The sequence below is a fragment of the Nycticebus coucang genome, chromosome 7, assembly GCF_027406575.1.
Source record: "Nycticebus coucang isolate mNycCou1 chromosome 7, mNycCou1.pri, whole genome shotgun sequence".
NCBI classification, from domain to species: Eukaryota; Metazoa; Chordata; class Mammalia; order Primates; family Lorisidae; genus Nycticebus; species Nycticebus coucang.
Genome location: NC_069786.1, coordinates 14,033,031 through 14,105,119, shown reverse-complemented (window position 1 = coordinate 14,105,119; position 72,089 = coordinate 14,033,031).

Sequence of the window (72,089 nt, the reverse complement as noted above, 5' to 3'; positions counted from 1 at the left end):
TGGAGTGTAGTGGGAGGGCCTTTAATTTCTGCCCGCTTGTTCAATTTTGGGGCTCTTGAGCCGGTCTCATGGGGGAGGGGGACTCCCGTCCGCTTGGTGGTGGATTTTGTACCTTTTGTTTGCGTCCTTGTGATCACAGCTTGCCTCAGCGGTGTTGATGTGCGTTCTTCAGCCTTCTCTCTTGGTGAGGCTCAAGTCCACCAGGATACTTACTAAATTCCTGTCCCTTAACTCTCCTTCTGGACGGGAGCCTTTGTTGAAAGCTGGCTTCAGTCCGCCATCTTGTCTCCTCCTTCCTTTTCCTTCATTTTTAGACACTGTGTGCCTTTGTAGATGAGGTGAGTTTCTTGTAGATAGCATTTAGTTATGTCTTGGTTTTTATCTATTTTTTTCATCTATTTGGCCACTGTGTATATTTTAATTGGAAAATTTAAAGTGTTTATATTGAATGTTGTTACTGATAGGGGAAAATTTATTCCTGTCATTTTGTTAATTTTTCATCATGCTGTAAATCTTTTTTTTTCCTTTTTTAATTTTTTAAACCCATGATTTGGTGTTTTTTTGTAGTAATAACTTTTGACTTCTCTTCTTTCTTAATCTTTGTATCTTCCCTACCAGCAATTTTTATACTTATGTGCATTTTTATGATGGTAAATATTGTCCTTTTGCTTCTAGATGTAGAGATCTCTTAACAATTTCTTGTAGGGGCCATCCAGTTGAGATGAATTTCCTCAATTTTTGCTTGTCTAGGAGACTTTATTTCTCCTTTTGTTTTGGTGGACATGGTATTCTTAAATAGCAGCATTTTATTTTTTATTTTTTTGTTTCACACTTTGAATATAACATTCCATTTTCTCTTGGCCTGCTGAGAAATCTACTGTTAGTCTGATGGGGTTTATTAATACATAATTTAATGCTTTTCTTTTGCTGTTTTTAGAATTTTATCTTCGTGACTTCTTAAAATTTTATTTCAGGTTAATATGAGGGTACAGGCAATTAGGTTACATAATCTGCTTTTGTAAGATTAGTCTGAGTTATAGTTGTGTTTTTTACCCAGAAAGTGTGCAATATACCTGTAGAATGTACCCTTTGGGTGGGAACTTACCTAACCCTTTCCACCGCTTGAATTTAATTGAGTTTTTCTCTCATGTGGGCATTTAGTTGTTAATCTACTCATTTCAAATTAGTACTGAGTACATGTGATGCTTGTTTTTCCATTATGTGACTTTTTTTTTTTTTTTTGTAGAGACAGAGTCTCACTTTATGGCCCTGGGTAGAGTGCCGGGGCCTCATACAGCTCACAGCAACCTCCAACTCCTGGGCTTAAGCGATTCTCTTGCCTCAGCCTCCCGAGTAGCTGGGACTACAGGCACCCGCCACAAGGCCTGTCTACATTCTGTGACTTTTAACAATTTCCATTTAAGTGCCTTGGATAAGTTTTTTGGACGTTTAATATATTTAGGGATTTTGTTGAGTTTTCTCTATTTGGATGTCTGTTACCTCTTTCAAGACTCAGAAAGTTTTTAGTATTATTTTTTAAATATATTGTCTGTGTCTTTTCTCATATTTTCTTCTTCTGGAGAAGAAAATTCAAATGTTTGGGTGCTTTATAGTGTCTCATATGTCATATAGGCTTTCTTTATTCTTTTTCTTTTTTTTTCCCCTCTGGGAAATTTAAAAGACCTTCTGAAATGTTTTTAAAAGAACTTTTTTATGTTAAGTGTTATTTATTATCTGTGCATCTGAAATAATAGTCATTTCTTTCAATTTTATGAGTTGGCTTTCATAAGGAAAGACTTCATCCTATAAATGTATCTATAATGTTGGCTGGGTAGTGTACTTTGGATTTTTGATTCAGAATGGGTGCGGTAGGATCGCCACTCTCTGATTTCTTCAGCTGTAATCAATGTCAGTGTGTCTATGGGTTTATCACTGGTATATGCTCCAGTAATTGTGGAGGTTGTGACAAGGCTTTGCTGGGGATGGTGACGCCATGTGGATGCAGGCATTAGTGGTGGTGGCAGCTGATGGGCAAGGGTTCCTTGACCCTTGGGTGTAACATATGGCATCAGCATGGCATAAGCAGTGGCCCACCAAATCTTGGACCTCTAAGCAGCATGCACAAGCACCAACTGTGGTTGGGTAGGCTGTTCACCAGACCCCTGGGTGACAGGCCCAGCATTCATGGTAGTTGATGTGGGTCTGTCCTTATGCTCCTGGATGGCATACTCATGTGGTATGCAGGGCACATCTAGCTCCAGTCTTTTGGGTAGAATGCTGGCAGTGATGACAGGTAAAGGGAGTCTGCCCTCAGGTCCCTGGAAGGTGGTAATGGATGACAGCAACGTCAGGAGCACAGACCAATCCTTAGCCCCTAGATGATGAACATAGGCACTGGTGGTAGCTGCAGTGGACAGGGCTTAAGAACAGTTGTTAGGAGGGCTGTTTACCAAGCCTTAGAGGTCCTGCCACTGTTGGTAACAAGGTTGTCATCAGTGGCAGTTGCACAGAGAAGATAATTTCCAGGCTCTTGGGAAATCAGACTTCAGTCCCCTTTGTCTGGGGGACATCCTCCCTTGCACACTTCCCTGTTTCCTTGGATGTAAGACACTGCATGGTCTAGCATGCTAGGGACCCAGTGGTATTACTGGATCCCGTTGGCACAATGAAGCTTTCCTGCAGGTAGACATCAGTCTCAGGGATGTGAAGATGTGGGGATTATTAGGCTTCTTCTAAAAATATCTGGTGGGTCTGGGATCTCAAAATGGTGCTGGGCTGAAACTGATGGGTTCTCGTGAGTGTTTGGGACCCAGTGAGAGCACCTTCTCTTCAATGATGTCATCATGCAGCTCCCTCTACTAGTCCTAGGGTCTGCATATGACAGCAGGGCTTCCCAGTAGCTAGGATTGCAAAAGTCCATGGTGGAAATGTGCACTGCTGGAGATCTCTCACCTACACTTTCCCCATGTTCAGGAGTTCTTCCTGGCTTTGAGCCAGTCCTGGCGGGGTAGTTGCCTGGCTTCCCTCTTCTTCTGTGCCTCAGAAGTTTCCTGCTGAATTTCAAGGTTCTCTCTTAGACTCTCTACTTGACCTGTGGTTATTCTGTTTTGATCCTTCTTCATGGAGGAGGAAAGGGGCAGGCAACTCAGTCTGCCACCTCAAAGCCCACATGGCAGTTCTTCTTAAATGTCCTAGTTTTTAATGTTTCACTTCTAAAAGGGGAAAAATAGAAAAATGAAGGGAGTTTTTTCTTTAAATGCCCCAGAAATCTCTTCAGCAACAGAAGAGAGATTTGTAAGAGTGGAGGGAAATGTAACAACCATGGATGCCTGACTCTTTGCAGCTCTGTGATCAGAAACAGTGACCGGTGATCACAGCACAGATTCTGATATTTGGAAAATGGGGTCTTTTTATATCCACTCTGCTTTCCACACATTCCAGGACCATGTGTACGGCTGACTGCCATTAAGCAGGGACTAGAGGGTAGGTAGCTGCTATTGTATTAAAAGCTAAATGTGCCCCAAATTAATCACAATTTACTTCCCAAGACTTTCCCTGGAAGTTTCATGCTTTCTCTAGATTTTAGAGTGAAAAATTATAGCAGTTCCACAAGATAGATTCTGTCCCAAGCAGCTGCCATCTGGGTCAGGAGACAAATTTCTGGTACTTTGGATGCAGCCAACCTTCCGGAATTCCAGCATGTGCATTTATAGCTATGCTTTGCTGTTGACAGGAATCCACCCTCTGACTCCCACCTCCCCGTATAGAAATCTTACTCTATCCTATTCTCTGAGACTGACTCTCAGTTCACTGACAGCATAGCATTCCTAAAGTATTTCTGAGAATCATGCTATAATAATATGTTATTACCTGGAAAATACACACACATATACACACACACCTATAAACACACATACATCTCTTTGGTCATATCTGTTTGGAAAACACTTGGTGAGACAAGTTAAAATGACAAAAGTTTTTATTTCTATTTTAAAATTTTAAATACATTCTTTGAACTCAAAATTTCTTCACATCCTTTGATTTATTCCACAAATATTGATCCCTGAAATTACTATTTCTGCACATCTGCCAGAGATAGGTTAGTAAAGCACAAGTCCTGAAATCTCACCATCATGGCCCCACATTTCCATGGGGATTAAACTCAAGTTCCTTGGATTGGTATGCAGAGTCCTCAAGAGTTTGGGAGGTTGACATCTGTCTCAACTTCTGTTACATTCACTATTTTATGTGGAGTTTCCTGAACACCATGTGTAGGATGTGTGTGTTGTTTTTGTTTTGATTTAGAATTTTTGTTTATTTGTCTTTTTGTTTGTTTGTTTGTTTTAGTTCTGAGCTCTTGCTCAGGCTGCTCCATCTGTCTCAACTAGCATCTTTCTCTTCTTCATCTGATAAACTTTACTTTAGAGTCCTCACTTCAAGGAAAACCCCTGGTCTACTCACTATTTTAGGTGACTTTCCTCCTTGTACCATGCACCATCACCACTCATAATAGGTAATGTACTATATAGAAAATAGAAGTGTCCTTCTGTTTTCCTCACCATTAATTTAAAAGAACCCTTTTCTATGATAGCAGTGGTTCTTAACCTGTGGGTCATGACCCACAGGAACTGTATTAAAGGGCCGCAGCATTAGGAAGGTTGAGAATAATTGTATTATAGGGTATGGCATATGGATTACAGTATGCATATTATAAAGATATATTAAATTAAGCCTCATAGCATCTCTCTTTCTATATAATGTGTGCATCTATGTTTCTCTTTCCTCCTCTCTTTTTCTTTCTTTCTCAGGCCATCACCATTAACACAGACACAAAGGTATGTAAACAAGATCATTGCTGTTTCCCAATGTAATCTGGAAGCACTGACATGGAATGACATTTTCCTCTTGGTCCTTTATTTTTTATTAGCAATCCTTATACTTTATGCCCCAACTGCCGTATATAGTTACAACCAATCCTCTCTGCACCCCTAAGACATCAATCTTGTCAAACTTAATTGAATCAAAGCACAAGCAGTTATAAATGGAGCATAGCTGGACAAATAAAAAGAAAAGGAAAAGTAGGAGACACACATTCAACCACTACTATTGTTTTCAAGATATTAGAGTATTCCCTGTTGAGAATACTCAAAATTTCTCCCCAGAGTTCCCAGCATCTTTACTAGTAATAATTTTGGCCTTTGTTCAGAAACATTCATCTATCCCCAACACTAATTCTGATTCTGTACAAGTTAAACACTTCTCAGGGAAGAGAATGCTATTCTGTGATGGAAAATTAATTGTCTACATTTTCATGGGGAGCTGACCTTGGGTGGCAGCTTGGGATCTGTGACAGTGCTGATCTATGACAGGACAGGGAACATATCACAGAATTCAAAACTTTAACTTGTGTCCCCATGGCCAAATTGCATTTGACTTGGTTATTATGCAGGTTGTGAAATCTCCAGATATAATCCTTAAAAATTCCCCATGTCTCTATGCTTTATGGAGTGTGAAGTGGTCTTCATGCCATTGCTTAGCTGAAGACTGTCCTCTATAGAAGTCAGCTCCACATTCCACGTGAACCTTGCAATCTGTGGAAAGCCTTTCTGATCAAAGCCTCTCTTAATGCTAGCTAGCCTCAACTACCAAAATTAATTTTACTTGAACACTCCTCCTTCCCAGAGAAGTGGTTATACTTAGAGTGGAGGACTAGATAGAAGCAGTATAGGACATCAGAGTACCAATAATACCATTTTCTTTGATCTGGATTTGGTTATGGTGGTGGTGGGAGTATTCATTTTGCAGAAATTCATAGAATATTGCACCTTTTTTATATGTTGAGTATATCAATAAATTTTTTAAAAAAGATATCTGAAGGCATTTTGTCCAGAAATGGTAATATTCCATCATATATTCCAGTGTAAAAAGAGTGGGTTTCTGAGTCTAACAGACCAAAATGAAAGGGTCAAGTCTTCTTACTCTTTGTGTTCTTCTCTCTTTTAATTTTCTCATGTGTTAAATAAAAATTATAATGCCAATTTTACAAGGTAATTGAGAGAACTGAGTTGGATAAATATAGACAAGCAGTTAGCACAAAAAGAAACCAGCACACAGTGGTCATTGTCAGCTGAGTTAGACATGGTTAAAGACAAATTCGAAGGTTTTCTGAGCAGCTGAGTTATGGTTTTAGCAGTGATGAGAAGCTTTGTCAAGAGGAAGGAAGTCAGGAAATGCAAGTAAAATCTATACCACTATGCACAGAGAGAAGCTTCAAGGCACATAGAAATGTCAAAATACAGAGTCCTCACTTCACTGGTCTTATCTTGGGGAGATTTCAACTCATGGGCATCCTCAAGAAGAGCCTGTCATTGCCCATTTTGGGACAGGTCTTCAGGCCCCCTTTTTAATGTTCATTTTCCAGTAAAATGTAGGCTGCAAGAGGAATAATATTTCCATTTAATAGATGTGCCCCAAGGATACACAGCTATGCCTAGAACACAACGGTGGGGATTAAAAACATCCACTCTTCTTGGTAAATTTATCAAGTAATATTCTGTTATTTCAGAATGATCTGGAAAGTCTGATAGTCATATATTTTTGGGTCATCAACAATGAATTCTTGAGTATATTGAGTTCTTATTTACATATAATTTGAAATAGATGAGGCAATGCTTCTACAATTGAGATGCAATTTTGGTGCAATGAACTTTGCTTTGGAGAGAACTGGATTTAAATCCTCATATTTCCACCTATTAATTTAGACTATTTAATTTCTGTGAACCACAAGTTTCTTATATGAAAGCTGGAGAGAACATTGACATCTAAGAGCTGGTGAGGATTAATGGCACATTATTTATAAAACAGTACCTTGTAGGTAGTAGAGTAAATGTTGTTTAAAGCGACTGTTAGCTTAATAGTTGATTGGGTAGAATTTTCCATCAGTGTGGAAGAAAGAGTTTTATTTTAAGAAGATGTTATAACATGTTGTGGATCTGACACCTTGAAAATTAAAATCAAGCAGAACCAATCAATGAGATTCTTCTTTCCTAGCAGGTAAGAAGAAGTGGTTACGATTGTTAAGAAGATTATAATATATTTGCCCCAAAAGGAGAAGAGGGAGAAAACAAACGCATTCAACTCACATGGGAATGAGTTTTGATTAAGGCTTTTTCTGAGTATTAAAGGACTGCAAAATTTAAAATACTCTTTCTGCGTATTCAAAATAAAAGCAATAGTCAACTGTAAAACAAATATGAGAATACAGAATGAAAGGGAAGTCTTCGCCTCACTCTTTGTTTTCTTCCCTCTCTTTTCATTTTCTCATGTATTAAATAAAAATTATAATGCCCATCTTCACAAGGTAATTGAAAGAATTTAGTTGGATAAATAATAGAGAAGCAGTTAGCACAAGAAGAAATCAAAAAGAAACAAGTGTGAGAATACTCTTTCTGTGTATTTAAAATAAAAACAATGGTCAACTGTAAAACAATTGTGAGAAAGTACAAGAAATTTAACATTTTCTTCCCATGATGGCCTCCTCTGTGCAAATATAAACCAAGTATATGGGCATCTTATTTTTGAAAAATATGTCTGTGTCTCTCTCCATCTTCACTGCCTTGCCTGCTTCTGCAATCACTCTGTTGTATACCTTCTGAAAAAAGAGCAATGAAGTGGAAGGGGAGGGCCACATGCTCTTCTGGAGAGACTGTCCTCAAGGCCAGGGTGCCCCAAGCCTCCATCTGTGTAGAGGGTTTCTCCACAAAGACTCTCAGCCGGTCATTGCCCATTTTTATGGCCTTGGTAAAGCCAAGAATATCAGAGCCATAGGAGGGGGAAAGAGAAACAGAAAGTGGAGGAGATCACACAGAATAGGATATTCATCATAAATCAGAAAATTACGTCCCAAAAGCGATTATTCTGAAGTCTTTTCCAGAAATTCATTTGTCATTCTCTCTTCTCACCACCATCCCTACATGGGCCTTGAACTTATGGACCTGGTTTCCTCGTATTCCTGTATTCCTGCTCTCACGTACCTGCAGAGCCTCAGTGACTGGCATTCTTGCTGTACCTCTGATACCAGAAGCTGTTCCAGTTTCGGGGGGTGTGCACTTGGTGCTGCTTCTGCTGAGGTGCTCCTGCATCACCTCAGTGCCTCACCTCTACCATCTATCCTCAGGTGTCAATCAGGGAGACTGCCCTTCACCTCTCTAAAATGGTGACAACACCTCCTCTCTCATGACACACTGGCATTCTCTTCTTTCCTTTGTTCCATACTACTTATCACCACCAGGCATACTGGTACTAGCTTTCTCTCTCTGTCTACCTATCTTTGAAAATCTTGACACAAAAAAGGTGTGGCTCTTGCATCACAACTATGCATCAGCTCACATGGCATTGTCTGTGAGGGAGTTTTTAGCCAGTAAGCAAATAACCCCTCTTATTCACCTGATATGGTTCCCAGTGACTTTTTTCTTTACCTAAAGATAAAAGAAATATTGAGAGAAGAAGACATTTTGACGACATTCAAGACATCAAGAGTAATACAACAATTCGAATGGCCATTCCAGAAAAAAAGTTCAAAAATTTCTTTGAAGGGTGGATTATGCACTGGCATCAGAGCATAGCTTCCCAAGAGAAGTACTTCAGAGGGAACCATGGGATATTCACCAATGTAGTATGTAGCACTTTTCCTGGGATAAGTTCGCTAACTTAATTGTCAGACATCATAGTTTTGTATCTTTATGTAGTTAAATTTACTTTTTGCCAAATTTGTTCATTTCTTAAAGTAATACATATTATATACACAGTCAATTTTTAATAGACACATAATAATAGACACATAATATTGTACATATATATAGTGCACATAGTATTATTTCAATGCTTATATGGTGATCAGATTATGGTTATTATATCTATCATCTCAAACATTTATCATTTATTTGTGCTGGGAATATTCAATAAACTTCTTCTAGCTACTTGAACTATAGTATATTCTTGTTAACTATAGTGATCCAACTGTGGTATAGAACACAAACTTATTCCTCTTATATAGCTAATTTTGCATCCGTTAACAGATCTCTCCCTATCTCTCTCTTTCCTCTACCTGTCCTAGACTCTAGTATCTTCTGTTGTACTTTTTATTTCTACAAAATTAACAGTTTTTTAGCTTCCATACAAATGAGAACACTCAATGTTACATTTATATTATTTAAATAAATCAGAAAGCAAATGTGTGCTTCTCTTTGTTGAACTACCATTTTTGTAGAGTTTATTCACAAAGTCAGGTCATATGGATGTGCTGCTAATATTTGCAACACAAATTTAGAGAGGTTGTCTATCCCCCAAGGTATTGTTTTATAACATGGCCAATGCAATTAAGTAAGTTGAATGAAGGGTGCAGTTGATTATACAGGTGGTCCCTTTTTCACTCAAGCCTAGAAATGTATTTTAAGAAAATAGTCTGCCCATTCCTGTCTCCAGTTCGGTCTGCTGCTATTTTGTCTCTTTGGGTTGTTCCCTATTTGAGCTCAAAACTTACGCTCCCAGCTTGCTCTATTCTTTATGCCTCCTTGGAAAAATATCATCTATTTCTACCCCCAACCTTCCATCTTTCCTGTGCTTCTCACTAGAACTTTAAAGGGAATCACTTTTTGTTTCACTTCTTTATATAATTTCTGTTCAAAGTAAGAAAGAGCATATCAATGTAAACCCACACTAGGTGCCTTCATATATGTATCTTTGTATTTATTCATTTCTGTTTTTCATTATGAAATATAAAACACATAAAGAAACAGCACAAAAGTACATAACTTGTTTTGTTATTACACGAACAGCCAGGTAGTCACCACCTACAACTATCAAAATGTAGGAGTCATCCCGAGACCACCTTCATGCTCCTCCAAATTGCCACCCTTCACCAACCCTAAAGGTTACCATACTCTGACTTTTATGAAAATCATTTCTGTGTTTTTCTTCATAATTTTGCTAACTAAACATGCATCCATTAACTTACGTTTTTCTTCTTCTCCTGTATTTATCATTGAATAAAACGAACAGCACAGTTTGTATGTGTTTGTGCCACGCTCCTTTTGCTCAGCATGATGTCTCTGAAATCCATCTGTGTTACCCCGTATAACTGTCAGGTGTTCATGGGAATAACTGTCTACTCCTTCACTGTAAATATACCACTACCTATCCATTGGACTCTGGTTGTAGTTTTAGATTGCTCTTGTTTAGGGTGTTGTTAGAATATGACAAGGTTGGGGCGGCACCTGTGAGGTTGGGGCGGCTCAGTGAGTAGGGTGCTGGGCCCATATACCGAGGGTGGTGGGTTCAAACCCAGTGAGTAGGGTGCTGGGCCCATATACCGAGGGTGGTGGGTTCAAACCCAGCCCCGGCCGAACTGCAACAACAAAAAAATAGCCGGGCGTTGTGGCGGGCGCCTGTAGTCCCAGCTGCTCGGGAGGCTGAGGCAAGAGCATCACATAGGCCCAAGAGCTGGAGGTTGCTGTGAGCCATGTAATGCCACAGCACTCTACCGAGGGCAGTAAAGTGAGACTCTGTCTCTACAAAAAAAAAAAAATATATATATATATATATATGACAAGGTTTGTACTACAGTGGGTCTTTTGAGGCCCCAGTACATACTCTCTTTGCTACATGTCTAGGGATAAAATTGTTCTGTAATAGCATATGCACATTTTTAATGGCAGTAGATACTGTGAAAAGTCTTTCTTAATTAGCCGTTCTATAATATTCCTATCATTTGGTATTGCTAGGTTTTTGTTAATGTTCATTTTATTTGCCATTCTTATAACTATATGATTATAAATTATTGTGACTTTAAAATGTAGTTCCATAATTCTTAAGGAATGTGAGCATCTTTCACATTTTAATACTCATTTGAACATCCTGATTGTGTTTTCCATATTATCTCTTATAAGAAGCATAATAAAAGATCTTTCATTTATGATTCTAATAATTTGTCTCTTCTCTTTTTTTCTGACAGAAGGTAAAGGTTTGTCTAATTAACTTACCTTTTCAAATCACCAGTTTATTATTTCATTGATTTTCTCTACTGTGTTTTTATTCTGTAGTTCATTATTTTCTGCTCTAATCTTTGTTATTTACTTCCTTATGCTAACTTTTGAATTAATTTACTCTTCATTTCTAGTTCCTTAAGCTGGATGGATTGGTTACAAATTCTTTATGTTTTATCTTTCTTAATAGAGATATTTATAGCCATAACTTTCACTCTCAGCATACCTTTTGCTTCACTCTATATAATGATTAGTATTCTCTGTCCTCATTTTTATTTATCTCAAAGTATTTCTTAATGTACTTTGTACTTAATATAATTTGGTTGTTTAGAAATTTGTTATTTTCTTGCCAAAGAACTGTGTATTCCAATTTTTTTTCTGTTGCTGATTTACCCTGCAATTCCATTGCTGTCAGAGAATATACTCTATAATATTTCTATTGTTTTTTTTTAAATATATTGAGGTTTATTGTATGGGGTACCATGTAATCTATACTGGAAAACATTCCATGTGTACTTGAGAAGAATGCATCTTTTGCTGTTTGTTTTGTGTGTAGATATCAATTATGTAAAATTGATTTTCAACTGAGCATTATGGTGGTCACCTACAGTCCCAGCTACTTGGGAGGCTGAAGTAAGAGGTTAGCTTGAACCCAAGAGTTTGAGGTTGTTGTGAACCATGGCATTCTACCCAAGGCAACAGAGTGAGACTCTGTCAAAATAAAATGAAATGAAATAAAATGAAATAAAATAAAATGAAATAAAATAGTCAGTATTGTCTTGTTACATGTGCTTGTGGATATGCTTTATGTTTTTTTTATCCATTACTGAAAGTAAAATATTGTTACAGTGGTGGTTGTTAAGTTTTCTATTTATCTCTCCATTTCTGCCAAATTTTAAAAATTTATAAAACATTAATTTTTTATTTTATTTATTTATTTTATTGTTTGAGATTCATTGAGGGTACAAAGAATTAGGTTATACTGATTGAATTTTTTAGATAAAGTCCCTCTTATAATTGTGTCCCACCCCAAGAGGTGTGCTATACACCATGACCCCATTCCTCTCCCACCTCCCTTTTCCCCAGTACCTCACTCCTCTACCCTGCACCTGTATTAGAAGATCTACTACCTTCATATCATAATTTAGTACATTGGATTCTTGCTTCTCCATTTTTGTGATGTTTTACTAAGAAGAATGTGTTTCAACTTCATCCAGGTTAATACAATAGAAGTAAAGTCTCCATATTTCAGCTAGTTTTTACTTCATTTACTTTGTTGCTCTGTTATTAGGTACATATATATTTATAGTTGTTATACCTCCCTCATAGTAATGGTTACTATACTACTTAATAGTTGCTATACCTGTTGCTTTGGCATTTACCACAGAGATCTTAGTATTCTATTCATGCTAACGTAAGTCTAGTCACATACAGACTTTTATTCTATATGACTCTATTTTACTCTCTCTTCCTGGTAAAGTTGAGGTATTATGCATATTACATCTTTGAATTTTATTAACCTAAAGAAACATTGTGATAATTATAACACTATGTATGTTTATGCTTTTGGTGAAGCTGACATTAAACAAAAGGAAAGTAAGTATATATCATATCTTTGATATATTAACCTTCTTACTTATCCATTTTGGTTCTCTTCATTTATCTCCGTGCTTTTGTGTGCCATCTGGAGTTGTTTTCTTAGCCAAACACATCTTTACTCCACAACCTCCTTATGTTAGGTACATGTCTATATGGTATATGCCCAACTAAGTATTTACATATTCTCTTTGTTTTTTTGATGAATTGGAATTGCCATCTGAGGTCACTTGCTTTTGGTTTGAAGACATTTCCTTGGTATTTCCTGTAAGGTATCTCTCCTAGTAATAAATTTTCTCAGTTTTTTCTTATCTAGGAATTAAAAAAGAATTCTTCATAATTTTCAAAGGATAACTTTCTTTGAACCTAGGATTTGTGGTTGGCAGTTTTTCTTTTTATTTGGGCACTTTTAATGCTATTTCATTGCTTATGGCCTCCATTGTTTCTTCTGAGAAGTCAGATATCAATAATGTTTCATTAGTTTATGCTTCTACAAGCAATATAAATTATTGATATACGTTATCTCTGTAAAATGTTATGTCCCCCAAAATATCAAGAATTAACTATGATAAGAAAAAGATGAAGTTACCATAGTAAGAGAGAGTATTATTTTGACAGTGTTGGTTGCCATTTAGAACAGGAGAGCAAAGTGGAGGTATTTATGTGGTTTTGAATCTGGTTTAAGATAAAGTTTTTACTGCAAGAGTTAAATAGGATTATGTGAGAAACACTGTATAGGAGAAGAGGATGAATGTATTGAAGCAAGAAGTGCGAAGTGTTGGGCAGTAAAACATAGTTTTATGTTATTTATAGAAAGGTCGAACAGTTTAATGTTTATTTAAAGAAGTATTTTGTTTGTTTTGTTTGTTTGGCAAAGGGAGTGAGCAGCTTTTATCTCCTGATACATTGTTATATTTATGAAAACAGTAAATGTGTCTATCAGAATGGTTAATTTTGTTGTTATTGTTCTCCTCTTGAATATGAGGCATTGTTAAACTTTACTTTATGTCAATTAAATAAAGGCAGAGTGATATTTCTTTGTTGTCTCAATGCATTTTCTCTGATCATGAATGATGTTAAATACATATGTCATCAAGTTTAACTATCTTTATGCATTTCCTCTAATGAATAATGTCTATGTATTTTGCTGTGTTCTTTGTGCTTTTCTTATTGATGTGCATGAACCACTTGCACATTCTTGACTTTTTTTTTTAACTGGGTGTGTACAATAAATGATTTCTTTCACTATGGAACTTGTCTTTTCACTTCTCTTGATAAATCACTGCTGTCATGTGCAACAATAAATATACTACATTAAATTTTTTTAGAAGTAGAATTTAGTTATAAATTAATTTTAAAAACATTTTAGTATATTGTAATGCGTTATGTATTGTGAAGTTTATGAAGGGGGCCAGTATTTCTTATTTGTCATCATCACTCTTATTTTGATGATATTAGTAATTACTTACCATTGAGGACAGTCCTTAATTAATTTTCAAACACAATGTTTTTTAAATATATATACTTACTTAAATCACCATCCTGAGCTTTAGTCCATGATTTTATAGAGCTCAACAAATGTTCTACGGATACAGTAATTTTGATTTTTATAACACTTTCGAATTTTTAAAAACTTTCTGAATATGGAGGGACACATATATTGATTACATAGTTCTATATATTTTAAATTAGAGTTGTAAGTGTGCCTTTTACCTAGAAAGTGTGCAATGTACCTGTTAGTTGTGACTTTACTACTTTCCTTCTCCACCCTCTTACCTTCTTGAATTTTGTTGAGTTTAATTTCCATATGAACATATAATTTTTGATTAGTTCTAATTTAGAATTGAGTACACATGATGTTTGTTTTTCCATTCTTATGATACTTTACTTAGAAGAATGGTCTCCAATTCCATTCAGGTTGCTATAAAAGATACTATATTACTGTCTTTTATGGCTGAATAATATTCCATGGTATACAATACCACAATTTATTAATCCATTTGTGTATTGATTAACACTTGAGTTCTTTTCCCATCTTTGCAATTATATGTAAACATTTGAGTGTAAATTTTTTTTTTTTTGATAAAATGTCTTCTCCACCTCCCTTTGGGTAAATATCTAATGGTAGAATTGTCAGGCCAAATACTAAGTCTACTTTTAGTTCTTTGAGAAATATTCATACTACTTTCCATAGAAATTGCACTAGTTTGCAGTCCCACAAACAGTAGGAGTGTTCCCTTCTCTCCATGTCCATGCCAACATCTGTTGTTATGGGACTTTATTATGTAAGCTATTCTCATTGGGTTAGGTGATTGATATCTCTGAATGTAGTTTTGATTTCCATGTCAATATGATTAGAAATGTTGAGCATTTTTTATGTATTTGATGGCCATTAGTCTATCTTCATTAGAAAAGTTTCTGTTCATATCTTTTGCCTAATTTTTAATGGGATTGTTTGATCTTTTCCTGTTAATTTGCATGAGTTCCTTGTAGATTATTGTTATCGCTCCTTTATCAAATGTGTAGCTTGAAAATATCTTCTCCTATTCTGTAGGATTTCTCTTTGCTTTATTGATTGTGTCCTTAGCTGTGCAGAAACTTTTTTACTTGATTAGGTCCCATTATTTATTATTTTTGTTGTGATTGCTGTGAGGTCTTTGTAAATTCCTTGCTTAGACTGATATCTAAAGAGATTTTCCAATATTTTCTTCTAGACTTCTTTAGTTTCATGTCTTAGGTTTCAGTATGTTATGCATCATTGATTAACTTGTGTGACAGGTGAGGTTTGGGTCCTATTTCAGTCTTTAACTTGAAGCTATCTAGTTTTTCTAGCCCATTTATTGAGCCCATTTATTTATAGAGGATCTTTGCCCAAGTGTATGCTTTTGTTTGCTTTGTCAAAGAACAGGTAGCAATATAAGGATGGTTTCTTGTGTGGGTTTTGTGTCCTGACCTATAGGTCTGTGTATCTATATTGATGCCAATACTATGCAGTTTTGATTATTATAGCTTTGTATTATAACCTGAAATCTGGCAATGTTATGCCTGTAGGCTTATTCTTATTACATGTGATTGCATTGGCAATTCAAGGCAATTCAATATTTCCTGATTCTATGCGAAGTGTAGAACTATTATTTCAAGATCTATGTAATATGACCTTGGTATTTTAGTGAGAATTGCACTAAATTTGTAAATCACTTTGAGTAGTATAAACATTTTAATAGTGTTAGTTCTGCTGATCCATGAGCATATGTTTTTCCATCTGTTTATGTCCTTCATAATTTATTTCTTAGTGTTTCATAATTCACCCTGTAGAGGTCTTTCACCTCCTTTGTTAGAGATTTTCCAAGATATTTTATATTCTTTGATGCTATTGTGAGGGGAATTGTGACTTTGATTTTATTCTCAGCTTGACTTTTGCTGATGTATATCAAAACTACTGATTTGTGTGCATTGATTTTATAACCTGAGATGTTGCTGTATTCATTTATAAATTATAGGGGTTTCCTGGTTGAGTCTTTTAGAATTTGTAGTTATAAAATCCTATCATCAGTAAATAGTAATAATTTGATCTCTTCCTTCCCCAATTGATTTCCTTCTCTTGTCTGATAGTTCTAGCTAGCACTTCTAGCACTTTGCTGAATAGATGGAAAATTTTAATACAAACTCATATATTAAATTTACTGAGAAATTTGTTAAGGTTAGTGGTATCTTGTACTTCCCAAAATTAATTAACTAAGGCACCTTATTTTACAGCACTGGCTAATTTAGTATTTGCCTGTTAGGGAGAGTTTTGTTTAAACTTACTCTGTTCTAAAAGTATGTAAAAGTATAAGAGATCATCAAGTTAGCAGATCTCAACTAAAACATATGTAAAACAATTTAAAACTTTTAAATTAAACTTTTTAAATGGAAGAGAAAGTATCCAACGTACTCAGCCCTACTATGAAGCTAATTTATACCTTTCATATGAAGGCTATAATCCAACTATAGCTCAAGAATATGGGGAAAGGGCCAAGGGAGGGGAAGAGAGAGGAGAAGTTAGGGTGGAGGGAAGGCAATGGGTGGAGCCACACCTACGGTGCATCTTAGAATGGGTACAGGTGAAACCTACTTAATGCAGAATACAAATGTCTACATATAATAACTAAGAAAATGCCATGAAGGCTATGTTGAACAGTTTGATAAGAATATTTCAGATTGTATATGAAACCAGCACATTGTACCCCTTGATTGCACAAATGTACACAGCTATGATTTAACAATAAAAAAATAAACTTAAAAAAAAACTTTTAAATCATTTTCAAGTACGCTGTCTCACCAGATTGACCTTTTAGATTGTACATTGTCTTAACCATATAATTATAAAGATGAAGGCTGAACACATTTCCCAACATGCTTGAAAACTATGAATATAACATGCAAAAATCTTCTCCCATTCCAAAGGCTGTCTGTTTGCTTTGTTTGTGGTACCCTTAACTGTGTAAAACCTTTTTAGCTTAATCAAATCCCAGTTATTTATTTTTGGTATTGCTGCAATTGGTAGGCAGAGGGAGGTCTTTCTCACATGTTTTTTTCCCAGGCTAATATCTTCAAGTCTTTGCATGGTATGAATCTGACAAAGGCCTGATAACTAGAATCTACAGAGAACTCAAATTAAACAATAAGAAAAGTGCAATCAATCCTCTGTATAAGTGGGCAAGAGATTTGAACAGAAACTTCTCTGAAGATGACAAATGGCCAAAAACACATGAAAAAAATGCTCATCGTCTTTATCAGAGAAATGTGAATCAAAACCACTCTAAGATATCATTTAACCCTAGCAAGATTATTCCACATCACAAAGTCCTACAACACTGGATGCTGGAATGGATATGGAGAAAGGGAACACTTCTACACTGCTGGTGGGATTGCAAACTAATACAGCCTTTTTGGAGAGAAGTATGAAGAATCCTCAAAGATCTAAAAGTAGACATTCCATTTGACCCTGCAATCCCATTACTAAGTATCTACCCAGAAGAACAAAACTCATTTTACCACAAAGATATTTGTACTTGAAGGTTTATTGCAGCTCAATTTATAATTCTGAGGTCGTGGAAACAATCTAAGTGCCCACGAACCCATTAATGGATCAACAAACTGTGATATATGTATATCGTGGAATATTATTCAGCCATCGAAAAAGATGGAGATTTTACATCTTTTACATTTATGTGGATGGAGCCGATATATATTCTTCTTCATAAAGTATTGTAAGAATGGAAAAATAAATATCCAATGTACTCCATACTAATATGTAATCAATATATAAACAATTACATGCTCATAAGAACAATAAAACATTAATATAGTTCAGTTTGGGGGTAGATGGAAACTGGAGGAGGAAGAGGGGAGGACCTTTGGCAGAAGGAGGGCATGACCCCCTGGGTGAAGGGTTCTTCTACAAATGGAACTTTGCCCTGGAAGTGAGAAGAATGTAACCTAAAAATTGTACCCACATATTAATTTGAAAAAATAAAACATAAAAAAGAAAAATACAAATATATGTAATTTTCAATTTAAAAAAATTTGTAATTGTAATATGTATACAAACTGACAGATTACAATCATAGCTAAACATCCTTAAAAATAATTTTATTGCATGTTGCATCATTGATCATGTAAGGCCTCATTAGCATTTTTATGTCTGACCTTTATTTATGACTTTCAAGAAAGTGTCATTGCTGAATGCATATGGAAGTAAATAACCAGAATTGACATGAAATATTAATAAGATACAAAGGATATGATGGAAAACAGCTACTGCGATACACTTCTATATCATATTGTAGTATTAGCAGGATTACCGTCCATTCACACTACAGCTCTTTGTAGTTAATAGCATCTTCAGATATTACAAGTTGTGTGTTTACAACTTTCATGTTGCTTAAGGTCAAAACTGTGTTTAAGTGTTGGTATTAACAGTTTTCTCCTTAGAATACCCCAGCATTAACGCATTAATTCATTTTTAAAGTTAAAAGTTAAAAGTTATTTCATCAGTGAATGCAATTGAACCCATTGCTGTTAATCGAAGTGTCTGTTATAGCCCATACTCTCCATCATGTTGAAATAAATGATGTTTTAAGCCGCCTCATAGTTCCTGTCACATTATATTTCTTCTGTCTTAGCCTCTACCACCTTGTATTATAACTGGTTACATATTTCTTCTAATGAGACTATAATCTGAATTTACAAAATATACCATCTCTCTATCTCAAGTAGATAGCTCCATGTCTGATACTCAATAAAATTAATCAATATTAACAAAATAAAGTAAGGGGGGAAGAAAAGAAAAGAGGACATAAAGCAAGCATGAAGAGAGAAGGTGAAAAAGAGAAAGTGAAATGGAACGAGGAGAGAAGTAAGATTGAAATATTCCTCCAATGACTTCTCATCTCACATAGCAGAAGTTCAAGCACCTGCTTCAATCTACAAAGCCCCACATGACATGACTCCATTAGGTTGCCTCACTTTACTTCTAAGACTCTCTTCCTCCTTACACTATTTCTGCCACACACCTTTGCTGTTCCTCAAAGCTCCTGCTTTTACCTTAGAGATCTTGCACAAGCCATGGCTCCCATTCTCCTCCTCCAGTTATTCATCATGTGACCTGATTTCTCACATCATTCAAGGTTTTTCTCAAATTTCACCTTCTCAGGACGTTTTTCTCAGCAGCATATTTAAAATTTAATTCAATACCGCAACATGTCTCATCTCCTTATCTACTTTGCTTTAACCACTGGGTTTATGACTATGAAATATACAATATATGGTAACAACTTATTCTGTACTTTTTTTTTTACCTCATAATACTGAAGTACAACCTACATACTTTATCTGATTTTTTTCCCCACAATATTTCCTTAGTGCCTGGAAGAATGTGGTTAAAAGCAAAGGGATGAGCAGAAAGCAGATGACTCAAAGATGGATCCTGAGATCTCACGCACATGCAGGACCTGAAGGGTTAACTCTATTCCTAATAAAAATGTATGACTTCAACTAAGAGCTGGCAGCTACTGCATGCTACCTGTTTTTATAAATAATTTGAACACAGCTATACCTTTTCATTTCTGTATTGTTTATTGCTCTTTTTGTGCTACAGAAATATTTGAGTAATTTTGACAGAAACTGTATGACCTGAAAAAACTAAAATATCACCTGGCCCTAATGTCTGGCTTATAATGCCCATTACAGTTTGCCTGATAGAGAGGCTTTTGTACTTTCTTGCTCAATATTTAGACTACTCTCAAATTATCTGGCTAATCTTGTCCTATTTCTTATGAGAGTGATTGGCTTACATGTTTAAAAGGACAGGAGAGAAACTTCATTAGAATTTTTGCACATACAAAATAAATGGAAAAAGAGACTGTCCTTTTCATCATCTAGATGTTTTTCATATCTGGAGTGATATTTACAATCTCTGCCACCATTTTGGCATCTTGAGGCCAAGTGTGAGAGCAAAGCTTGCACCTAAAGGAGGACTGGCCAAAGAATGGAAAAAGCTCTATCTTTGAAGACATGAATCAACAGTAAATCTATCAAACCTGGAAGCTGGCCTCCTGCTGGACTTCTCGTTATTGCAGAAAATAAACACCTGTATTGTGTTCTGACTCTGGGCATTTTACCTTGCAAATAGATGTATCTTTGCTGACGCACCAAAGAATTCCAAAAATATTCCAAGACTAAAATTTCTGTTTTGATTTTGAATGTCATTGATAGAGTTTTACCTTTTTCTGTATTCTAATAATGATGTTTGAAATTGTATTTATATATATGTGTGTATATATGTACATACATATATATTTCAACTGATTGCTTTATGGAGGAAGATAGACTGAAATACAAATATGCATTTGATAAATGTTAATTACTCAGGAATCACAGGCACTCTGTTTAAGCATATTATGTCTCGTTTTCCTTCATTCACGAGTAGCTATTTTATTGTTGTTGTTGTTGTTGTTGCAGTTTTTGGCCAGGGCTGGGTGTGAACCCACCACCTCTGGTATATGGGGCTGGCGCCCCACTCCTTGAGCCACAGATGCTGCCTGAGTAGCTATTTTTTGAATGAGAGTTTGGTGTTAGTCTAAATTAAGTCAGGACCAAAGAAATAACCAAAAAGGTAAAAGTGTCGGAAGAAAAGCCTATGATTTATACACAGGTATAAATCCATATCTTAGTCTGTTTTCATGTTTCAAAGGCAAACCAAATTGACATTTTGAGCTTTCTAGGATTTTTAATTTATAATTTTGTATTTTTATTTAGATGAGAGTTTTTGAGAATATTTTATAATCAATATATTTTCCCATTATAAAAAACTGTTAATTTTAATAGTAAATATTTTTAATAATATATTTGAAAGAAATATGATATCAAAACATAGAATTAGTACTTACAAATACATTCTTAATATCTGTATGTAAGAAAAACATAATTTGTGCAATTAAGGAATATACAAAGTTAATATAAAGTGATAAATAAGAAATAACTATTAATAGGTCAATGGCTGTCATAACCATGGGCAAATGAATCGTATGCAGATGTCCGTCCCTCCAGATGTATGAATATCCATCATGGTTTCTTTGGAAGCACCCTGAAAAATACCATGCTTTTATTTACTTTTTACTTTCCACAAGGGATCCCTTTTTCCAATGTTCACCTGTTAGAATTCTCTCAACTCATTTTAAATATTACCTCCTCAAATATTTTCTCTCTCATTTTCCTAAGTCATGTTTAATTTCTCAGTCACATGTCTCTTTCATGACATAGCAAGGGTCTAATATAGCACTTTTTGGTATCATTTTCAAGGTTCGCATTTCTATTGCATAGGCAGGCACTCCTTTGATATTAATTGACAAATGGCATTCAATTCCCAATGGCAGCTGAAAGCAAATTTTTATTTATATGAGGTCAAATAACCCTATTGGAACGATTTTAAAATGTTATCACTGTTGCAATTCAGATATATACAGAAATCTGCTTGATGCCTTTGGAGTTGCTCATTAAATGCCAGAATGTAGAAATGAACATGGAGATCACTGAAAGAGTGGTCATGATATGAATATTGGAAGAAAACAATATAAGGCAATATCTAACTTCTTGTGGCGTACACCCTGAGGGAGGAGGCTGAGTAGTGACCAGATAGATTGGCAGTTTATAAAGGATGGATAGATGGATGGTAGGTGAAAGGGAAATGATAGCTAGATACTATGTAGGTAGATAGACTGACAGATAGATGGATAGATTGGCAAATTATAGACATCCACGCAACTCTGATAGGAGATTTCTAAAATAAAGATAGTAAATGTGAAGAAATGACATATTTTTGCCATCTAGACAGAAACTGAGGTATATCCCAGAGATGGATAAGCAGAAAGGAAGGCAAAGAACTCCTTCAGGCACTATCAGAGAGAGACGTCATGCCAAGTGTCTCAACGCAGAAGAACAGAGAAGGTTCCAGAAGCTGACTAGCCAGCAGCTCTAAGCACTATTCACAGACAGTGCGGAATGAGCCCCACAGGCACTGAGAAAGCAGCACTCAGGACAACAGGAGGATCAAGACCCCAGGTTAATGTCAATGCAGAGATGTGCATTGGAAAGGCTAAGCAGGGGAGCGGGGATGGCATTCTAAAACCAGGGGCCAAGTATCATCAGATTGCTTTGTTTTTCTTCGTAAGTATAACAGGCTTTTGCTTTGATGAATAAATTTTCAGTTTGGCAAACACAATCAAGGACCTTTAAAATATCCCAGGTGTTAAGAGGTTTGTAGCAAAACTTTGTGTGTGTCTGTGTGTGTGTAGCAAAACTTTTGTCAGACAGGGAAAGAATTTCGCATGAGGTGCTAGCTATGAGATTATGTAGTCAGGAAGCAGAGCAGGTGTGTTAAGCATAGCAAGGGCTGGGCACTGGGAGATGTTATGAGGCAAATTTCCATGATACATAAGTATACAGGAGTCACTAAACGTTCAGGGTACACTGAACAGGCCTGAATGCTTAAATTTAATGAGATTTTGAATTCAGCCACATGCTGATGACACTTATTCCATCTCTGTACGTTTTCTGCTCAGGAAACTCAAATAAACCCAATAGCTGTTTATTGAGCTGACAATCTACAGCTGAGCCAAACTCCTCGTCTCTGCATTTCTTCAGTGGAGCGAGTATGTTATTGACCCATAGCACCTTCCACCTGTGGACTGCATTGTTGAAACTGGAACTGTTCTTACAGAAACACCATCAGTGGGAAGGCAAGAGGGCAGACAGTGTTGGAACATGTGGGCATCACTGTATGCTCCAGGATTCAGGTAGTGAGGCCCTCCCAACTCACTTGCACCTATGTTCTGTCTTGATGTCTGTCATCTGTTTTCCTTTGCCTCTTCCTCTGTGTTTTAAATTGATTCAGTAGCTGTGTGATTCAAGCAGTCTTGGAAGTCACCATTGCATCAAGACAGTTCCTCACCCAATAGTCTCACTAATCATCTTCTACATGATATATTTGTTTAGTTTCAAGGCCTAGAAAAATTTACAGAAAATACTAATAGAAGGTACTCCAGAAGTATTTGAGGAATGAAAGAATTAAATTTTAAGGTCCCCTGAGCTAGGACCTACCCTTAGTGTGATGCTGGGCATATCATGTGTATAACATATAGTTTATTTTTATTTATTTATTTATTTATTTATTTATTTAATTTTTATTTTTTCATTAAATAATAGCTGTGTACATTAGTATGATCATGGGGCACCATACACTTGGTTCATAGACCGTTTGACACATTTTCATCACACTAGTTAACATAGCTTTCGTGGCATTTTCTTAGTTATTTTGCTAAGACCTTTACATTCCACATTTACTAGGATTCACATATACCCTTGTAAGATGCACCGCAGGTGTAATCCCATTAATCCTCCTCCCTCTCCTCCCTTTCCCCCTTCTCCCTATTCTTAGGTTGTAACTGGGTTATAGCTTTCATGTGAAGGTCCTACATTAGTTTCATAATAAGGGTGAATACATTGGGTACTTTTTCTTCCATTCTTGAGACACTTTACTAAGAAGAATATGTTCCAGCTCCATCCATGTAAACATAAAAGGTAAAGTCTCCATCTTTTTTTAAGGCTGCAATATATTCCATGGTGTACATATACCACAATTTATTAATCCATTCGTGGATCGATGGGCACTTGGGCTTTTTCCATGACTTAGCAATTATGAATAGGGCTGCAATAAATATTCTGATACAAATATCTTTGTTATGATGTGATTTTTAACCTTTAACAGAAATTCAAACACCCACAGGTCATCGACTCTCAGTTTATGTTCTCCTCAGTGTAAGAAACAACTTCAGTGTTATAGAATTAAGTCTGTGATTATAACAATAAAAGAAAAAGGTTGTGTAGCACCTACTATATGTTTATAGATCTTAATTTTAAGTGCTTTATGTATAATGAATGCTTTAGTTTTGACAGCTTCCCTGCAATGGAGATACTATAATCAACTCTTGTACAAACAAGGAGACATAGGCTCAGAAAGATCACATGATTTTACTAGGCCATGAGAGAGGAGGTATAAATGTGAAAGTCCTGCCTTTCATTTTTAATGGAGAATGAGAGAGATTAAAGTACAGGGTATCCATAAAATTCATGGGTAATTTAAAATAGTTTTTTTCTTTTTAAATTGAGACCAAGTCTCACTATGTCACCCTCAGTAGAGTGCTGTAGCGTCACAGCTCACAGCAACCTCAAACTCTTTGGCTTAAGTGATTCTCTTGCCTTAGCCTCCCAGTAGCTGGGAGAACAGGCACCCGCCACAATGCCCAGCTATTTTATTTGTTATTGTTGTCATTGTTGTTTAGCAGTCCCTGGCTGGGTTCAAACTCACCAGCCCCGTTCATGTGGCTGCTGCCCTAACCACTGAGCATTGGGCACTGAGCCAAATAGTTACTATTTTAACTTGAGGTCATGTGGTTTGGAAATTGACATTAGAAGACAAACACCCTGATGTTCATTCAGACCTTCACCAAGTTCCTTCAATACCAAGCACCACGCATTTTCTGTAAACTCATTCAGTGAGTTGCAAAAATTATAAAATAAAATAATATGAATAAAATATTATAACAAAGTACTATAGTTTTATACAACATGATAGAAAGTAAATATTGTAAATGTAAAGTATTAAAAATAACTACATATTATAAGATGGTTTTTAAAGTTTCAGTTTATTGCCAGGGTACAAACAACCAGGTCACAAGTTTTGAATTTGTTATGTAGAGAGTCCCTCTTAAAGTTGTGTCAGACATCCCTACCTTGTGCCTTTTAACTGGGAACACACCAATTTCCCCCTTCTCTTTCACCTCTCTTGTTTCACCTCCTTCAAACTTGAATAGAATTAAGTTTTCTCCTATGTGGGCTCCTACTGGCTTCATGATAAAATTGAGTGCATTGGGGCGGCGCCTGTGGCTCAGTGAGTAGGACGCCGGCCCCATATGCCGAGGGTGGCGGGTTCAAACCCAGCCCAGGCCAAACTGCAACAACAACAAAAAAATAGCTGGGTATTGTGGCCGGCGCCTGTAGTCCCAGCTGCTTGGGAGGCTGAGGCAAGAGAATCGCATAAGCCCAAGAGTTAGAGGTTGCTGTGAGCCGTGTGACGCCATGGCACTCTACCCGAGGGCGATACAGTGAGACTCGGTCTCTACAAAAAAAAAAAAAAAAAAAAATTGAGTGCATAGGATACTTGCTTTTCTAGTCTTGTGATATTTTACTAAGAACAATGTGTTTCAACTCCATCTGGGTTAATACAAAAGATGTAAAGTCTCCATCTTTTCTTATGACTGAATAGTACTCTATGGTATACACATTCTATAGATTGTTAATTCATTCTTGAGTTGATGGGCATTTAGATTATTTCCACATCTTGGCAATTATAAATTGAACTGCAGTAAACATTCCAGTGCAAATGTCTTCATGATAAAATGATTTTTTTTTCTTCTGGGTAGATTCCTGTAGTGGGAGGATTGTGGGGTCATACGGGAGGTCAAATTTGAGTTCCTTGAGGGTTCTCCATACTTCCTTTGAAAGGGGCTGTATCAGTTTGCAGTCCCACTAACAATGTAAAAGTGTCCCTCTCTCTCCACACTCATGTCAGCATCTGCAACCCTGGGACTTTATGATGTGGGCTATTTTCACTGGGGTTAAGTGATATATGAGGGTGGTTTTTTTTTTTTTTTTTTTGTAGAGACCGAGTTTCACTTTATTGCCCTCAGTAGAGTGCTGTGGCATCACACAGCTCAGAGCAACCTCCAACTCTGGGGCTTAGGCGATTCTCCTGCCTCAGCCTCCCGAGTAGCTGGGACTACAGGCGCCCGCCACAACGCCTGGCTATTTTTTTGTTGCAGTTTGGCTGGGGCTGGGTTTGAACCCGCCACTCTGAGGGTGGTTTTGATTTGCATTTCTGTGTTGATCAGGGACTATGAGCATTTTTTTTCATATGTTTGCTAGCCATTCATCTGTCCTTCTCAGAGAACATTCTGTTCAGGTCTCTTGCCCAGTGGTAGATGGGATTATTAACTCTTTTTTTTGTTGTTGTTGATTAATTTGAATTCTCTACAGATCCTAGTTACCAAGCCTTTGTCAGATTCATTACATGCAAATATATTTTCCTATTCTGAAGGGTGTCTATTTGCTTTAATTGTTGTGTCCTTAGCTGTGCAAAAGCTTTCAGTTTAATTAAGCCTTATTTGTTTATTTTTGTTTTGATGCAATTGCTGTTAAAGTCTTCTTAATAAAACCTTTCCCTAGGCCAACATCCTAAAGAGTTTTTCTGACACTTTCTTCTAGGATTTTTATCACTTCATGTCTTAAATTTAAATCTGTTATCCACTTTGAATCAATTTTTGTAAGTGGTGAAAAGTACAGGCCCAATTTCTGTCTTTTATATGTGATTGTCCAATTTTCCCAGCACCATTTATTGAATAGGGGTTCTTTTCCCTAGTATATGCCTTTATTTGGTTTACCAAAAATCAGATGACTATAAGACACTTTTTTTATCTTTTGGTTTTCTACTTAGTTCCATATGTCTGTGTCTCATCTCTATTTATGTGCCAATGCCATGCTGTTTTGATCACTGTGGACTTGTAATATAACCTAAAGTCTGGTAGGATGATGTCTCCAGCTTTTCTTATTACTAAATATTGCCTTGGCTATGTAGGTTTTTTTCTGGTTCCATACACAACAAAGAAATATTTTTTCCAGTTCTTCAAAGTATGATGCTGATATTTTAATGGGAATTGCATTGAATATGTAGATTGATTGAATAGTGCAGACATTTTAACAATATTGATTCTTCCCAGTCAAGAGCATGGTTTGTTCTTCCATTTGTTAATGTCTTCTGTTATTTCTTTTCTTAAGGTTTCATAATTCTCTTTGTAGAGGTACCTTCTCCTTTTTATGAAGTATATTCCTACATATTTGATTTTCTTTGAAGCTAGTGTGAAGGGAATTGTATCTTTCATTAGCTTCTGGACTTGGCTATTGTTGGCGTATACAAAGACTATTGATTTGTGGACATTGATTTTATTCCCAGAGATAGTACTGTATTTATTGATCAATTCCAGGAGTCTTGTGGTTGAGTCTCTGAGGTTTCTAAGTATAAAATTAGCAAAGAGAGAAAATTTGACCTCTGCTGCCATTTGGATATCATTTACATACTTCTCTTGTCTGATTGCCTTAACTAGAACTTCCAGTACTATGCTTAATACTGGTAATAAAAGAGGATATCCTTTTTCCTGTTCTAAGTTGGCTTTCAATTTTACTCCATTCAGTATGATATTAGCTGTGACTTTGTTAGAGATGGCTTTAATCAGTTTAAGAAATGTACTACCTACACCTATATACTTAAGTGTTCTTGTTAGAAAAGGATACTGAATTTTATCAAATGCTTTTTCTGCATCTATTGAAAAGATCATATGATCTTTGTTTTTGATTCTATTGATATGGTGAATTACATATATGAATTTGCATACGTTAAACAAGCCTTACATTCCTGGGATAAAGTCTACTTGATTGTGATGTGTAATTTTTTTAATGTGTAGCTGTAATTGGCTAAGATTTTAATGAGTATTTTTGAATCAATGTTCATTAGTGAAATTAGTGTGTAGTTCTCCTTTTTAGTTGTGTCCTTTCTTAGTTTTGGTATCAGGTGCTGTTTGCTTCATAGGACGTGTTAGGGAATGGTCCTTCATTCTTAATCTTTTGGAATAGGTTCTGCAGTATAGGTGCAAGCTCATTTTTGAGGGGTTGACAGAATTTTAGTGTGAAGACATCTGGTCCAGGGAATTTTTTATGTTAAAAGATTTCTTATTGTTTCTTCAATTACAAGACTTGATATTAACCTGTTCAAGAGTTATATTTTGTCCTAGTTAAGTCTAGGGAGATGGTATGATTCCAGGTATTGGTCCATTTCCTCCACATTGTTAAATTTATGGGCAAAGTTTCTGTAGCAGTCAGAAATAATCTCTTATATTTCTGTGGTATTAGTTGTTATTTCTCTTTTCTTTTCTGATTGAGGTTATTAAAGATTTCACTTTTTCATTTCTAGTTAATCTAGCCAAGGGTTTATCTATTTAATTAGTTGGTTATTTCTTTTCTTATGCTGTGTTTTAGATTGGGTTGCTCTTCCTTTTCCATTTCTTTGAAATGATTCATTAGGTTGTTGTTGTGCTCTATTTCTATTTTTTGGATGTAGGCAACTAATGCAATAAATTTTCCTCTTAATACTTCTTTTGCATTATCCCACAGGTTTTGGTAACTTATAGCTTCATTGTTGTTATATTCAAGGAATTTAATGATTTCCTCCTTTATCTCTTCCTTAATCCAGCAATCATTCAGCATAAGGATGTTTAATTTCTATTCCTTTGTGGGGGAAGAAAATTTTTGTTGGAGTTGAATTCCACCTTTATCACCTATTGTATGAGAAGATACAAGGTATAATTTCAATTATTTTGATTTTTCTAAGGTTTATTTGTGACATAGGATAGCATCTGCTTTGGAGTATCCATAGGCTGACGAGAAGAACGGTATATTCCTTAGCTTTGAAATGATGTGTTCTGTATATGTCTAGTAAGCCCATTTGTTCTAGGGGCATGTTTAAGCCCCTGGTATCTTTATTTAGTTTCTGTTTAGATGATCTGTCCAATTCAACCAGAGTATTGTTGAAGACCCCAGGTATTATGGTGTTATAGGGTATCATATTGCTCAAACAAATCAATGTCTGTTTCATAAATCTAGGAGCATTCAACTTCGGTGTATAAATATTTGTAATTGAAGTGTCTTCTTGATGTTCCTGTGACCAGTATGAAGTGACTTTGTCTTTCCTAACTTTAGTTGCTTTAAATCCACTTGCACCTGAAAATAAGATTGCTATCTCTCCTTTCTTCTGGTTTCCATTTTTCTGAAATATATTTTCCAACCCTTTACCCTCAGACTTTTTTTGTTCTTCAATGTTAAGTGTGTTTCCTGGGGACAACATTTGGATGACTTGTACTTTTTTATCCAATTGGCCAGACTTTGCCTCTTCAGTGGGCAGTTCAAGCCATTAACATTTATTGAGAGAATTGATAGTGTGGTGGAGTTCTAGTTATCTTATTTTGTGAAGGTCTATTGCTTAGTTTTATCCTTTGTGCCATCATGAAAGCTAGGTTTTGTCCTTTAGTTTGTGAGTATTTACTTTGCTGGTGATCCACTGTGATTACAATGTGGAGAATAAGTCTAAGTATTTCCTATAGACCTGATCTTGCAGTGAATGTTCTCAATGTCAGTAAAAGATTTGCTTTTTCCATCAATTTTGAAAATTAGTTTAGGTCTAAATATTTCCTATAGACCTGATCTTATAGTGAATGTTCTCAATATTTTCATGTCAGTCAAAGATTTGCTTTTTCCATCAATTTTGAAGCTTAGTTTAATAGGATACAAAATTCTGGGCTAAAAATTATTTTGTTTAAGAAGGTTAAAAATACCTGACCATTCTCTTTTGGATTGGAAAGTTTCAGTTGAAAAGTCCACTGTCTCACCCTGATGGATCTGCTCCTGTAGGTCAATTGGTACTTTCTCCTGACTGCTTACAGAATTTTCTCTTTCATTTTCACTTTGGCCAAATTCATTACCGTGTGGCTTGGAGATGCTCTATTGGTGTTGTAATGACCTGGAGTTTGATATCTCTCTAAACGGAGTGTTTTATAATCTTCTTTTATACTTAGGAAGTTTTCACTTATAATATCCTCTGGTAAGGCTTCCATTACTTTGGGATGTTCTTCTACCCTTCAGTAATACCTATAATTCATATGTTTAAATGCTTCATGAAGTTCCATAATTTTCTTCTTTCTCTCTATTATTTTCTCCTTGTTTAACTGCCTGGTTTAGTTCAAGAGCTTTATTCACTAGCTCAGATTCTTTCTTCACTGTGGTCTAATTTGTTATTGATACTTTCTACTTCATATCTAAGTTCCCTGATTCATGTCCTTAAGTCCTTAAACTCTCACATATCCTTTCTACAGTCTTCAAATCTTTTGTCCACTTTTTGTTTTTTTTTTCCACTTTCTCATCAATTCACTTTATCTGTTTAGTCATCTGTATTTAAATTCCTTTTCTGTCATTTCCATTACATCTTTATAGGTGGAAGTCTCTGCAGTAGGTACCTCATAATTCCTGGGGGGAGGGGGGCAGAGGAATTATTTTTTTCTGTTTTTTCAAGTTGCCAGGTTTTTTTTGTTGGTTCTTTCTCATGTGTGTTTTATTTATTTATTTTTTCACTTCATTACTCTGATTTTTCCTTCTCACTACCTCCTTTGTTTTAACTTACCTTGTTTCAGAGCTTAGATGTTGAAGCGGACTTTTGATATAAAGCCAGAAGTAAGGTAAGAGTAAAGAGTGAGAAGGTATAAAGAAAGGACAAAAATAAAGTGGGAAAAAATATGGGGGTAGAAGGAAAGAATTGAAGTAAAGGAGAGAAAAAAGACAGTAAGAGAAAAAGGAAACAAGAGAAATGGTGGTGTTCAGCAGAGTGCTTTAATCAGATCCACCAGTTTAGGACTTTGGGGGACTAAGGTGAGCATGTCTCTGAAAATCAGGAGCTCTTTACTAGCCTGGGCAAAAGCAATACCCCACACCTGCCAAAAATAGAAAGAAATTAGTGATATGTTGCTGTGAAGACCTACCAACACCTTCTTTCCAAATGCCAAAACTACAAAGACATCCAAGACCATGAGCTTGTGTCATCCTTCAGCCAGACAAATACCATAACCCCACCCTCCAGCTGTCATAGCAGAGATAAAAATAATAATAATAAAATAATAATAAAAATAGATCAAAAAGTAAAAATATAATTGTATAGATAACAAAGAAAAAAGGTATATTTTAGCTGTTGTATGATAATTTTATGTGGGAAATATGAGAAAAGTAGAAAAATCTCTACAAAAATAGAGAAAAGGTGAGAAATAGAAAAGAATAAAAGGGGCTGAAAAAACATAACAAAATTGGAGGATCCTTGCTTATTGAAAAAGGAAAAAAAAACAAAAACAAAAAGAACTAAAAAAATAGAATGAAAGAGAAAGGAAAAAATTTTTTAAAAAGTAGCAAAAAATGTAAAACTATATATATATACATATATATAATATGTTTGTGTGTGTGTGTGTGTGTGTGTATGAATATATTGCAATATATTGCCTGGATACCAGGTGGTGATGTGGTATTAGTAGAAAGTATACACATGCTGGGTTTTCAGTATATGATGGGGGTTCGAAGCCACTCTCTAGTTGAAAAAGAGACCAAATCTTGTCTTCTTGACTTCTTTGCCCTCATTATGGGCCTGTTCACAATATCAGCATTCAGTCTCCATGGGACTAGGGCCACAGAGCTCTCACCAGACTTCCCAGGAGGCCTGTCAGATAGTGTCCCCTGACAACAAAGCGGTCGTCTCAAGGGGTTTGGGGCTGCTCAGCTCACCCTTACAATGGCTGCTTGAGCTAAGCAGGTATGCCTGAGCTGTCTGTGCATTAGAACCCCATGGAATATTCCTCTCACATCTGTGTCCCTGTGTCCTTCCCACAATGGCGGCACCCCACTAGCCACTAAGCCAATGGGGAAACCACCTTTCCTCCCTGCATTCAACCCTGGCTGCCAGACACGGTTCTAGTCTGCTTGCTACTCCAGAAAGCAGCCCAGTCCAAAATCAAAATATTGTAGAATAACCCTTTAAAATCCCCAGACATCTAAAGGAAAGCCAGCAAACCAGCTGGCTTTAGCCAGTACCAAACACTCCTTTCCACATCAGTTTTCCTCAGCTCTAGACCTCCTGAAGTCAGTTTTAATTGACTCCTGACATCTCCTGCTGCTTCACTGTGTGCCCTGAGTGATATTTCTGTGCTTATTCCTCCAGGCAGAAATGAGTGAAGACAATTTTACCCTGTCTCACCATAAGTAGTCATCAAGGAGATGTCTCTAGTCTGATATCTTGCTCCACCCCCCTAAGATAATTATTAATGAACATGTGAGGCTTGGCAAATGTGGAATGTAAATGTCTTGGCAAAGTAACTAAGAAAATGCCAGGAGGGCTATGTCAACTAGTGAGATGAAAATGTGTCAAATATTCTATGAACCAAGTGTATGGTGCCCCATGATCATATCAATGTACACAGCTATGATTTAATAAAAAAAAAAAATTTAAACTATGATATTCTTATTTTGAAGTAGATACTCTTATAAATGGCTTTATATTTTTAATTTTGTTTGTGTATTCATAACAAAGAATCTTGAGAAAAAGAAGGAATATTTTTTGTGTGAGTTAAACTCAGAGGAATTCAGAATTCAGAGATAAAATAATTATGAAGAGATATACACAATATTTTGTATAAGTCATATTGAAATGTTGGGGGTATTTTTTATTCAAATTAAATCAATTATTTGGGAGATTAGTAGATAGTATCATAAAGAAACACTATTTAATTTGGGTCAAATTGGACACTTTTTGAAAATTAACTGCCATTTCTTTTCAATCAAAAAGTTAGAATCATATTAGGTAGAACAAAGTCTCAAGCCAAGTATACCAGACTCATTAATATTGGCAAATATTGATTGAGTAGTCACTCTTGTATCAGCATATTAATAAGTACATTCACTTGACTTCTGCCAGTTCTCCTTGCCTATTAATCTGAATACAGGCTAACATTTTCTGCTGAAGTTAAAAACGACAAAAACTCCCACAATCATAATTCAAAAACTGTTTAAGTTGTAACAAATATTATTGTGAGTGGGAACTCTAGACAGAATAATTTAAAACTGGTAATTTGTAAGTTAACTAGACTTCATCTGGCAAGTAGCAAATGAAGTTTTAAATTTGTGTTTTGTTTTACAGAAATGGGAGAGGGAGTAAGGAAAGTGGAAACAGAAAGTAAAGAAACTAATATTTCTTCTACAATTACTCATCCCCTGGTACACTAAGTAGGTATTAACATCATCTTATGAAAAGAAGGAAGTGAGTTTTTTCAAAGTTGGGCAAGTTGCCAATGTCATTCTGACATTAGAGTTCGACTTTAATTCCAAGTTCTTTTACCACAAGCCTCTGACTGGCTCAGTCATGTGAATGGACATAAAATAGAATTAAGATACATAATTCAGAGGAAGTAACTAGGTAGTTCTTCTATGTCATCCAAATGTATACTTAATGCAGGAGAAAGCAAACTTCATTTCATATTACAGTCAGTTTTTTCTTACAAATCCATAGTGTAAATATGAGCACATTGGGCAAATTGGGCAAAACATATTCCTCACATTTTCCCCCAAATTTCTGTGGCCAGGGTTCAATTGGCTAAAAAACTGTTTTTTAACCTACCTTATTTACAAAGTGCAGGATGTATATATTTACTTTATCATGCTTTGCTCATTTAATTTTTTTATTACAAAATTTCTTGAGGACAAATTTATCAAGTATAAATTATCTGTCATGATTTTATGACTCCCATTATCTCTTCGTCTAAGAAGCTCATTGAATTCTGCATGTTGCAAAATACAAACTCAACTGAGAAAGTGCACAAAGTATTTCTAGATTTTTTTTCCCAAACAGAATTGTGAACTATGCCTATATATGTCAGTTTCAACTAAACACAAGTTTGAGTAATTAACATTTTTAAAAGCTTTTCAATTTCAAAAATTTTTACTAAAGCATCATTTGCATTTATTTTGTATAATGTGTTTTTAAGAATACATTTTTCAGGTCTAATGTTCAGGAAGGAACAATCACAGTAAGAGAGGAAAATGGATATACCATGTACTAATTTTCCTTACTATAAATTCCTGTGCATTTGACTTTATAAATAACTTTTCAATTTTTTAACAGCTTTAATTTATGAAGCAGTTGGAAATGGTAATACATCACATACAGAGTCCCTTATTTCTAACATCTCATATTATTAAAGCTTATGTGTCACTATTATGGATAATGGTACATTATGATTGACTGAAGTTCATACTTTATTTGGATGTTCTTAATTTTTACAAAAATTTTACAATGTCTATTTTCTGGTATTCATCCAGGATATTAGGCTTAGGTTACTCTAGACCAGAGGTGTCCAATCTACATCCTACAGGAAACATGATGATTATTTGAGGACTGTTTTGCTTATCTCTGGTGTCAGATATTGCAAAAAGTATGCAAGGATATTTTCTTTTGCTCCTTAGCATATATTAGTATTTGTGTATTCAATGTGTGGCTCAAGGCAACTTTTCCTCTCCTATGGTGTGGCAGAAAAGGAAAAAGCATGGACATCCCTGCTCTAGACAATGCCAGTTACTTGGACTTGCCTTGTTTTCTGATGACCTCGACAATTTTGAGGAGTATTTTGTAGTTTCTGCTTAGTTTTGGTCTGCTTCATCTTTCTCTCACAGTTAAACTTCAGGTGTGGGTTTGGGGGACCAGAACCACAAAGATAAATGTCATTTTCCCACACATTTTATCAAAATCACATGGGATCAGGATCAGGATGATTTTTATCGCTTGAGAGATGGTTTGCTAGGTTTATCCACTGGAAAGTCACTGTCCTCTCCCTGTGTTCCATTACTATTCTCCTTAGAAGCAAGTGGCTAAGTACAGCTCTCACTTGAGGACTTTACAATCCATTCTTTGAGTGGGGAGAATCTAGATAAATTATTTGTACAAGGTAAGTACCTAGTTTTCCCAGGCCATTCAACCATGAATGGATTAATAAACTGTGGTATACATGCTTGGCCTATAACTCCAGAGTTTGTGAAGTTGAAAGAAATAAAATATTAGGCACAGTGCTGATAAAGTTGGAAGCTTTATAAACATATTAGTCTCTTATCTTTTATGAGTGAGGACAGTAAGATTAATTAAGAGTAAAGCAACAAATTTTTTAAGAAATAAAGAGGTATGGGTGGCACCTGTGGCTCAAAGGAGTAGGGCACTGGCCCCATATGCTGGAGGTGGCGGGTTCAGACCCAGCCCCGGCCAAAAACTGCAAAAAAAAAGAAAGGAAGAGGTATGGAGAATTCTCAGAGAGCTAATAGTAGACCTCCAGTTTGATACCACAGTCCCATTAGTATGTATCTACCCAGAAGAAAAAAACAATTATCTTATCATGAGAATATTTGCACTTGCATATTTGTAGCAGTCCAATTCACAATTCCAAAGATGTGAAAACAACCCAAGTGGACACCATTCAACCATGAATGGATTAATAAACTGTGGTATACATATGCCATGGAATATTATTCAGTTGTAAATGGAGACTCTGCATTTTTGTATTTACTTGGACAGATTTAGTGAACATTCTCCTAAGTAAAATATCTCAAGAATGGAAAATCAAGTATCTCATGTACTCCATACTATGTTGAAACTGGTAGATGAACAACTACTGGCCCACTTGAGAGAAAAACAATTAAATTCAAGAAAGAGAGGGACGGGGGAGGAGGTTCAGTAAGTTCCCACCTAATAGGTACAGTGAAGGTGTATATGGCACATTGTCTTTGGGTGAAAGACTCAATTGCAACTCAGACTTCACCTTGAAAATCCAATGAATAATGCATATGATTAGTGTTCCTAATCATATGCACACTCATTTTGGTCTGAAACAAACAAACAAAAAAAAGAAATAAAAATAATTATAATCTACTTTTTTTTAAACTCCAAGTCTGTAATTTTTTCATCACTTTCTAAAGAAAAAACAGAGAAAACTTTTTGTGTTTCTTTAAGTAAGTTATTTTACTTGGTTTGTGTCCAAATTTGCTAATTCCCTGGCACTCACTTGGTTCTCCAGATGGCTCTGGGATGTTGTGAGATACCAGAGCTTACAGCAGGATGTCATGCTGCACACAGGTGCACCACTGCTTGGCAGGCAGCACATACCCCACTGCTGCATTCAGTAAGCAAGTGACACATAGCCCTTTCCATAGCCAGGCAGCCCCCCCACTATTGCCTCAGGGGACTTTCTTCTGTGTAAGACCTATAGAACTTGACAGTTGTAGAAATACTTTCTAAGGAACAAAAAGGAGGTAACAGTAATATTAGGTATTTTTGCTATTGTATCTTCAAACACTTCCTCAGCAGTAGAAGCAGATGTCTCGCCAATGTGCTTCAAGAAGGCACCAAACAACAACTTACAACCACCTAATCTTTGATAAACCAAACAAGAACATCTACTGGGGGAAATACTCCATATTCAATAAATGGTGCTGGGAGAACTGGATATCCACGTGTAAAAGACTGAACTGGACCTGCACCTTTCTCCACTCTTAAAATGTAAATAGTAATTATTGATAAATAAATCACAAACTGGTGACTTTCTTTACATCATAGCTTTGAGTGATTATGAAACTAGCTTTGTTACTGTTTTTTCTTAAATGATTTATTATTTTGGAGAAGTTTGTGAACCTATTTTGCTGCAAATCTAAAAAATAGGAGGATTTTTAGTTGCACAGCAAAATTAAGAGGAAGGTGTAGAGGTATCTCATATACCTCTAGCACCACACATGCATGGCCTCACTCACTATCAACATCCCTCTCTAGAGTAGTCCATTTGTTAACATTGATGAGCCTACAGTGATATATCCTAATCACCCAACCAGACTTTACGTTAGGATTCACATTTGGCATTATGTGTTGTGTGGTTTAGGACAAAGGTATAATGTGCTACCACTGTGGTACATATTTTCACTGCCCTAAAAACTTCTGTTCTCCACTTACTTACTTCCCCTTTCACACCAACACCCAGTAATCACTGACCTTTTTACTGTCTTCATAGTTTTGCCATTTCTTGAATGTCATATAATTGAAATCATGTAGTATGTGACCATTTTAAATGGGATTTTTCACTTTATAAAATACATTTATGTTTCCTCAGTGTATTCTACTACCTAGATAGCTCATTTCTTTTCAGTGTCAAATAATATTTCCTTGTCCAGATGTACAAGAGTTTATCTATTTATTCATCTACTGAAGAACGTCCACTTGCTTCAACATTTGGCAATTATCAATAAAGTTTCTGTTAACATCTTTGTGCAGGTTTTTTGTAGACATAAGTTTTCAACTCATTTAGGTGAATAGCAATGAGAACAATCATTGGACCATATGTCAAGAGTAAGATTAGCTTTGTAAGAAACCACCTACTTCTTGCAAAGCGTCTGTACCATCTAGCATTACCACCAGCAACGAATGAGTTTCTTTTGCTCCACAACCTCCCCAGCATTTGATCTTGTCAAGTGTTATAGATTTTGGCTATTTTAATGAGTGTGTATTGGTAACTTGTTGTTTTAATTTACATTTACCTGATGACACATGATGTGGAGCATCTTTTCATATGTGGATTTACTGTCTATCTTCTTTCAAAAGCTGTCTGGTAAGGCCTTTGATCCAATTTTTAATAGGGTTATTTTCTTATGGTTGAGTTTCAAGAGTTCATTGCATACTTTGAATAACTGTTCTTTATCAGCTGAGCTTTTTGCAAATATTATTTTCCAAGTCTGTGACTTATCTTTTTCTTTTCTTAATACTGCCTTTTTCAGGGCATATGTTTTTAATTTTGATTAAATACAGATTATCAATTCATTCTTCCATGAGCTGTGGCTTCAGTGTTGTCCTTCATCACTACCATACCTAAAGTCATTTAGATTTTCTCCTACATTATCTTCCAGTAGTTTTATAATTTTATGTTTCATACTTAAATCACAATTTTGAATTTATTGTTGTGAAGGATGCAAGGTTTGTGTTTACATTTATTATTTATTTATTTAGCATGTGAATGTCTGGTTGTTCCAGCACTATTTGCTTAAAACACAGTTTTTGTTCCATCCTTTTGCCTTTGCTCCTTTGTCAAAAATCACTTGAGGATATTTATGTGGACCTATTTCTGGGCTCTCTATTCTGTTCCATTGATCTGTGCTTTCACCATTACCACACTGTCTTGATTACTGTAGTTTTATAGTAAGTGTTGTGTAGTGTCAGTCCTCCTACTTTTCTCTGGTTCTATTCTGGTTCTTTTGTTTACCTTTGTCACGTTTAGAATCAGTTTTTTGACATTCACAAAGTAATTTCCTGGGATTTTGATTGGGATTGCATCAAATCTCTTGATCAAGACAAGAAAAACTAATACCTTGGCAATGCTCTCAGTCTTAGAATCCATAAATGTAGACCATCTCTCTATTTATTTAGTTCTCCTTTGATTTCTTTCCAAAGTGTTTTATAATTTTCTTCATGTATGTCTTGCACATATTTTGTAGTATTTCAATCTATTTCACTTTTGGGGGTGCTAATGTAAATGATATTGTGTTTTTTTAATATTAAAATTCTACTTGTTTACTGCTGGTATATATGAAAGTGATTGATCACTGTGTATTAACTTTATATCCTGTATCCTGCCATCTTGCTATAATCACTCATTTGCTCATGAAGTTTTTTGTTTGTTTGTTTTTGTCCGTTCTTTCAGATTGTCTATGTAGATGATCATGCTACCTGGACACAAAGAGTATTATGTCTTCCTCCCTAATCTATATACGTTTTATTTCCTTTTCTTGTCTTATTTCATTACCCAGTACTTCCAGTATGATATTCATAAGGAGTGGTGAAAAAGGACATCCTTGCATTGTTTATGATTTTAATGGAAAACTTTCATGTTTCTTATCATTAAATATGATGTTAGCTATAGGTTTCTTTGCAGATATTCTTTATCAAATTGAGGAAGTTTCCCTCTATTTCTAGTTTCAGAGTTTTTATCATGAAAAGGTATTGGCTTTTATCAAATGCTGCTTCTCCATCTGTGGATACATCATGTAATTTTTTTTCCTTTAACCTGTTGAAGCAATAGATTACATTAATTTATTTTCAGATGTTAAGCCAGCATTGTATACCTGGAATAAATTCTGCTTGGTTGTGGTACATAACCCCTATCAAAACTGTTGGAGTCAACTTGATAATATTGTGTTAAGGATTTTTGCTTCTATGTGTAGGAGAGGTATTAATCTATAGTTTTCCTTTTTCAAATGTTTGGGTTTGGGTATTAAGGTAATACTGGCCTCGTGGAATAAATTAGAAGGCATTTCTTTTGATTTTAGATTTTGAAAGGATTCTGGAAGATTGCTATAATTGTTTCCTTAAATGTTTGATAAAATTTTCCAATGACCCCATTCATTAGTGAATTTCTGCTTTGGAAGGGTAGTAATTATATAATTCAATTTCTTCAATAAATATATGCCTATTTAGGTTATTGTTTGTTTTGGCAGATTGTGTCTTTCAAAACATTTTTTCATTTTATTTAGGTTATTAAATTTGTGGGTATGCATTGTTAATAGTGTCCCTTTATTTTCCTTTTAATGCCCATAGACATGTAATGATGTCTTCTCTTTAATTTTTATTATTAGTAACTTGTATATACTTTTTTCTTTTCAGTTAGCCTGAGTAAAGGCTTAATAATTTGACTGATCTTTTCAGAAATCACCTTTTTGTTTCATTGATTTTCTCTATTGATTTCATGTTTCATTTTCATTGATTTCTTCTCTAAATTTTATTATTTCTTTCCTTGTTATTATGGATTCTATTTGCTCTTCTTTTTCTAATTTCCTATAGTATATTCATTCAATGCTGTAAATTTACTTCAAAGCACTCATTTTTCAGGATCCCACAAATTTTGGTAAGTTGTGTTTTCATTTTAATTTTTTGTTTAGTTCAAAAATATTTGTAAGTGTCTTTTGAGATTTATTCTTTGATTCACGTGTCATTAAAATGTTTTATTTATACTCTACATATTTTTGAATTTTCCAATTATCTTTCTGTTATTGATTTAATTTTAATTACATTATAATCTGAGACTTTGATTCTACAGGAAAAGCAAAGACAGAAAATAAATCATTAAATAAGAAAAAAATGAAAATTGAACAATAAATATAAGAATAGTATATTACTTATCTCATTAACGAAGAATAATTGTATCAGTGAAAATATAGATACATTAATTATTATATAATGTCTTATAGTTGTTAATAATTTATTTTAAAAATTATAGGGAAAAGATTTTGAAAAATGAAATAGAGTCATTATCATGATAAAGATAAAACAGATACATCTAGAATTTACAAATCATGGAATATAGTATAAGTACATTATTTAGAAATATAATTAAAAATTATAGATTAAATAGGAAAATATGGTAGTGATTTTTTCTAAGGAAAGAAACTGAAGACTAAAGGATAAGGATGAGAATGAGGACTGGAAAATGAATTTCAATGTAAGCTTTTTATTAATATTTCATTTTTAAACTACGTATTTATATAGCATTGTGTATGTACATATATGTATATGTACATATATATATTGCATGTGCTTACATAGCATAGTTTATTCTGATATATATAGATAGATAGATATAAACATATATAATATATATAAATATACAAATGGACTTTAGAAGTAAAGTTTTAATTAGGGAGCTTAATACACATACTGATTTCTCTCATTCTCAACTTGCCCTTTATCCTTCAAGTTTTTAGGGCATGCACCACTGCTGTTTGGTTTTTGGTTTATCCTTAATGCTTGATCCTCAGAAGGATATTAGAAAATAGATAGATAGATGAAAAAATCAATTATAAAATCATTTGATTGTGATCACAATATATTATGAAACTATAAACTGACCTACAGTGAGCAATGAAAAATGAGTCACTCTTAAGCAAATTAGTCCTCCAGTAAAAGAATACTTTGGGAAAAGATCATATTGAGCCGTCATGGTGGTGTAAGCTAAGCTCATTACCAACACCAATTCTTCACTTCCATTATAATTATATTTATATCTAGGAAAGGGTAATCTAGCCACTACATTATGTGGCTTTCCTCCTCCATAAGGTCTGGCTGTGTGACTTGATGCTAGCAACAGCAAGAAAATGGAAGTGAAATGTGCCACTTCTAGGAATAATTAGACTTCTGTGGTTTCTCCATGTTTGAGCCTAGAACAATGGTTCTGGAGTCCGAATATAATTATGAAACTTGGAACTATACTAAACTAATAATATGACCATGGTAAAATTATTTCAATAACAAGGATGAAAGCAAGATATTATTAGACAAAAAAGCCCTGTATTCTGAGTTTCCTTATTGAAATATTTAATATATGAAGTTCCTTTAGTAAGGATCATTTGATGGCAAACAATTTCAGGTTCTGTGTGTGTGTGTGTATTAAAAAAATCTTTTTCTGATTTATATTCTTAACTATTCATTGAGTTAGTTAAAGAATGCAAGAAATTTTCTCAGTACATTTGAAGAATCTATTATTATCTTGTGTTTTGTGGCTTCTATTTTTGCTAATGGAAAAGATGCTGTCAATGTAAGTACAATTTTCTAGTAGATAATTTCTGTTTTCTCTTTGGCTAATATTAAATTATTTATTCTGTTTTTCTTTTTTTTTTTTTAAATCACAATGTATTTATTTATTTTTGGTTAAAAAACCAATTTACTTTGGAAAGAGAGCAACATGACTGACTAGAGGCAGCTTTCACCAGAAGCTCCTGTCCAGATGGAAGCAAACTTGGAGAAGCCAAAGATGTGGAGTTGAGCACAAGGAGAAGGAAGAAAGGTACACATCACCCCCACTGAGACAAGATGCAAGGCCAAGAAAGAGAAAGAAGGATAACAAAGATCAGGTATGGAAGGACTAGTTGGAGGGTGCCTGTTGCCAAGGACCTCTCCCTTAGGGATCTTTCCCAAGCAAGCAGGGGAAAAAGGACCTCTCATCACACCACACAGGAGAAACCCACAAGATCCCTACACTTGGGAATCTCCAACTCTGAGCCCAGTCCCCACACTGCCTGGTGCAAAAGCCAACAGATACTCTCTTTGCAGTCCCACAGCTCATCCTTCACCTATTTAGTTGCCTGATGGACTGGCCCTTACAGAGGCTGCATATTTGGTGAATTCTCTGAGAAACCAATGCATTGTGTGGGCCTCTGAACCACAGCAAAAAAGAAAAAAAAACAAAAACAAAAAAAACAATGGCATTGCAGCTCTAACTTTGGTGTGGACAGATCATATCTGATTCAATTTCCCATTAGAAGAGACCCTTTTCCAGTACCCTGGGAACTCTTGGTCAGAACTTCTTATGAATTCTTAAATCCAGCTGCCTGGTGACCATCTGAACTTCTTTGAGTGGGTTTTGCTTGCACTACTTGAGCAAGTTTAACTGGAACTCATAGTCAGAACAATCTACAGATTGTTATTCTTTGGCTGGTGCCCTCTAAGGCTACAGGTTCAACACGTATTTGACTTTGTTTGAGCAGCAGTGGGGAGGTTAGAGCAATAAGAGGCAGATTCATTGGGTCTGTTTGCAGATTCCCTAATCCAGCTATTGTAAGCAGAAAGCAGGGCTACAGGTGTTCATTTCTTTGTCCAGCAGAGATTCAAGTGAAATACTGTGACTCCTTAGGATTGAGTAAAGGGCAGGCTGACACCAGGAAAGAGCCAGGTGGCACTATCTCATCAAGCTAGACCTCAGAGACTCTAGCTGTAGCCCTGAAATGTAGATTTGAGAGGTTGTAAGGGAAAGGCCACAACTACAAGTTCCAACTCACTGTGGAAAGGGTGATTAGCTCCACTTCCTGGGGCCTTTTGATCTTGTTCCACCCTGCCAGTTTTAATTGCCCGATAGGTTGGTACAGTGTTTCCTAAGGGTCCTCAATTACATCGTCTCTCAAAAACTTTTCAGGGACAAGCTATCATTTCAACTAAAATGTATAATTAATATATTTTTTGAAAAGCTGAAAATACTCATGGGGAGGAGCCAGCAAAATAATTCTGGCAAGATGAAAACTCAGAGCAGATATACCCTCCCCGAGAGATTACAAGAGAGATACAACAGAAAATACAACCCATAGAGAAATTGTTGAGATATCAGAAATAGAATATGGATGGCAAATAAGATGATTGGAACTGGGGGGAAGATGAAAGTAGAATATGAAAAAATAGTCCAAAAATTGTCTCAAGAAATTAGTTAATTTAAGAAAAAAGTTACCAAGGATATGGACACAATGAGGAAAGATACAGCAGAGGTAATGAAAGAGGCATTTGAGGAGCTTTGAAGTACAGCACAAATCCTCAATAACAGAGTGGAACATGGAGAAGAAAGAAATTCAGAAATAGAAGACAAGACTTTTGAGCTATCCCAATTATTACAAAAACAGAAAATTTTCTGAGAGAGTTATGAGATTATTCCAAAAGATAGAACATCTGAATTATAGGGATTCCAGAAGAAGAGGATGGTCCTAAAGGCACTGATGCTCTACTCCAAGACATCTTGGAGGAGAATTACCCAAAATTGTGAGAGACACAGAAATTCAGATAGTTGATAGTTTCAGAAGCCAGTATGACTCAATCCAAACAAAGAGTCTCCTAGATCTCCTAGACACATTGTAATTAACTTTGCCAAGTTAATATGAAGGAAATAATTCTGAAAGCAGCCTGACATAAGAAAAGTCTTACTTACAAAGAGAAAAATATCAGGATGACCACAGACTTCAACTGAAATTTTTCAAGCTGGAAGAGGATGTTCATTAGCTTTTAACCTTCTTAAACAAAATAATTTTCAGCCCAGGATCCTGTATCCTGCTAAACTGAGTTTCATTTGTGATGGAGAAATCATATATTTTAATGGCATGTATATATTAAGGAAGTTTGCCATAACTAGACCAGCTCTATAGGAAGTATTCAGACACATTATTCATAATGACCTTCATGATGATCTATCACCAAAGTAAACACACACAGAAATTAAAGAACAAAGCTTTGCTTCCAAATTGTTGAAAGGGATAAAAATAAACTCTGGACCTCTGAAAAATGATATAACCAAACTTCACCCAACCTGTCAATTCTCTTAATAAATGTGAATGGCTTGAATTCACCACTAAAGAAGCAGTCTGGCTGACTAGATACAAAAGTTCAAGCCTGATATCTGTTGTCCCCCAAAATATACCTAATCTCAAATGATATAAGAAAACTCAGAGTGAGGAGATGGAAAACAATAAGCCATGCAAATGGAAATAAAAAAAAAGCAGGGATTGTAATTTTATTTGCAGATATAATTGGATTTAAAGCATAAAAATAAGAAAAGGATGAACTCATATACTTTCTAAATAATATATACATGTTATACTAAGACAAAATATATATTTAATACAAGTAATAAAATGAAAGGACATGAATCCATTCAAACTTAGTATGTCCAAATTACTGAGATTAGCAGATACCTTGAAGTCAGCTATGCATGTGGTGTCAACATGTAAGTCTGATTTCCTAGACTTTCTTTATGTTGGGATATCTGGTCAATCATTTGTATAGAAGTATACCTTCTAAATCATATATCCAATTTCTATTGTGATTCTTTTTAAATCAAGAGGTATTTTTTTTAGGTAAATTCTACAGAAATGAAATGTACTTTCGTTTGCTTAGTCCATTTTCCTCTTACCAATTAGAAGAAGAGACAGGCTTGTGTGAAACTCTTTATAGTGGGAGGTTTCTGAGTGAGTGAGACCTGATAGAATCTAGGGCACAAGTAGAAGTTTTGGTTTTAGATAAGCACAGAGAGAGCACATTCTTTACAACATGGTGTGTGTATGTGTATTTAGGTTGGTTCATACAATGGTAATGAAAATTAACATATACTATGTACTTATCTGATGGTTTCTATTTTTCCAGTGAATAGGCATCAACTGAGACTATGGAAAGTTATATTTAAGTGCTTTGAAGAAACAAGAGTGTATAAAATAGTCATCATAGGTAATTGCAAATAATTAAGAAAATATTCAGACATTATTAGGAAGTGCTGATGATATATTAAAAATTTGTTATCATAAACTTAATGTTATTCCAGTCATATATAAACAGGTAGATAGAAATAATATTCTTTGTACACGTATAGCACATTATATACATAGTAATAGCATGTGTGTGTGTGTGTGTGTGTATCTTTATTTACAATAATCCCATTCAACAATTCAACTAAACTTATGTGAGGCTTGATCAGTAAATTATTACATTAATGGGCTTGATTTTGGTCAGGTACATGTAACAAATGGAGAAAGATTTATCCTAGGGAGTTGAGAGTCAGTAAAAGCAAATACTGTGTCAAACCCTTGAATCCAAGTTAGCTTAGAAGAAAAATGATGACACAGGTGAAACTGAGGGGTTAATTTGATCAGGTCTGCCTGCCCTGTTTGTTCTTTGCCACTTACTTTACTTTTTTTTCTCCTAGAAATTTTTTTTTGTTGTAGTTGTTAAGTCATATATACATAGATCATGAATACATTCATGTCTTTATGGGATTCAATGTGTTGATTATTTGTACAAATTGGAGTGCTTACATCCTACTAATTAACATAGCTTTCACCTCGTTTACTTAATCACAGTGTTAAGACATTTGTGTTCTATACTTGATAGATTTGACTTGTACCCTTGCAATATGCTCCATAGATGTGGTCTCACCAATAATCCTCCCTCTATTGAACCACGTCCCTCCTTTCCCACCCTCCCTTCCCTCTTACTTTTTGTTTTGTTTTCCTTTTGTCATAAAGCTAAAGGGCTCAACAGTTGAAGGCTGTGCCACTAAACACTGAAACATAACATTCACTAGCTACTTTATAGTTAATATTCATAAGTCATTATGCTAATAATCCCTTCAGTTGTTTTCTCAGGACCTTGGGCCAGCTCCTGTCCAATTCAAAACAGTATAGGCCAAATTGCCCTTCAACTGGGCCTGCACAGGTACCAGAGAAATGGCTTTTTGACATTGGGTCAAGACTGAAACCTCAAATTGTGACACTGCTTTTTTCTATGCATGTGTCCTATGAAATACCATGAACTTCTACTACACTTTCATAGAACAAATGTTTTAGTTTATTTTTCCCTATTGCTAATCCCTTTTTCTCATGCGTTAGATCATCCCACATCCTTCCCCATAAATATTCCTCATCCTTATCTTTAGGGAGGTAGATTTAAGAGCTATTCTCCTACCTCCTAGCTTGGTGGCCTTGTAATTAAATGTTTTCTCTTTGGAAAATCCTTTGTCACAGTGATCAATTTACTGCATATGAGCAAAATGGATGTGGACCTGGCTGGTAACTAAAGGAGATGGTAACAGTTAAAATGTGGTTGAATCACTCAGCTACATGCCCCTATGTGGCTGACAATATGTTGGATTTGAAATAGAATCTTAAATGAGATTTAAAGATGAGGTATGGTATTCAGAAAACAAGATAATTGAAATCAAACTGTCCAGGAACAGAAAGTACATTTTAAGAGGTTGAAGGCCTAAGAAGTCAACATAGTAGGTAGAATTGCGTGGATGCAGTGGTCATAAAAAAAAAAAATGGTTTTGCTGTTAGTTACAGAAAAGCATACAGAAAGTGAGATTATGAAACCTGTTTTGAATGAAAAAAAATAAGTGGTCTATCTGTAGCATACTGCAATATGAGTGATATTTTATACTTCCACTGGTGGTGGTCTGATGACACTTCAGAGGAATCAACCTTTTAAGTAACTGAAGGGAAACATCTAGCAGAAGAAATAAAGTTGGAATTTATTCATTATGGAAACAAAAGATACTGTAGCCAAAGAGTGTTTCACATGGTGGACTTAAAAAAATAAATATCAGTAAATTTCACATTCAAATCTTACTTTCACAATTTGCAAAATCACCTGTTACACATATTTCTCAAATATTAATAGTTCATCTTTATTATTTGGTCAATCTTGAGTACCCAATATATATTTCTTCTCCACCATTGGCATTGTGAGCAACAAGCCTGAGGCCAGCTCCTGCTGTCATCATTCAAAATGTAAAATATTTTAAAAGGTATTTCTGGGTTAGGTGGCTCGTGCCTGTAATCCTAGCACTCTTAGAGGTTGAATCAGGTGAATTGCTTGAGCAACAGTGAAACCCTATCTCTACTAAAAATAGAAAAACTAGCTAGGGGTTGTGCCAAGTGTGTATAGTCCCAGATACTTGAGAGGCTGAGGCAAAAGGATTGCTTAAGACTTGTAGTTTGAGATTGCTGTGAGCTATCATGATGCCATGGTACTCAACCCCAGTGCAACAGATTGAGACACAGTCTATAAATAAAGAAATATTTCTACCTAGAAATTCAGGTCATGAAAGCAATAAAAATACTTGAGCAAAACCAACATATGACTATAGAAACATTTTCCAACTTCTCTAAGCTGCCAAGATTGCATCCTAATGAAATCACCTTGCTGTTAAAAACTTTCGGTCTCTCACACCTCCTTCCACACTCTTTTAACCAGCCTAAAACTCAAATCTAATCTGAAATTACAAGACATGGATGGTATTATTTTATAATGTAATTTTCTAAATGTGATAAAATCCTATTTTATTTAAGAAGCCATGTCCCAAACTTCCCATGTGTAGAAAAAAATTTGAAAGATGTCTTGCCCAAATCAATAACATGTATATAAAGATGATAAATTTATCCAAAGTCAGAATGAATAAAATGTTCTGCAATAAAATTCAAGAGTGTGAAGAAAAGAGGTCCAAGAGGTCCAGAGGTGATCAAAAAGTTATTCAAGAGAGATCTCTTAAGAGATGGAGAGTTTATTTATTGGGGAGGGTATTCAAACACTAGACATATGGATACTGCCTGGAAAGGTATATGTCTTTAATGTTTTTTTTTTTGTGTGTGGTTTTTGGCCGGGGCTGGGTTTGAACCCGCCACCTCCGGCATATGGGACCAGCGCCCTACTCCTTGAGCCACAGGCACTGCCCTGTCTTTAATGTTTTTACATTTACTTCTTGAAAAGGCACAGGTGCATCCATGATCTACAAATGAAGCATCTTGATGATAATCCGTTAAAGAGGTCAGAAGTGCCTCAAGAAAATGAGGGGTGAATGTTGAGTGCTGCAGACATATTTCAGTCTTCTACATGTGGTTATCCAATTCTCCCAGCACCATTTTTTGAATATTGATGATTTTCCCATTGTTTGCTTTTGTCTGCTTTGTTAAAGATCTGATGGCAATATGAGGATGGTTTTCAACCATGCTGTTTTGGTTACTATAGCATTATAGTATAGCTTGAAGTATGGTAAAGTTATACCTCCTGATTTGTTCTTTTGCTTAGTGTTGATTTTACTATTTAGAGTATTATCTGGGTCCATACAAAATTTAAGATTATTTTTTCTAGATCTGCAAAAAATGATCTTGATATTTTAATGAAGATTGTATTGAATCTACAGATTTCTTTGAGTGGTGTAAATATTTTAACTATGTTGATTTTGTTGGTTGATGAGCATGATATGTTTTTTCATTTGTTTGTATCCTCTATGATTTCCTTCCTCAGTATTTCCTTGTTCTCCCTGTAGAGGTCTGTCACCTCTTCAATTAAATATATTCCTGGGCAATTTTATTTTCCTTGTTGTTCCTGTGAAATGTCTTTTGTTTAACCATCAGTGTGACTCTTTTTGGTACATAGGAATGCTGATTTGTGTACACTGATATTGCAACCAGAGACTTCACTGAATTTATTTATCAATTCTTAGCTTATCTTTGTGGAATGTTGGGGTTTTCTAGATATAAGATTATATAATTAGCAAAAAGTGATATTTTGACTTCTTTCCCTATTTGGATAAAATTAATTCATAATGGATGACAGACTTAAACCTAAGGAGTGAAACTTTAAGAATTATAAAAGGCAAGGTTGGAAAACTTCTTATAGATATCAGCCTAAGCAAAGAATTTATGAAGAAGACCCCAAAGGCAATCACAGCAACAAAACAATACATGAGAGCAGATTAAATTAAAAATGTCTCAGCCAAGGAATTACTCAATAGTATAAATAGATAACCTAAAGAATGGAAGAAAAACATTTGCATGCTTTACATCTAATAAAGGGCTAATAATAAAAACCTACAAAGAGCTCATACAAATAAGCAAAAAGTCATCTAACAACCCCATTAAAAAATGGGCAGATGACATGAACACAATCTTTTCAAAAAAAAAAAAAACTAAACTAAAAGCCAATAAACATATTTAAAAATGCTCAACATCTCTGATCATCAGGGAAATGCAAACAAAACCACATGAGGTATCATCTAACTCCCATGAAATGGCTTTCATCCAAAAGTCCCAAAATAACATATGTTGGCATGGATGAAGAGAGAAATGAATAGTTATATTTGGTTGTTTGGACTGAAAACTAGTGCAAACACTATGGTAAGTATTATGGAGATATCTCAAAGAACTAAATTTGACCCAACAATTCCCCTACTGAGTATTTGCCCAAAAGAAAAAAGAAACATTTTATTTAAAAAGATAGTTGCACTTAAATGTTTATAGCAGCATGATTCATAATTGAAAAGATGTGGAAACAACCCATGTGCCCATCATTACATGAGTGGATTAATAAAGGTGGTTATATATAACATGGAGTATTTCTCATCCATTAAAATCTGGTGAATGCCTTTTGTAACAACATGGGTGAAACTGGAGACTACCCTCCCAAGTTCAATGTCACAAGAATGGAAAAATAACAAGACATGTACTCACTTTTCAATTGGAACTAAATGATCAACATGTGTGTATACATAAGGTAGTAAAATTCAATGGAAATCAAGCCATTAGAAGTGGGGAGGGAAGGAAGGGTAAATTCACACCTAATGGATGCAATACATACTATCTGAATGGTGAACAAAATTATAACCTTGACTAAAACTATCCTAAAGTAATATGTATAACTGAAATGTTTGTACCCCATAACATTCTAAAATTAAACAGCAACAAGAAATAGAAAGGTTGTATGCTTTTTCTCACTTGATAAAACAGAATATTATACCATTACCATTATAATGATAGTATCTTCTCTTTCTCAAGTTAGAAGGCAAATATTGGTCTTTAATTTTCATATATGTTTATGGAGATAATACTCATTAAAATTATTCAAGCTTTAGTTCTGAGGATTTGGTGAAATATGTGTATTTCTCCCCCAAGTATGTCTGGGACATAAGATCCAGTCAAAACTTGGTAATGGTTGATTAAAATAATGATAATTGCTATGGTACTCCAAATTTTTGTTTCTCCTCAATTTATATTCAGATATCCTAACCACCAAGGTAAAGTTAAGAAACAAGACATCTGTCTAGTGATTAAATTATGAGAGTGGTGTTCTCATGAATGAGATTAATGACCCTATAAAAGAGTGCTGAGGGAACTTGTTTGCTCCTTCTACTATGTAAAGACAAGATGAGAAGGCTCTGACAATAAAACAGGAAACAACCTAACCAGACACCGAATCTGCCAGCACATTAATGTTTGATTTCTCAACCTCAAGAACTGTAAGAAATAAATTTCTATTGTTTATAAGCCACCTAGTTTATGGTATTTTGTTACAACAGCCCACATAAATTAATATCACAATGATATGGTATGGAATGATAACAATAATGGTCATGGTAACACAGGATAAAGCAGGCAGGGGTTTAGTAGCACTGGTAAAGAAAACCATGCTCCCTGGTTTTCCCACAGAGCACCAAATTAATAACAATACACAATTCAAAAGGAGTTTTTGAAAATTCCACAAAGAATGTACAATACCCCTGAAAAGCTGCATAACAATGGGCAAGAAAATCTGTTGCACCCTCAAAAGCTGTTTTCTGAGCCAGCACAGTTTCACACAATTTGGAGAAAATACCCTAATTGCAGTATTTTCATTGGGCCAGAGAGAAAAGAATGGATTTTTTAAGACAATGTCTGTGGGACTAGCTTCTGTTTTTCCTAATTCAAGCACTGGTAAGGAATAGGTATACTTGGATGTGCATGGGCCATGGAAAACAAGGAAGAAGTCATAAAATTGTTCCATAGCAACAGAAAATCACTGGTATCATAGATACCAGAGAAAGTAAGAGATTATGAGGTCTAGAAAAAAAAAGTAAACTTCTCTAAGCAAAAAAATTCATGCATAAGCCCCCCAAACATACATCCTCAGAAAATATTTAAAACTCTTGAATGTCTAGTGAGGTTCATCAGTGAAAAGAAAAAACAGGAAGATATGGGGTCTTCTCCCTGACTTCCCAAATTGAAACAAAAAATGAGAAAACAAAGAAAGTAATGGAGACTCTTTGCCCAAAGAACTAAAATGTTTCCAGAAACTGACCATAAAAAAAAAAAAAAAAGACTTATGGATTATCTGACAAAGAATTCAAATTAATCATTTTTTATAAATTTCGATGAACTGTGGGAGAACACAGATAGACCATTAAATAAAATAAGGAATGTGATGCATTAACAAAATGAGAATATTAACAATTATATAAAACTATAAAATAATCCAAGGAGTAATTCTGGAACTGAAGATACAACTTAATTGAAAATTTCACTTGAGCAGTTCAACAGCACCCTTGTTCAAACAAAGAAAGGATCAGCAAACATGAACACAAGTCATTTTTAATTATTGAGTCAAATGAGCAAAATAAATGAATAAAAGTGAGAAGCAACTAAAGGACTTATGGAACACAATAAAACAAATGGTGATACACATTATAAAAGCCCCAGAAGGTGATAAGAGAGAGAGAAAACAAGTCAGTTTATTTGAAGAAATGATAGCCTTAAACTTTCCAAACCTGAGGAAGAAAATAGACCCCCAAATTCCAGAGGCTCATAAGTTTCCAACTTGGATGAATCTAAAGAGACTCTCACTGTGACTCTTACAATCAAACTGTCAAAAATTGGAGGCAAAAAGAGAATCTTAAAGGCATCAAGAAGGAAGTGACTTATCATATACTAAGGAGCTGCCATAAGATTATCAACAGATTGCTCAGTAGAAACTTTACAGGTCAGAAGGGAATAGGATAATATATTCAAGTTTCCAAAAGAAACAACATTAAAAAAAAAAAAAACATACAGATACAGACAAGGAAAAACACACCTGTCAACTAAGAATAATATATCCTTAAATATTATTCAAGTGAAATTATCCTTCTAAAATGAAATGAAACAAAGCCCTCCTAGATAAAAAAAAGGCTGAGAGAATTCATCACCAATATTACTGCCTTACATGGAAATGCTAAAGAGAGAAGTCCTTCAAGTTAAAATGACAGAATACTAAACAATGATAACATGAAAGCATACAAATGTATAAAGTTCTCTGATGTTACAAATCATTTTTAATGCTCTTATATAATAGCTAATTTTATCTATTCAAAAGATAGAATAAAATTTATAACAAATTATATTAATGAATGAAAATATAAAATTATAGAATCTGTGAAATCATATTAGTTGAAGTAATGAGTAACATGCAAAGAAGTCAGGTTTTTGTATGTGACTGAGGTTATCAGTTAAAAATAGATTTCTATAACTAAAAGATGTTTTAAGTAAATCTCACGATAACTTTCCTAAGGAAGACACACACGGTAAAGAGAAATATATAAAATCACGTCAATAAAACAAACCAATGAAAAACAAAAAAAGATAGGAAGAGAGAAAAAGAGAAAATATATCTATAAGACACACATAAGATAATTAAGAAAATGATAGTAGTAATCCTTTAATTTTTTAATCAGTAATTACAATAAATGTAAATGGATTAAATTCTTTAATTAAAACACATGTAATAGATGAATGGATAAAAAAACAAATAAACAAAAAACCAAGATGCAACTACGTGTTTCCTACAAAAGAGTCACCTTAAATGTAAGAACATATAAAAGCTGAAAGTAAAAAAATGAACAAAAATGTTTTCCATGCAAATGGTAACCAAAAAAGAGAGCAGAGGTGGCCATATTCATAAACACTAAAAATAGACTTTAAGTTATAAGGAAAGACATTTTATATACTAATAACATTGGCCAATTTACAAGAAAGATATACTAATACACATACATTTAATAATATAAATATATATTAAATATAATTAATATACACACCCAACATTGGAGTATCTAAGTATATAAAGAAAATATTAATAGAGATAGAAATAAATGGTGATATAATACAACAATAGGAAAAGATGTCAATACCTTATATTTACTAAGGTATATAACTATACCAGAGATGAATAAGAAAGCAGAGATCTTAAACAACACTGTAGGCTTTTTGGACCTAATAGACATAATAAAAGAGTATTCCACACAACAGCAGCAGAATACACATACTTCTCAAGAGAACACAAAACATTCTCCAGGATAGATGATATGTTAGGCCAGAAAAGATCTCCTAACAAATTTAAAAAATTTTAAAATGATACCTTTTCTGACCATAATGGAATGGAACTCAAATTCAATAACAGGAGGAAAACATATAGATAACCTTCATGTACTTTACACCTAAAATAATTATCACAGCAGATTTTATGTTATATGTTTTTTACCATAATAAAGAAATCCCTATACCATGGTTAAGCATAGTGTACTATGAGGACAGCCAGGGAGTAGAAATAAAACAAAAGCATGTGACATGATAGAAACCATAGGGAAAGAGTTGTCAAAAACAATGTAACTCCCAACAGCATTGAATGCTTCAGAAAGGTCAAGGGAAAGAGGACAAAAAGGTATGCATGGGATTGAGCAATACAGATGTCATTAATCATTTAAGAAGAATAGTTTTAGTAGAATAAAGATGAGTTCAAGTGGAGGCAAGGCCGAGGAGTGGGCCATAACATTTATTATCTAATCATGAATATTTTTTTCTTTTTCTTTTCACATACACACGTGTTCATTAGGCTTCCACTTTTTGCCTTCACAAAATTAAAAAGGCTTAAAATTTAACAACAATAACAATGGTTAAGGTAGGGACCAGAAAACTGGCAAAGAATGAACGAAAGCAAATACATTCAGAAAAGAAATCAGACGATTGCTATAACTAAGTATTAAGCAATAATAATCATAGTAATGCAAAGGAAGTAACATTCACATTGTCAAATAAGAGTATGTCTATTATAGAATGCTTTGACTCTTGAGATTCAGCATGGAGTCATCAATTAAGTACTTCTTATTATCTTTTTCCCAAAGTATCAAAGAATAGACAACTAATATTTATAAGTAAAGATAATTTCAAAAAATAGATCATGCCAAATCTTATAAACAATAGAAAAAGAAAAAATACTTCAAAATCATTCTACTTAAACTGGATACACCTGATATTAAAATTAGAAAAAATATGTTATTATATTTTTTATATATCTTATCATGAAATTTTTGAGAATGAAGGGGATACTAAAATAATAGACAACTGAATGCTTTAAAGGTATTTATTTGGTGTGCAACACATTGGTTTTATTGTACTGGTGAAATTATGAAATTTATCATTGGGCTGCTGTGGCCTGGGGATAAATGATGAGGACTCTGTTACTATGGGAACTGAACTTTCAGTCTTCAGCCAGAAAAACTGTTGAGGATCCATAAGATACTGCTCATTTATAGACACTTCAAACCCAGAGTCCCTTAGAAAAATTAGGATGAATAAATTACCTGTAATTTTCCCAGGTTGCAAGCAGTTTTGCCTAGATTTTATAAGCCTAAAAATGATGCCTTTGTATGGAAGTGAACTGCAGCAGGGGTCAGCTGGGAGGGTGATTAAAAATCCCAGGGGAAATGGAGGGTCAAGGCATGAGGAAGGGAGGCAGATAAATAGCTTACTTGCAGTAGTTGGTTAAAGGTTTTGTTCTTTACAGGAACAATGCAAGAAACTAGACCAAAGGCTTTGAATATCACTGAAGTGGTTTTCCGAAATGAGAAAGCCTTATGCATTCCTTTAGATCACCACCCTATGGCCTTTGCAGGGACCAGGAAGAGGGAGAATTGTGCATGAAACTGGAACAAGTAGATAAGGGCAGTAGGCTTGGGATAGAACTTTTTTTTGCTCCCTTACTTTTCCATAGTTAAGTAATGTTCAATGCACTTAGCCTTGGGACTTTTTCTGAGAGTCCTTTCCAGACTGAATCTTATGTTAAAGTGTGAAGTCTGTGCACTACTCATACCCCGACACACTATTAGGCATGACTGGCAGATGTTAGAAATATAACTGGAATTATACCAAATCTATCCTGGCATAGATAAATGCAACAATTAGTAATCATTAATTTAAAAATAAAAATCCCAAACGAATGTAAACTGGATGAACAGATGACTAGACAACAGGATTGAAAGGGTGTGATTCCTAACAAACCAGGAGGAATATTCACCCTAGCACAATACGTGAAGAGATGAAGACAGCCAGTAAAGTGAACTCCTTTTAGAGGCTTGCCATTAAGAAAGTACAAAGACAGCAGATGTTGAAGTTGGGGGCTGAAGATATTTTAAGATGTGAAGAAACTGATCATATTTATATATGAATAAGAAAGATCCAATAGGGAAACATAAGATTTTATTTAAAAAGGATATGAAGACTTTTCACAATAATTGACTCAGTTAACACAATTTATTTTAAATAAAATGTAATTTTTTCAAAAATGTGGCAAAATATATAGGTACAAAATATAAATAGATAAAAATAGCAAAGGAAGGGCGGCGCCTGTGGCTCAGTCAGTAAGGCACCGGCCCCATATACCGAGGGTGGCATGTTCAAACCCAGCCCCGGCCAAACTGCAACCAAAAAATAGCCGGGCGTTGTGGCGGGCGCCTGTAGTCCCAGCTACTCGGGAGGCTGAGGCAAGAGAATTGCTTAAGCCCAGGAGTTGGAGGTTGCTGTGAGCTGTGTGAGGCCATGGCACTCTACCGAGGGCCATAAAGTGAGACTCTGTCTCTACAAAAAAAAAAAAAAAAATAGCAAAGGAAATTTTTAAACAAAGCTAACTACAAGAAGACTAACACTGTACCACATAAAACTTATTATAAAGCTACAGCTTGACTCTTTTTATAGATTCCTGAAACTATCTTATCCTTCCTGGTCACAATCTCCTTCTGCCAGCTTACCCAGATATATATGTGGGTCATTACAAAAGTTTTGATATACACAAAAACCAAGAAATGTATAATCTATGTGGATGAATGGAAATAAATGAAGTTCTCCCAGAAATACCCATAAGCGGAGCAAGTTGAAATTTGCACATGTGAATCAGAAAGGAGGCTGTGGACTATGTTTGGAAGTAAAATAATGGACCATTATACAGTCTTTCTCAAAAACTTTTATAGCAATTTATATATATATATATATATATATGCATGCCACCCTTATATACAAGCCGCCCTTGTATATATGTGTATATATATGTGTGTGTATGTCGCAGAAAAGCACATTCTAATGGCTAAATAAGTGGCATAGATAATCCTTGTGGCAGAAATTTAGAAGAATGAGAGATGTGACTTCAAGTTAAATTGGTCAGAAATGGTTATTTGAAAAGGAAGAAATGGAGTTTTCCTTGGTCCAAGACTCTTAAGTGAGAAGAAAATAAGCATCTTTCTTACATAAGAAATAAAGGAGAAAATGCTTCATTATGAGTTCTGAATTAACCTGACTTAAATACAAAATTAAGTAGCAAAAACTAAGCTATTTAAGCCTATAAACTAATAGGTTACTCTAAGTAACCTATTCCTTGGTGAATGCCGTATCTTTTGAGAATATACCATATGTGAGATATTATGACATGAGTTAAGGAATTTCATAAGGAGAGAAAAATGGGGGGGGGGATTACTGTGGAGTAGGCCACAGAAAAATGAAAGGGTTAGATTTAGTACCCTGAAGCCAAGTCTCCTTCATATGAAAAAGTAGAGAAAAGATTTGTAAATCTAGCTGTCATCTGTAAGCCTCCAAATGATAAGAAACTTAAGTCACTGCCAAGAACAAACTGCTTTGAAATCAGGAATATTTTTACAGAGTACACATAGAAACACCAATATTTCAGGTGACTTTGCAAATGTATGAATAATTCGTTTTCTCACAGTCACAGAATCTGCTTCTCTGACTACTAGACTTCCTCCAGTAAACATATATCATACATCATCTTAGTGGAAGTACTCTTTCTATGTTTGGAGAATTTCCTACATCATGAATATGTCTTCCCCACACCCAGCAGTCAAAACTCCACTATTCTTTTTACCAAGTCTTTTCACCTTAGGCTTCAGACATGTGAACTAGGCTGCTACAGTTGTCTGCACTTGTATTTGATTTTATCTGGGAGAAATAATTATCACATGGAATTTTGGTAAGGGTGGTGGTGAAAATGTCTGGATTTGAGGATACAGTAGGTGGAGCACCTGTGGTGCCAAGTGCTGGCATGATAAGGGTGCTAACTGGTGGCATAGGTGGGGCCTTGGACACAGGAGTGCCATGGTAATATCTGAGGGTTGTTCCTGACTGTGGAGATTAAGACCTTGACATTAAGAGCCTCATAAAGATTCTGAAATCTATCTAATATTCCTAAATAAATTACTTATTTACTTATTTATTTAGTATTGCTTAAACTTGTTAGAGTAGGTCCTCTTTCTGGCAACTACAATACCTAACATGCATTCTGAAAGAGAACTTTAATTGGCTCATGATCAATCCCAGGCTTTCGTGACAGCAATTACTTTGTCTACAAGACTTTGAAAATGAAAATATCTTACTATCACAAGTCAAAGAGATAGGAATACTGATTGTCCACTATCACAAACTTGGCATGTGGCAACCCAAAATAAGTGATAGACCCAAAGATCTCTATCAGTTTATTAAGTTAAAGTTGTGGCCTCACCTGGAAAAAACACAAACCACAGACAAATCTGTGGGTGTTTTTCTGAAAGGGAATTTGGGAGTTTCAGTACTTATGGGGGATAGAGCATGCACAAAGAAGAAGGTAGGGGGAGGACAATTTGGTAAAATGATTACATTCTTGTGAGGCCCAGGAAAAATCTACGTTTTATGTAGGTTAAGGCAAATGTTAGAAGAAAAAAAGAAGTGAAAGAAGCACCAGTTATGTAGATGTTCCTGGGTAGGTACAATAGTGTTTAATTCTATCTTGTCTCTGTTCTGCACCTGAGAATATAAGCTTGTGATTCATTATTAGTGTGGAATTGAATCGACTTTAATTTTTGGAGCTAGACTTTAGGTCTAGCCTATAGACCCAAAGGTGTGATTTGCCTGTCTTTGCTTATGAGAAAGCAGCCAGCAATTTCCTTAGGCTTTCTGTATTGTATAATCCCAAGACACACTCAAACCTTAGACATTTATTTAGTCTATTCTAACTAGACATCTCCTATGAGAAGGAAGTGAAAATTTCACCTGTTTACATAATAAGGCAGAAAAAAAAAGTCACAAACTTTTATCTCCAGATTACTTAAATAGAAAGTATTACACTTAATATGGTCCCTGAATGATGGCAGCTCAAATGTCAGAAGTTAGAGAGGTCTCAAATTCATTTCTCATGGAGATACTCTGATATGACCCCATCTTTTTCATGCTATAAACTTCTTGGTAATGCTACAACTTGATGAAGCCTAATCTTCATAAAACTATGCTAATAGTTCCCTTAACATTAATGTGTTGCCACTCACATGACTGACCTGTGTGGGAAAGATGAATATATCCTGGGAGATTGTTAGATCCTAGAAAAAGAGAGTTCAAAATATAAACTTTTTTTATGGGTTAAGGTAATTGACAATGGCAGAAGTAAAGTTTCATGGAAATATATGAGCTAATCATAGTATAATGGAAAATGTACAGATCTATGGTCAGAAAATCTGAATTAATTTGTTCCATTAAAAGATAATTTTTAATTAAAAAGTAAAATTGTGATTCTTGTACAGGTATAAAAATGAACATGAACTAGGTACTTTATTTTACTCACAAAGGAGAGAACTAGTAAGATGATATGTGTCCAGTTCAAAGGAAATTCTAAAGAACAAGTCATGTGTAGGGAATATGGAAATTAAGAAATAAAAGACATTTTTTTTTTTTTTTGGCGGCACCTGTGGCTCAGTGAGTAGGGTGCCAACCCCATATAATGAGGGTGGGGGGTTCAAACCCAGCCCCAGCCAAACTGCAACAAAAAATAGCCGGGCATTGTGGTGAGCACCTGTAATCCCAGCTGCTCGGGAGGCTGAGGCAGGAGGATCATCTACGCCCAGGAGCTGGAGGTTGCAGTGAGCTGTGACGGCATAGCACTCTACCAAGGGCAATAAAGTGAGACTCTGTCTCTACAAAAAAAAAAAAAAAAAGACTTTTTTTTTATCTGAGCAATGAGAGCTTCCTTTAGATTATAAGGCCCAGAGATGTATGGAATGGTACATCCCCTCTCTGCCTTTGGCTAAGTCAGGGGTGTCCAATTCACAGCCTGTAGGCCCAGGAAGGCTATGAATGTGGCCCAACACAAAATTGTAAATTTACTTAAAACATTATGACATTTTTTTTTGTGTGACTTTTTGGTGGAACTTGATTGCACAGTTCTCAAACACAAACTTTATAGACAGTAACATTGTGTCCCAGTGTCACATAAAATAAACACACATATGCTCTTGCTATTTGTATGAATGTGTGGCTTCAGTTTTATAGCAGCGTGTGGCTTCCAGTGTGTTATCTTCCAAGCACAGTCAAATTGACACCATCAGATGTCACATGTGCTCGCAGTGACTTGGAGAGGCAGTGATTTTCAGTCTCTCATTGCAATGTTAGGTGTTAAATGTTATTTAGAAGTCAGGTAAGCATTTATATTGGATTATTAAGCACTTCCACACTTTAGAAGTGCCTCACACATTGCCTGCTGTGCTTTGAAGCTGGCCATCTGCCTCCCCCTGCCTCTATAACTGAGTTGTGGAAAGATGCAAACCTTGCCTTCTATCTGTCATCTAATTTTCATAATAAAAGTAAATATAGTCCCCTATTATTATGTTTTTAAGCCTTGCATGGTTTCTACAACAGCTCAAAAGAAAACAGAACCCCCCAAAAGAAAAATTACAGGTGATAGAAGATTGTTCAATGAAAAGTGGACTGATGAATACTTTTTTCGTTGAGGCAAACAGTGAGGCATTCTGCTTAATTTGTAGGGAATTCTTGCAAGTTTTCAAAGACTGTAATTTGAAATGGCATTTTTATGCAAAAACATGCTGTCAAATTCCGTGCATACAAAGGATTGCGATGTAAAGACAAAATAGAACAACTTAAAAAAAGTCTGTTGTCTCAACCAAAATTGTTTAAAAAGTTACAGCTCAGATAGATTTCATTCTAAAAGCTTGTTATGTGGTAGTATATTTCATAGCAAAAAATTAAAGTCATTTCCTGAAGGTGAGTTTATTAAGCCATGTATGGAAAGCAGGGCAGCTATAATTTGACCTGATAAAAAGGGAGATATTTTTAAAATAAGTTTTTCTCACCAAACTATAGCCAGGAGAATTGAAGAAATTGGAAATCTATCAAAAGAAGTCTGGAGAGTGAAGCTGCTAATTTTAAATTTTATGCTTTGCTGATGGATGACAGCACTGATGCTACAAATATAACACGATGAATGGCTTCTTTAGTGCCATTAAAAGACACAACCAAGAGATTTATACAAAGTAGTGAAAAAATGTATTAAAGCAATTTTCTTTGCCCATTATCAACATATCTATATAGTTGCTGATGGGGCCCTGATGATGGTAGGTAGATGAGAAAGACTTATTAAAGGTAACAGAAGATGATGTAATTGCCGCACAAAGCTCATGTTGATGAAGTATCATGGCATAGTACATGAAGAAAATCTATGTGCAAAAGCTTTAAAAATGGATAAGGTCATGCAAACCATCATGAAGACTTAATTTCATAAGGATGACCAGAGTGAAATCATTACCAATTCCAGGAATTCTTAAAAAATATTGATGCTGAGTATGGTGATATCATTTACTTTTTTGAAGAAAGATGGCTAATTCAAAGCCAAATGTAGAAAAGATTCTATGATTTGTGACAAGTTATCAAGCCATTGATGGTATTAAGAACCAAATTTGTGCCAGAACTTGATGATAAAAACTGGCTTACAGAGTTAGCATTTTTTAGTGGATTTAATTGCTCATTTAAATGATTTAAACACGCATCTTCAAAGTGAAAATGAACTTATCAATAGAATGTTTCAAACCATTACAGTGTTCTACATGGAACTGAAATTATGGCAAGTTCAAATTAAGGGAACAATTTTATGCATTTGACACCTTGGCCAAACTCTGTTCTGTGAATAGTGAAAAAATATGTGACCTTGCTTTTTGATCTGGTACATGAATTTGAAAAGAGATTTCAAGATTTCCGGGAAAATCACCAATATTTTGGTGCATTTGCAACTCCATTTTCAGTCCACTTAAACATGTTACCTGAAAATTTACGAATGAGAATATGTAGAACTGTAGTCTGACAATGAACTTAAAGAAAACTTTGATCATGTCTCTTTACTGGACTTTTACAGGTCCTGTCTTCCCAGAGGCAAGTATTCCTTGTTTCACAATCACACTTTATTCATGTCATTACTTTTTGGTAGCACCGACATTTTTAAGCAACTATTTTACAGAATGAAGCACATTAAGAGTAAAATTAGAACCAAAATATCTGATGAACACCTTGATAACTCACTGGAAATTGCAGCTACTTCTATTGGACAATATTCAAGCATCGGTTCCTCAAATACAATGCCAAATATCTCACTGGTTTTATGTTACTCACTTTTCTTTTACTTTTATATTAAAAATATTTGAAAAATACATTTTAAGTCTTTGATATGTACATCTTCTATATTAGCGTTTGCAAATTTAGGAACTGCTCAACCATTTTAAAAGACTTTCTGAACAGACTGCTGCATGATTAGGATTTCGCTTTTGCTTATCTTTGGTGGCAGATATTACAGAAATTATGCATAATATTTTTATCTTTTTTTTTCTTTTTTTGCTCATTGGCTTTCATTAGTGTTCGTATATTTAATGTGTGGCCAAGGACAACTCTTCTTCCAATGTTGCCCCCAGAAGCCAAAAGGTAGGACTCCTCTGGGCTAAGCAATCATGTCTTGAAATTACTCACAATCATGACTGGTGGCTAGAATGGTGCACACAGAAACCAGAAACCACATAATGTACAGACAATCTCTAATCAAATTCTTTCTATAAACCAGTGAAAAGTCACTGCAGACAATTGTGTATCCGTCCATCCTGTCTCCCCCTTTTGTGTCCGGCTTGTAATGAAGCCTGGAGTTTATACCTAAAGTCACTGGATTCTGTGTCTCCCAGGCAGCTATCCTCATCTTGGCTCAATTAAACTCTAAATTACATTTTGTGCCTCAGTTTTTTCCTTTATATCAACAAAAAGAATGTGTAAGCTGGAGGCAAACCCAGAGTCTCTTGCAAGAAGAGACAGTCATTTGACTGGACAGAATTTACACATTTAAAGACAAGATTTATTTGCATGTATTCTGATTATCTACGATTTACAGGCTTGACCCATTATCTATCATTTACAAAATTGTATAAAAAGAAAATTCTTACAGTCATGGAAGTTGTGCTCCAGACATCGCATAGTTTTCCACTGAAGCACAAAATTTTCTCTGTATTCCCTGCGTCCTCATTAGCCCTTGATGTCAGTGGGCCTGTTCTCCATTTGATGTTTGAATTCTCTCTATAGAAGCTTTTGCGATTGATTACCCCAGTTACGTATAAATACTCCCCAAAAGAAAGTAAAAAGATATAAGGAAGAGATGCTTAACATGTTCCTTGATATCTGAGTGTTCATTAACTCCTCCTTGGAGAGTCATTAAGAGAAGCTCCTGGGACAACGTGTAGAGCACACCCAACTCCTAGCCTGGGACTTCCCTTCAAAAACTATTCATGATTCTGTTGGGTTTCAAAGTAGCTGCCTGCATTCTAAAATGTCAGTGTCTCAGGCAGCTGCCTGGGCTCTTGGTTCTTGGATGCTGTTAGCTAAAAAATGACCAGACACCCCAAAGTAAGGCAAGTGTGAAAGTTTGCTGAGGAAGAGAAACACAGGCTTACAGAGTAAGAAAGTTTGTAAGACAGTGCACCTTCATTCACCATAGACAGTGAACTGGCCTTCGTTGGCAGGGCAAGTAGACAAAGAGGCCTGAACATCACCAGGCATTCTCTTTTATATTGTTTGGAATGGACCTACCTTGTGGTTCAGAGGTCACTTGAAACCAGTCTTACTGTGCATGTGGACCTCCCATGAGCCTCTTGGAGAGCTCACTGAGGGTGTGGACAGCAATGAAGATTTAAACTAATGACGTGATAATTAGTCTTAAGCGTGTTCTAAGTTACTTTCAAGACTCTGTTATACCTATTGATAGGCTAGAGAGTCCTCTACATCCTTTTGAGGTTGACATGCTAAGTTCAACACTAGGGTTGTTAAACCCTAATGTTTAAACTAATGACGTGATAATTAGTCTTAAGCCTGGTCTTTCCTCCCCAGGTATGAGCAATCACTTGGGACAAAATTAAGTCAAGCAGCACTGAGGTGGCAGCCTTGGGACTCTGGCCCTTGTCCTTCTTCCCCTGGAGAGCTTTTCTTAACTAATTACCTAACATTTCCATTTTGAACCCTCATAAGAATAACTTAATTTCTACAGTTTTTAACAAACTCTGATAAGTTGAAGAAGAATAAATGTTGATTTGAGAATATGCTAAATAAACAAACAGAAAGAAGTACTGATACACGCAATAAGGATGAATCCTGTAAGTATTCTGCTGAGTGAAAGAAGCCAGACCCAAAGCTGATCTGCTTCCATGAGCTCCTAGGAGAAATGTTCATCTGTAGTTAGAAAAACACATAGGAGGTTTCAGGGGTTAGAGTATGTGGGGAGAGATTTTATGCAAATGGGAATGGAGTTTTCAAGTTTATGGAAATAGTCTATATTGTGTTTATGGAGTCATGTCAAAACCCATGTCATTTGCCAAAACCCACCAATCTATGCACTGAAAATATATAAATTAAACCTGTACAAGGAGCTAGTGGGAATGCAAATTAATACATTCCTTTTGGAAAGATGTATGGAGAACACTTAGAGATCTAAAAATAGATCTGCCATTCAATCCTATAATTCCTCTACTAGGTATATACCCAGAAGACCAAAAATCACATTATAACAAAGATATTTGTACCAGAATGTTTATTGCAGCCCAATTCATAATTGCTAAGTCATGGAAAAAGCCCAAATGCCCATCGATCCACGAATGGATTAATAAATTGTGGTATATGTACACCATGGAATATTATGCAGCCTTAAAGAAAGATGGAGACTTTACCTCTTTCATGTTTTCATGGATGGAGCTGGAACATATTCTTCTTAGTCAAGTATCTCAAGAATGGAAGAAAGAGTATCCAATGTACTCATCCCTACTATGAAACTAATTTATGGTTTTCATGTAAAAGCAATAACCCAATTATAGCCAAAGGATATGGGGAAAGGGGAAAGGGAATGGGGGGGAGGATGGGCAGAGGGAGGGTGATTGGTGGGATTACACCTGCGGTGCATCTTACAAGGGTACATGTGAAACTTAGTAAATGTAGAATATAAATGTCTTAACACAATAACTAAGAAAATGCCAAGAAGGCTGTTAACCAGTGTGATGAAAATGTGTCGAATGGCTTATAAAATCAGTGTATGGTGCCCCATGATCGCATTAATGTACACAGCTATGATTTAATAATAAAAAAAAAAAAAATAAAAAAAGTAAAAACAACATATGATTTTAACGTGTCTCCTTAAGCCAATTGCAAATACATCTTCTAAGAGTTTCTTTCCTCATTTCCTCTGTTCATAGTGAAGTTTACATCAATTTTTTTTTTTTCATAGAGATAGAGTTTCACTTTATCACCCTTGGTAGAGTGCTGTGGCATCACACAGCTCACAGCAACCTCCAAGTCCTGGACTTAGGTGATTCTTTTGCCTCAGCCTTCCAAATAGCTGGGACTACAGGTGCTTACTACAATGCCTGACTATTTTTTTTGTTGCAGTTTGTCTGGGGTCATTTTTCAACTACCCCATAGATTTCATCAGACTAGATATGATATGGGGTAACTTTTTCTAAGGCCTTTTATTTCTCCAACTAGTAAATCTAAAAAAAAATGGATTTTAATATCACATAGGATTTTGACCTTCTTCAAAGAACATATTGAGGTCAAAGCTCACTAAACATATTTACTATTCTCCTTAATAAAGCTTGCTACTATGTCAATTGAGAAAAGATATATTCAAGTTTATCAGTTCCTTCTGGTTGTATGCATATATGTGATTTTTAGGTTTTATTTATTTGTTTGCTTGTTTTACATTGATTTTTAGACTGTTAACATTTTCTTTATGATGTCACCAAAATAATGAACGTAGAGTTCCCATAATGTGTCCTGAAACAAGGCTGTATCCCATTTCATGTAATAATACTGCATTTAAATTGAAAGGCTCCTCCTAGAGCGCGCTCCTTTCCTTTTAAAAGAAAAGTGTTCCCCTCCTAGCTGGTTATTAGCTGAAACTGTCTTTGGCTTGATCCCAGGTGCAGGAGAGCGATGATGACTCATCTGTCAACATTTCCATTTCCCGGTAAGGATCACTTATGAAGTGCCTTTAATCATTTATGAGTATGTTTCATTTGCTGTTTGCTGCAAACAGTTTGACTCTGCTGGGTTTGACAGCTTTCTGACATTCTGCAAACAGCTGCAATAATAGCCTTGACGATGTCATTTACAAATGAGGCACAGGCAGTACAGAGAAAGCAACTGATACATTCTAAGTAATATGATAATGGAAAGGCAAGGGCTATGGAAAACGAGATTGAAATGATATTGCATTACCCTGTAGGAGAAGCGAATTCCTAGATAGAGGAAACAATTGTTAAAATGCATCACATTTAATGATGTCAACATCATCTTCACCAAGTTTTGGGAAATGGTGACTGGATAGTGTGGGACACTTTACCTTTCCCTATGAATGCTAACGTCAATTCTCATTGTTGACTACTAATACCCCACATTGTAGTTTTTCTCTAACTAATTTTGAGTTCCTTGAAAGTGAGCCTAAAACTCCTTCTATCCCAATGCCTAGTATATCACACACATCATATAATCAACATATTTCTGATCATATTCCTACTTTCCTTCTTTTCTATAGATCAATCAAAAAGCTGTTATACATATAAAGAATTTTAAAATTGTGGTGCCTTTATGTATGTATACATGCATGCAAATATGTGTGTGTGGATTTATGAACAGTCTCAAAATATAAGTATATCATGGTATGGTTTAAGAATTCTCTTTTACTTAACACTGGTGAGTTTGAAAGAAAGTTCTCAAGCTAGTTTAAACTTGTCTGAAGGATCAATTCATTCTCACCATTCATATGGGTGATATAGGAGAAAAAGCCTTGCAATATTGGGAACACTTTATCATGCATTCTTTTAAAATTTGCATTATTTACAGCAGTTTTATCATAGCAAAGTTGAAAGAAAAGCACAGAGATTTTTCATATATATGCTTCTTCTTTCCTTTCCTACTATAAACATTCAACACCAGAGTGGTGCAATTAGTACTACGACCCTACATTGACCCATCGTTATCATCCACAATCTGTAGTTTATATTAATAGAGTTCACGCTTGGTATTGTACATTCTGTGAGTTTTGACAAGTGTGTAATGACATCTGTCTACATTTAGTATCACACACAATCATTTCACGTCCCTGAAGGTCCTCCGTGTTCCTTTCTGCTCCTCCTGTTCCTCTCCCCCTTCCCTCTGGTCTCTTGCAAGCCTGATCATTTTAGCACCTCTGTAATTTGCCATTTCATGTAGTTGAAATGGTGCTGAATAGAGCTTTTCAGACTGGCTTCTTTTGTTTAGTAAAATGCATTTAAGACTCCCTGTCTACCCATGGCTTGCAAGCCCATATTTGTAGCACTGAATGAAATGGGCATATTATGGACGTTTTGATATACATAAATACCAAGAAACATAAAATTCACACAGCTTACCCAGATATAGATGTGGATCATTATGAAAGTTTTGAGATACACAAAAATCAAGACATGTAAAATCCATGTGGATGGAAACAAATAAAGCCCTCCCAGCAAGACCGGTAAGCTGAGTAAGCTAAAACTTGAATAGGAGAATCAGAAACGATGCTGTCAACTATGTTTCTAGAAGTGAAACAATGGACCATAACAGTCTATCTCAGAACGTTCTCAGCCTGAGTGTTCCATTGCCTGAATACATCACAGATTATTTTTCTGTCTACCTAATGAAGGACATCTTGGGTGCTTTCCAGTTTGGACCATTACTAATAAAGCTGCTATAAAAATCTCTGTATAAGTTTCCACATAGACATAAGGCTTCAATTCCTTTGGGTAAACCACCAAGGAACACAACCACCATATCATATGTTAAGAGCCATACATTTTTAATATTATTATGTTTGTGTTATTTTCCTTTATGTTTTTATGTTTTCCATTTCATACGGTGAATTTGAAGGCAGAGTTTTGTTAAACCTAGAGTTTGATAATATTGAGTCAAAAAAATGAAATAAGCTTTCACTTTATTGTGAAAATACATTTACAATATCTATTATATTGACATTGTTTGACTCTGTAGTTACACTTTTGGAAATTTATTTGAAAGAAATGCACCTGTGAAGGAAAGTCTTGAAACAATTTTTCACAATAGTGTATATAATAACTAAAACAGGAAAATAATATTAGAAGCTACAATTACTTAATAAATGATAATATATTATTATGTAACATACTGAAACCCTTTGAAAACCACCATACCATGCTGCTATTTTAATAACTTTAAAACATTATGAAACATAATATTTGGTACCAAAGTATTTTGATTTCATCTCTCTACCATTATGTATGTTTATTATTGTGAATTATTTCTTTATTAATAACACCATTTACTGAGTGCTTACATTGTACGAGGTAGTGATTTAGGAATTTTAATATACTACCTTATTGAATTCTCACAACAACTTTAAGAAATAGATGCATTATTCTACATTTTATAGAAAGGAAAACAAGCATTAGGCACTAAGTAACTTTTCCAGTGCCATACATTTATTAGGCAGTGAAGGTGGAAATTGAACTAAGACCATTTGAATCAATGGTTCTCCATCTGCACTACCTATAATTTCATTACACTGGCTTTTAGGTGCTGTCCCAAGAGGTGTTTTAAATAAAGTGTGATCAGAATTTTAAATAAATAAATGAACATTTGCCTTAATTAGAGAAGTGTGTGGCAGACATCTCCAATATAATAGTCAGTGAAAAAAAAAATGATCCTGAAAGACTCTATGTACAACGTCTATATAATAGCATTATATGAGTGGGAATTAAAACTACATTTTAGGGGAGGTGGAGCAAGATGGCGGCCAAGTAACAGCTTCCCTGCAACTGGGCATGGTGAGTCTGGGGAGATAAGACTCCAGGCATCTCTGGCTGGTGGGATCTGCCCATAATCATCCCTTTGAGGATACAGGGAGTCAGCAAGGGATTTCTGGACCCCAAGAAAAGGACAAAAACAGTGAAAAACTGGCAAGTGGTTGCATGTGTTTGATCGACCTACTCCCCCCGGCAACCGTAAGTACAAGCAGCAGTGAGATTGCAAAGCAGAAAGGCCTTACCTGTAAACTGTTTTGGTGTTTTTGGACATGGCACTCAGTTGAACTGCCTTGGGGAGAGCTTGAGCAGGAGCGCAGAGAACTTTGGGCATTGTCTAGGGCCCAAGACTGAGCCGCTGAGCCAGACGGAGCTAATAGTGTTCGGCTGTGGGCCGCAGGGAACTGTGAGAGAACTGCCACGGCAAGCTCTGCCCTCAGGGTTGTAGAGCAAAGATCAGGCAGGAGCTAGTAACCTAGTGACTGAACAGCCTAAAGGCGGGGACTGAGCTGCCTTACAGCCTCAACTCTCAGGGGCAGAGTGAAACCAGTTTTGGCACACTGGAGCCTTGGGCTGTTGCCCTAGGTAGAGTGCCATGGCATCACAGCTCATAGCAACCTCAAACTCCTGGGCTTGGCACCACCCGGACCTCCATAAGAGCTGCGCCGAGACCCCCGACCTGCAAGCCGTGACCCATGCCCGCTAGGCCTCCGCATGCCCTGACCAGGAATTGCGCGAGCTGCACAACCCTGCGTCCTCCCTCCTGTACCCTACCTGCCTGTACACCGGCCTGCTCATCTGGCCAGGGACTCTGGTAGCCGCGTGCCCTCCGGAGCCCTCCCTGCCCTTCACCGAGCCCTTCTCCTGGCAAGAGATTGCTGGAGCATTGGGCTTTCTGTGCCAAAGTCACTGGTCACCAGGCACTCCCAGAACTGTGTGCACCACCTCCCACCCTATTGCTGGATCTGGGTGTGTCACACTCCGGAGCTGCATCCACAACCATAACTCCCTGGCTGGAGAAGCCCCAGAGGAACTACACAGGTTCACTCCCTACAAACATCCAGCAACAATAGAGTGATCCTGCTGGTGTCTAATCTTGGAGAAACACCTCCCCAACTCTGAGGAAGGCCAGAGGCAACAGCGAAAAACAATCATGAGGCAAAATCAACAGAAAAACTCTGGAAGTATGAATAATCAGAGTAGATCAACTCTCCCAAGGATCAATGGGGCAGACACAGCACAAGATCCCATGCACAAACAAATACCTGAGATGTCAGAAATTGAATTCAGAATCTGGATAGCAAACAAGATTGAATTAGAATTCCAAGCAGTAATGAAAAAGATATCTCAAGAATTCAACAAATTCAAAGACCAAATGACAAAAGATTTTGACACATTGAGACAAGAAGTTGCAGCCCTCAAAGATCTGAGAAACACAGTACTCAGTAACAGAATGGAGCAAGCAGAAGAATGGATTTCTGACATTGAAGACAAAGCTTTTGAACGCTCCCAAACTCTCAGAGAGGAAGAGAAGTGGAGGGCAAAAACAGATCACTCTCTCAGCGAACTCTGGGATAATTCGAAGAAAACCAATATTCGTCTTACAGGGATCCCCGAAAGCGACGACCTAAAAATAGACCTGCCATTTGATCCTATAGTTCCTTTACTAGGTTTATACCCAGAAGACCAAAAATCACAATATAACAAAGACATCTGTACCAGAATGTTTATTGTAGCCCAATTCATAATTGCTAAGTTATGGAAGAAGCCCAAGTGTACATTGACCCACGAATGGACTAGCAAATTATGGTACATGTATACCATGGAATATTATGCAGCCTTAAAGAAAGATGGAGACTTTACCTCTTTCATGTTTACATGGATGGAGCTGGAACATATTCTTCTTAGCAAAGTATCTCAGGAATGGAAGAAAAAGTATCCAATGTACTCAGCCCTACTATGAAGGTAAATTATAGCTTTCACATGAAGGCTATAACCCAACGATAGCACAAGACTATGAGAAAGGGCCAAGGAAGGGGAAGGGAGGGAGGGTAATGGGTGGGGCCACACCTGCGGTGCATCTTAGAATGGGTGCAGGTGAAACTTACTAAAGGCAGAATACAAATGTCTACATACAATAACTAAGAAAATGCCATGAAGGCTACATTGGAAAAAAAAAAAGGATGAATTAATGACTTTTGCAATAATTTGTATGGAACTGGAGACCATTCTCCTATGTGAAGTACCTAAAGAATAAAAAACAAACACATGTACTTGCTATTAAGTGGGAACTAACTAATGCGCACACTTGTGCAGAGACCAGAGTAAACCTTTGTGTAAATTATGCAGAGGGGAGGAGAAGGTGGGGATGAGCGAAAACCTATCTTACGTGTACAATGAACACTATTGTGACTCAAGCATTACAAAAGTAATCCTCATAACCAAAATCATTTGTAACCCTTAATATTTTGAAATTTGTTTTAAATAATAAAAAAGAAATAAACATAAAATAAATTAAAAAAATAAAACTACATTTTATGCAAAAGTGAAAACTGCTATCTTAAAAATGTGGCAATATGGGCCTTTGTTTTCTTAATTCAGTTGTTTCCTTAAGCTGTTTTACCATCTTTTGAAAAAAAGTAATATTTTATCTTTTAGCCCCAATTAGCAGGAACTTTTTCACAAGAAAAAGTGTTGATGCCATTGAAATTCTAAAGGACTTTTTTCTGACTTTCACATAGTTAAGAAAAAGTATCTTCATGTGTCTTAGGCATGTATTTTATTTTATTTTTCCAAATTATATATTTTTTATTTTCTAAGCTTTTTAACAGTCAGATCACTTGGCAGGCTAGGATCAAGGTGGCAGGATCTATCTGTTCATCTCCAGCACTGCATAGCACAGCATACATCCAAGTTCAAATAGAATTTTAATACACATTTATAAAGTTCAATTATTAATAACAGAGTAGGTGAAATCTTTTCTCTAAGTAAAACTCCCCTGACATTAAAGTAAAATTTCCACAGTCACATAGAATGTTCATTTAGCAGAAGACCTGACTCTAGAATCTAGGCTTTGTGAATCCAGCTCCGGCTCTCAGCAAAGTGGGAAGGGTTCTGAGACCAGCCAGACCTTGGCAGGCCTTCTTGTGCTTCTCAGCCTTGGATATTCCATCTATCAAATGAGAAAAATGACTTCCTAACTTACTGAGCAGCAGGGAGTGGAGAGGAACAGGTCCTGGAGGAACAGCTGGTGAGGCAGCCCTGCAACCAGCCATCTTCCTCTGGTATCAGGGCCCAGCCCTCGTTTTCACAGAACCTCCTGAGAGGTAGGGAGGAGACTTTCTCAGGTTGAGTAGGGAAACAAAAGAAAAGAGTTTTAAATGAAGGCATGATTAAAAGTGGGAGGAGACACAGGGAATGAGGGTGGTGCCCCAGTCATAGCGCAGAAGAAAACAGGCTTTCTAAATACAGCCCTTCATTTCCAAAAAGCATGTGCTCTAGCCACAGGTTTGAACATGTTGCCTTTCCCTTATAGATGTGTCACTGCCTTAGATGACATCTTAGACATCTTGATTTAACCAGGAGCCTCGTTTAT